Source organism: Uloborus diversus, chromosome 1 (assembly GCF_026930045.1).
Source record: "Uloborus diversus isolate 005 chromosome 1, Udiv.v.3.1, whole genome shotgun sequence".
NCBI lineage: Eukaryota > Metazoa > Arthropoda > Arachnida > Araneae > Uloboridae > Uloborus > Uloborus diversus.
This window is the reverse complement of record NC_072731.1, coordinates 7018038-7090126: the sequence shown is the minus strand read 5'-3', so window position 1 is coordinate 7090126 and position 72089 is coordinate 7018038. Positions and strand designations below refer to the sequence as shown.

The 72089-nt window shown below is 34.0% G+C and overlaps 2 protein-coding genes across 4 annotated transcripts; one reads left to right on the top strand and one right to left on the bottom strand.

The window, feature by feature from the left end:
* The first annotated feature begins 22259 nt into the window (after positions 1 to 22259).
* On the top strand, positions 22260 to 49816 carry LOC129234414 (chromobox protein homolog 3-like). 2 transcript variants are annotated; one of them, XM_054868412.1, is made up of 5 exons: positions 22260 to 22342; positions 24406 to 24531; positions 36598 to 36751; positions 44679 to 44773; positions 47894 to 49816. In XM_054868412.1, exons 2-5 carry the CDS (start codon positions 24407 to 24409, stop codon positions 48051 to 48053), a joined length of 534 nt encoding a protein of 177 aa, XP_054724387.1. In that variant the 5' UTR covers positions 22260 to 22342; position 24406; the 3' UTR covers positions 48054 to 49816. The 2 variants fall into 2 exon arrangements, with proteins under 2 accessions (XP_054724387.1, XP_054724386.1); XM_054868411.1 differs by having other exon boundaries at positions 36598 to 36757.
* Positions 49817 to 58538: 8722 nt separating this feature from the next.
* Positions 58539 to 67455, bottom strand: LOC129234413 (uncharacterized). Of its 2 annotated transcripts, none has more exons than XM_054868409.1 (4): positions 67380 to 67455; positions 65456 to 66201; positions 64239 to 64610; positions 58539 to 59458 (listed from the first exon to the last, which is right to left on the bottom strand). In XM_054868409.1, the coding sequence occupies exons 1-3, from the start codon at positions 67403 to 67405 to the stop codon at positions 64249 to 64251; spliced, it is 1134 nt and encodes a 377-aa protein (XP_054724384.1). In that variant the 5' UTR covers positions 67406 to 67455; the 3' UTR covers positions 58539 to 59458; positions 64239 to 64248. The 2 variants fall into 2 exon arrangements, with proteins under 2 accessions (XP_054724384.1, XP_054724383.1); XM_054868408.1 differs by lacking the exon at positions 67380 to 67455 and adding an exon at positions 67219 to 67370.
* Between the last annotated feature and the right edge of the window lie 4634 nt (positions 67456 to 72089).

The window sequence follows — 72089 nt, the reverse complement described above, 5'->3', positions numbered from 1 at the left end:
GAGTATTCTGTGCAGCTGTGGTTCATGAAAGTTTCGAAAACGTTTCCGAGTATTTCGGAATTCTCCAAACAATTTTCAAAAACGTTTCCGAGAATTTCGGAATCCTTTTTCCGTGATTTTTTCTAAAATCTAATTCTTTATTATAGTATTGCATACCATATCAGTTTCAATTCTTTCATATCTAAGAGCAATAATACAAGCAATTTTAGAATCATTCGTGGATTTTTTTTTTTTTTTTTTTGGAATTTCTAATGACAAATAGCATGGTTAACAGCATAACATATGCACAGTTATAAATTTTTGAAAAATTATGAAATAATCTACTAGTTTCATTCCTAATCACAAAATCGTCGGGGAATTGGAGTGGGGGGTACCTTCTGAAAAGTGGGGATTGTTTGTTAAACAATCTTAAACTTCAGTTTTTCTCTCAATATTTTCAAGACAAAACTATCAACATATTGTATTTTTAATGCAGAATTTAAAAACATATCTTGTATCAAACTTGATAGTTTTTATCTTTGGATAAAATTTGACAGGACTTACCTACCCTTCGCGTTCCGGAATTCGTTCACCTCAAGTCAATTTCTCTGACGAACAAAGTGTACCGAAAAGTACCAACAGAGAAATTGATGAATTTAAATATGACACCAAGTCCCTCTGCTGGAACCATTCGGGTTGATTCTTCTGTTCTTGCCCTTTTCCAGCTCATCACAAATATAAATACTTACTCAAAATAGGTTACTGATTTTATTTTTATAGTGTGCGCAAAATGCATTATATATTTTATTTATTAAAACATTGAACTCTATTACATGATTTTTCCATTTCATATATACGAGAATACCCCCCCCCCCCCACACACCATAAGAGTGATGGTGCACCCATAAAATGCTATGAAGCGCCCCCCCCCCCCCTTGAAAAAGCAACATCATATACATTATAAATCAAAGTATCATATACATTATAAATCAAAGTATCATATAAATTATAAGTCAAATACTTTAATATGGTGTAAAAATACAAAATTATTTTATTAAGTCTTTTTTTTTTTTTTTTTGCTTTTGGTAAAATTGAGGTTCGTAAAACGAAAAAAATGAAGACACTTTTAAATACATATATGTATTTATTTGTTAAATAAATTAATACACATTTAACTAATTTAAAGCCTTTCGCTAATGCAAATATTTAAAGAGATATCGTCATTTAGATAATACTGAAGCACTATGTTCCTAATTACAAGAGATAGTTTTTTTTTTTACTTCATACAATCTAGCTACACTGTTTACAAGAGAATGAAAACATGCAACCTTAAAGACGAACTATCAAACCTGACAATTTGCATATTATAACATTTAATTCATAATGCTTGATACATAAATGTTCAGCCAAATATTAACTGAGATTTCCACATAAGAACAAAGTACACAATAACACTTATTTAAATTTTTTTATAATCTTCAATTCATAAATTTTATAGAATATAACTAGACACACTTGCACTTTAAATATGTGTTCTATGTAATGTAAAATATTTTCAAATTGCAATAGTTCACAACGAAAAAATTATACTGAAGAAAATAGTTTTTTTTAACGAGATTTATATGAACTAAATCTCTTTAAAGTAATAGAGTTGCAAAGCGACTTACCTATTCGTCGGTGGTGGTCTTTTGCAGGCTTTGGTCACCAAAAAGGTGATTTTTATGACAGAATAAAATTCTGCCAACAAAAATTACCCATTTGGTAGAAAGAAGAAAAGTATCCAAGAAAAATTACCTACACAAGTTATGCGACGCAATGAAGTTACATGGCGTCCTCTCGGCAATTATTTGGTTTTTAATTTCAGTTTGTATTCCTTCCGCGAGCATGCGTCGAGAATTTGCACTTCGTACTTAAAAATAAGTGACATAGCTTCAAATTCAATCTCATGACGATACATAAGCAAGAAAATATAAGACTTTAACATTATCTTCAGTGAATTCATGCGAGGAACAAAACTTCTACTAATCCCCTTGATGAGTGTTACTTCGCATACATGAGTCAGCAGTTGTTTTCATTGCGTGCTTTCGAAAGTTTCAGTTTAGATTTGCTGCTGAACTATAAAATTGCCGTGTCACCTGCGCATGCGTCGACTCTTACTTTCTTGCTAAACGGGAAACGTTTTTGATTATCGCAGAAAACTGCGGAGGGCGTACGAATCTGTGTATTACGGAAAACTTTTTTGTATATTCAGAGAGTTTTCCGAGATTTTTTACAGTGCACCATGGGCTCTCACGGGTACATCCAATTTCTTCCCAAGTTCCTCTCCCTCGAGACGTCACCTGTCAGATTATCCATTGTAGACACTTCCTTTGTCAAAGGAAACAAACTTTAAAAGCAGGTACAATGTGTCCGCCATTACTGGTCATGCAAAATTTGTAAATCTCTGGATAGACGCTCGCCAAAAGAAGAAGGATAACAGGCCAAATTGTTGCAATCCTTCCAAAAGAGTTCTCTCTTCACAGTTCTTCGAAAATTCTTGGAAACCGTGAAACTGCTCTTTGCAGTGCAGGGTGGTAGAAAAGAAATAAGAGATGCGTCACAGCATTCAGTATATAGTCGTTCTCACTCATTTTATTTTTTAATTTAAGACTATTTCTTAACGTACCTTCTCTGTCATAATCAGGGCCGGATTAGCCATAGAGCAGAAGTAGCAAATGCTACGGGTCCCTCGCTTCTGGGGGCCCCGTGCCATGAGAAAAAATTCTAGAAAAAAAAAGCTACTTTCCGTACTTTAACCCGTTTAAATTTCTCTCTATCTTTCTCTTCTCTCTCGATTTAGCTTTTCTAAATGCTCAGATAAAATAAAAATCTTATTTTTTCGATAGATTGCTTTCCAGAAATTTCTCCCAATTGAAGTCTTAAAAACTCAATTTTAGTTGATCTTTCTTAGTGGAAGCTCTGTTGGGTCAGAAAAGTTTCAAAAATGACCTAAAAATTACAATTTTTGGCAAAATTTGGAGAACGGAGAATTGGGTTTTCTCTGGATTTTTTTTTTTTTCTTTTTTTTTAAAGGAAGTCAATTTTAAGCTACCTTAGAAAATTTAAGGGAGTTAGGATCCTAAAACTTTCAGCTAATTCAAGCCTAAAAAAAGGAAGCTTTGGTTGTTTCATAATAATAGAGGAAAGGGGAAGGGGTTCTTTCCTGAAATTGTGCTCAAAACTGTAGTCAATTTCAGGATATCTTTGGGAGGAAGGGGTTTGAGGGATCGACCCATGGTTTAGCTGAAAACAAAATTTCAAGCTATGTGAGAAGATTAGAGAAAGGGATGAGGGTCTGAACTCCCCCAGAAACAATTCTGACTTCAAGTTTCAGACCGTGGTTTTAGATTATCACTGGAGACGTTATCGGGGGGGGGGGGGGGGGGGGGGGGTTGCTTCGCAGGAATGTTAGAAACTAAAATCTTCAAGACGCAGGCTATCTTTAGTTCTAATTTTAGGTAAAGATTGATGCTTTGGAGCCTTTTCCCCCGAATGTTGAGAAGCTAGGGAAGTAGGTGGGTATTCTCCTTTGGAATTTTTTTGAAATCAAGATGGTTTAAGGGCTTTCTCCGGAATTTTTCGGATTTTAAGTTCTAAAAACTCAAATTTAAGCAGGAGAAGGAGGATGCTGAAATTCTTAAAGCACAAGTCCTCAAACCACATTTTAAGGCTTTCTTTGGTGATGTTAGATAAGAGAGGGGAAAAGGTTACCATCCAGAAATTGTTTAAAAGTGGCTTTCTTCTTAAAGCGTTCGAAATTGGAGTCCTAAAAAGGTAATTATTAGTCATTTTAAACTCTCTTTGCTTACTCAACTTCATTTCAATTTATCATCCTCAAAATTTTCCGCCCGTTACACGACCCCGTAGATCCGGCACTAAACAACAATGAGCAAAATTAAGAGATTATGATAGAAGAAAAAAAAATTCTGAGACTTCACACTTATGTAGAGCGAAATAAATGAATTGTAAAGAGAACATTATTTTTTGATGAACTAAAATAATTATGTGTAGAAGAAAGACTTTAAATATCGTTTCTAATTTTTTCCACTGAGTGGGAGGGAACTAAAAAGCTGCCACCCATGCCCGAACCTTTTCTTTTGTATTACCAAAGGTAGCCGAAAACTTTTTTATTCGAACTTGAAATTCAGATAATTTCAGGAAGAAAATTGTTTAGCATAATCGAAAACCCGCTAAAACTGCTTTCCGGAACTTCAGTTTCGAAAAATTTCCATGGGTGTAATACCGAGCCCGATCCCGTCCTATAACGTCGTCTAATAAGGTGGCCTGCAAATGCGCGTTTTGGACTATAATTTCGAAAAATTAAAATGGGTGTGTACCTCTCCCCCTCCAACATTGTTAACAGTATTCTAAAATGCACTTTTAAGACTTTAACTTCGAAAATTTTCCGGGTTGCATCGGAGAGTGCCTTAACCCCATCCCATACCGAAACGTAACCGTCGATGGCATACTATCTATCACGTTTTCACAACTTCACTTTCGAGAAATTTCCAGAAAATGGCTTTCACGAATTCCGCCCTAAAATCACCAAAGAACGTAAAAAAATACCATTTCAGAGTATATAATTTCGAGAATTTTTGCTTAAAATTGTGTTTTTAGATTAATAACAAATAATGAATTCAAAAATTTTTCCAATGGGACCTCCTTGAACACCACTTTTTCTTCTCTCTGCAACATCATTAAGGATAATCTAGTTTTATTTAAGACTTCAATTTTAAAAAACTGCCTGGAGAGTCGCTGTGAACCCAAATTTTTTACTTTGATCGCGTTCTTTGGCTTCAGTTTCTCCAAATAATGGCCTCCGAATCTTCTCTTCCGAATATGATCAGGGGTTGTTAGAATTGAATTTTTAGAATTGATATATCGAAAATTTTCTGGGGGTAAGCCCCCGGACCCCCTCCCTGTATATTGTCCAAAAATTGCGTTTTTGGAATTAAAAGTTAAAAACGTGTAGTAACGGGAAGACGAGAGACAATAGAAGGGGATACCATCGTAAAGCTCTAAAACTGTATCCACATGTATGTATTCATATACGTTATAAGTACACCTCCCGTCTCCATGAAGATGTGCTATATTGTTCACTATATCATTCGAAAACGAAGGGCCCCTTGGAAGCATTTGCTACGGGTCCCACGCTGGCTTAATCCGTCCCTGGTCATAATGCACGCTTTTTTGAAAAACATTACAAAATAATAGTAATTTTAAAATTAGAGTTTAGCTAATAAATTTAACGAATTAACATGGAGGATTAAACTTTTCAAGTGATGCAGGTTTTTGAGCTTTCTGTGATTCGAAAATCAGTTCAAAAGCGCTTTTAACAATCTTTTTTTTTTTTTTTTTTCAGTGTAATTGTTCAAAATGGTTTTTGAATTCGAGCTTAAAAAGTTGCAATGTTTAGAGCAGATAATGGGAAACATAAGCTATTCTCTCTTTAAGCTTAATATATATTTTTTTTAATGAAAGTCTATACTTAAAAAAAATAACAGGTAAATTTACCTTTAATTTAAAGAAGTTTCACCACAAATGAATTTCAAAACGATAAAAACTTCAAGATAAAATGCACAAAATGGTTTTTAATTCTGAAGACTATTTATATGAGTTTGGTTCGTTCTAAAAAAGTATCAAATGTAATAAATGAGTATATGATTTCTAGATGACAAAGCTCAAAAATTTGCATTTTATCTTTTCCCCTTTATAACTAATTTAATTCTGGAGCAGCCAATACATTTGAAACTGCTTAGCTGCTATTAAGTTTAGCTAACCTTTAACGAATTTTATAATGAACATCCCAGCGGCGGATGAGTCGTAAAGGGAGTTGACTGCCTCCTCACTCCTAAAAGTAAAGGGTTCCTTGCTCCCTCCCTTTTCGGAGGTAAAAATTAGTAATCGATCAAAAAATAATTTTCTGCTCAGTGGATTGATTTATTTCGCGAAAAAAAAAAAAAAGCTGGAAACTCCAAAAAAAATAGACCTTTTTGATGTTATTTCATTCGAATGGAACTTTGATTTGGAAAGAAAGGGGGGGGGGGGGGTTCTACAGACATCCAGACATAGAGACTTTCAACTTTATTATTAGTAAAAGAAAAATATTGCATAATAGGCAGGGTTATACCACGGTTTAAACCACGTTGGTTTAAACCGTGGTTTAAACTAAGTGTTTTTTTTTAAAAACCATTTTACTGTTTTCCCCCAGATGTTTTCATCAATTTAATATGTTATTGCAAAGAATAAAATATAATTAATGCAAGGTAACTAGCAAAGCTTTATAGATAAATTACCGATTCAATAAATTAAGAAATTATATTTTTTAAGGTAATGAAAGTTTGCTGAATAGTTTTCATTTTTTTTCTTTTTAAAAACCTATGCAGCATTTCTATTAGGTACATAAATATACAGGGCAGACCATGTAAGTTTTTCTAAAATTACATAGAAAAAAAATCCAAATAGCTCTGTTATAATTTTTATTTATCATTATTTTTCAGCCTTTTGCATTTCAAAATAGTCCAAAAAGCATATTTCAACCAAATCTTCATATATTACCTAATTTGCTTGATTACTTAAGATTTATTGAGTATAAAACTTAAGTAATCAAGCAAATCTAAAGTAATCACTATGTACCATTGAAGTGATGCATAGTGTAAAAATATCTTCACACTAGAATACTTTTCGCTTATTGTTTTTTCTTCCTTTTTTTCCACAATTTCAGAGTAAGTTTTCAGCCGCATTTTGAGTCTTACAGTTTCTAGCTCGCTTTTCGTTTCAATGGTGTATTTTCGTAATCTAGCCACCAGATATCTCCAAATATGTTCCATTAAGTTTAAATCTAGCGATTTACGAGATATTTCTAAGCTTAAGGTCAATTTTTGAGGCACCAAACGCAAACTTGTGCTGCTTATCGTTATCTTGATTAAAAAAAAAAAAAAAAAAAAAAGTTGTTTCCGATTACCAAATTTTGAGCTAATAGTTTAAAAATGTTTTTTAAAATATTTAAACTAATAGCATGATTCATTATTTCATCAAAAAACTAAAAAGTTCCAAGTCTTGATGCTGATATACACCCTCACACAAGAACACCTTTACCGTACTGATTAACTGGTCTAACTAAGTTCTTAAGATTATAAGTTAATAAATTCATCCTTCTTCTGTTTTTTTTTTCTTTTTTCTTTTTTAAATTAGAACTTGATACAGGAATTTGAAGAAAGATTTATATTGGCGTTAAGTATTAGTCAAAACATGAAGAAGTGGCACATGAGGTCAGGAGCGGCACATGAGGTCTTTGCACACGGGCGGCCGATGCCCTAGGATCAGCCCTGATGACAAAATGAGCTTACTGAATTATGTAACTATTCAAAAACAACAAACATCTACAATCTTTACCCAGTAATCTTGCAATCTATAAGCCTGTCTCGGATTTAAACATTTAGAAATGTCATCCCTTAATATTGAACAAACATGTAATTGTAGAGTACCCGTGCAACTGGAAAGTCAGTGAAAATCGTCATGGATTTCAGTAATTATAAAAAATGGACATGGAAACTGACAATTTGGATTTGTGGATTTTATGTTCTAGAACAAATATATGTACCGAATTTCACAGATTGTGTCCAAGCTGAATGACTAACCAAGTTTAATTTACAGTTTGATTTACACATCGTTTTATTTTGAGTTAGTCCTTCCAACACGCAAACTCAAAATAAAACAATGTGTTCATCAAGCAGTTATGGCAAAAAAAAAAAAGTGTCATGTTGAAGCCTTACATTCGGAAAAAATACGATGAAATGGCCCCTTTATTAATTTAAAAAAAAATATATTTATTAAAAAAATTTCAGAAGTTGGAAAAAATAAAATCAGCTTAACTATTCGCTATTCACCAGTACTTTTACTTCATTATTACTAAAAGTTTTGAGGATTCTTTTATTTTGGAAAACCATTTTAAAATTAGAAGACAGAAAATTTTCACGACAATTTCATGTCAATTTTCTAATGCGGGACCAGTACGTCTTGTTTCCTCTTTTGGAATGAAAATATGCAGTACAAATAATCGTTATATGTTGCGGAGATTTTCTTTTTCTAGTAGATTGAATAAATGTTACGTCCGCCATTTTGAAATCGTGGACACACGTGCTACCTATTCTTAATTTTCACTCACCTGTTTATGGGTGGGCAACCCCTTAAGACGCCAAGTAATCGCCAACTTCATTTTCAAAGGAAAAACAGTTTTGTATTCTCAAACACCTTTCTCTGCGGGAGGTATGGTTGGAGAGCATCGGCTAACAATAAGCGCTTTGTTAGCTCCCCCTATTCCCCCGGGTCTGAGGAAGAAATTGGAGTACACCGGCTCTCACAACCCTTTGCACTGAGTCTTATTCAGCTCCCTATTCTGCACAAAGGATGAAGTTGAGAAGACGATTGAATGTGCCATATCTTGCGCTCACTTAGGCTTTAGATCTGGCCCTTCCCCTAATTTTCCTTCCACTTCCACAGTGCCATTAATTCAAAATTAATTATAATGCAGGAATAATTAACTGCAAGCTCCTTCTGCAAACTTATATGGATTACTTTGAACCTAAAAAAGAAAACATGGGTGGCTCACATGTTGTAGGGTGCTTACTTTGGCTTAAGAGCCTCCCCCTCCCCCTCTTTCCCCCAACTACCAATCACTTCCGAAGTGCTCCAAATTCAGAGTTAATTACAATACAATATGAATAGCAACCCCTTCTGCAAGTTTTCCGGATTGCTTCATAAGCCATGAATGTAAGGGAAAAACGGAAATGAACGAATTCAAAGGGTGCAAGAAGCACTAGCCGAGGGCACTCACTTTGGCTCCCCTCCCCCCTCTAACTTAACTATCACAGGTGCTATGAATTCAAAGTCAATTATACAATATTTGCTGTAAACTCCTTTGAGTAGGGCAGCTCTATACACTTTGAACGTATAATTTTTTTTAAATGAAGGTGCACAGGCCCATGGGCCAATAGGTCCATTAGGCCCCAGTAGGGAACATCTTAATACAATTAAGATTTTGGTGCAATCTGCAAATAGTTATCAATTATCAGTTCATTCAGGCAAGATTAACAAGGCAAAAAAAAAAAAAATTTTAGAGCTCTGAATATATTATTATCATTAGCATACAAATGAACTCACTCCTATTAGACTATAATGATTTAGTACAGTTAAGGAGTGACACAAGCTCGAAGCATAAAACAATCGAAATGGAACAGCTTACAGTTCCCGAGGCCAATGACTACTGATATTGAGTAGTTGGTGGTAGCCAAACGTGTCATTTCAACTTTTCAATTTTTTCTAGGAAATGGGAGGGGGGGAGTGTGCAAAGGTTGTGTAATTACCCCGCATTATCTGGCATGCAGGAAAAAAGCAAGGTTGACCAGCATGCCAGGAAATTCGAATTTTCCGGATAATTCGAAGTTTATTTTGCAACAAAACAAAAGTAAATTTCCCCATTCAATTCCAATCAGAAAGCAAATCACTGCTAGGAAAAAAAAAAAAAAAAAAAATACCGAAAGTAAAATTCTTTCAAAAAAAAAAGAGTTATGCATATAATATGTGCTTGTTATTTATGGTAGGTTATTATTAATCCATTTAATTATTTGTCAACAAAGTAATCAATTCAGAAGCAATCATTGTTACTGCGATTTGTTCATAACTTTTTTAAATACATTTTTTTAGGTTCCTTTTAGAAAAATAAGTTTAATTTTTATTTATTGAATAGCTATGGTAAATTCTTTTGCACTGGTTTCGGCGTCTAAAGTTCCCGGTGCCAAAAATGCTCGGCGCCGAAAGTTCTCGGCGCCCAAAATGCCCGGCGCCCAAAGTTTCCTGCGCCCAAAATGCTCGGCGCCTAAAGTTCCCGGCGCCCAATATGCGGCGCCCACCGTCCAAAGATACCGGCGCCCAAAATGCAAGGCGCCCAATATTCTCGGCGCCCAAAGTGCTCGGCACCCAAAGTTCGCGGCGCCCAAAGTGCTCGGCGCCCAAAGTTCCCGGTGCTCAAAATGCTCGGCTCCCAAAATTGCTCGGCGCCCAATCTGCAACGCCCAATCTTTCTATACCGCCTAGAGTCCCTATATGAAAACGTAGTTTTCAACGTTTTCATACAGGGACTCTAATACCGCCGACTACGGCTTAGTGAATAGTAAACTTTTTTTTTTTTTTTGCGTTAAAAATTTTTTTGAAGCGTGCATTTCTGTGGCCCTTACCCAAGTAGCATTTTATCTTGGCTCAATATTGGCGTGAGATTGTTCACGTTGGCAATGTCTTGGCCAATATTGGCACGATTTTTGCAATATTAAGCCAATATTGGCTACCCATTGTATTAACAATATTGTTCTTAGATTGGCAGATAATCTTGTGCCAATATTGGCGTCTCATTGCATTAACAATATTGTACTTAGATTGTCACACAATCTTGTCCCAATATTGGCTCAACAATGCGCAACCATTATTGTATTTAGGCTGTGAGACAATATTGGCGAAAAATTGGTCGAATTATGGAAAGCCAATATTGGGCGGAAGATGGCTCTTTGATGTTCAACCGATTTTGAAACAAATCTGAAAAAATGATTCATTTTCCTAAGTGAGCAATTAAACACTGAGTCTGATTACCTGAAACTCCACGAACTGTTTTAAAATGCTAAGACAAATTTTGAACGTAGAGAGAGTCCTCAAAAGTTGGAGCTATTTGAGTTCACTTTAAAAGCTTTTGTAATTTTTTAAAACCCGGCGAAAAAGAAACTTCAACTTTGTCTGCTCTGCACATTTTGTGTTTTGTTGCTCTTCCTCGCCGCTGGATTTATTTTTTTCCTGCCGTGGATGGTGGATGGTGTGGCTGCAACCTTAACTGTTCTCTTCCTCGTGGGTCGGTGGCAGCGGCAGTTTAGTAGTAGCTCTCGCGTGTTGTGGTTGCTGCGTTGCAGCCGGGAGATGCACGGGCCGGGTGTTTGGCCCTTTTTCTTTTTGTAGTTTTTTTCCTTTTTTAGGCTGCTTATGGCGTCTCCCTCTTGTTCCTGGGACTCCCTCCTCGTCTAGTTTTACTTTTTTGTGCGTGCGTTTCTTTTTTTTCGGTTGTTGCTCCCGCAAGCGGCGGAGCCCTGGTTGTTGCCGTCTTTGGGTTTGGCGGGCGCTTCCATGCTCAGGTAAGGCAAATTTTTCTTTTTTCCTTTTGCGTCAGCACCATTTTCCTGCTTTCATTCTCATGGCAGGTATTGACGACCCCAACGTCTTTCAAAGTATTTCGGATTACCCGACCACCATTGATGCCATTGCGGGCAACGGTGGCTCTAATTTTTGTATTCTTTTCAAAGTTAAAGACCAGCCCTCAGCCGGTCTCCCCCGTAATAAACCTTTGCTTATTAAAAAAGATTTTGAGGAGTCGCTCATTAACCATAATCTAATTGAATCTATCGATTTTACTCGTACCAATCACATGATAGTGAAAACATACAACGCAGCATGTGCCAAAGAAATTTTGGCAAAAAAATCAATATTAAATATTCCTACAGAAAGTTCACTGTTGAACGACGGAACCACGACTCGGTTCCTTCTTCGTAACATCCCTATCGAAGTTAGCCTCAATGAATTAGCCACTGAATTATACGAACAAGGAGTATACAGCAAGGAACTTCGCAGATTTTCTTATATCAAAGAAGGAGTCAAACACCAAAGCGAGTCGGTTTTAGTAACCATTTACGGCACCAACCTTCCCTCCTCAATCAAATTGTGGTACACGAACTATAATGTGGAACTGTTCATAGATAGACCAAGGGCTTGCACTAAATGTCTTCAGTATAATCACAGCTCCAAAAATTGTAATTCAGAAGCAGTATGCGGCCGCTGTGCTGAACAGCACACTACAGCCTCTTGCGGGAGCAACACCATTAGGTGCGCACTCTGTCAGGGGGATCACTTGGCCTCAGATAAACTTTGCCCTAAGTACATCGAAGAAGCAAATTTTTTAAAATTTAAATGTATCAATTGTTTATCTTTTCCGGAGGCCAGGCGCAGATACCGCAAAGAAAAAAATCAGTCATTCGCCCAAGTTGTCAGGATAGAAGGTGTCCCTAACTCCCAGGAACAACTAAACCTTAAAGTCGAAAGTATCCTCACCGAGGCTCTAAAGAGGATGGAGGATAAGTTCAACCAAATTGTCGAAATTCAGTCAAAAATCTTTGAACAAGCAATGAACAGTACCCTCTCTAGCATTCAAAATATGGTCACCAATATTTTTTCCAAATTGCCTCTTAGCCCTGAGCGTCCCAGGAAAGTTCCTAACGCTTCTAACCCCACGTCCTCTAATGCTATGGATACCTCTGGTAACTCTCCTCAAGTCAGTCCTCCCAGCTCCTCCCTGCCCAACCAGACCCCCGCCCTTCCTCCCTCCTCTCTTGGTCCTCGGTGACAGTGGGCCTCCCTTTTTGGTCCCTCCCTCTTTTTGGCGCTTTTTCTTCCCTCGGTCCGGTGGGCCTTTTTTTTCTGTTTGTTCTTCGTTGTCGCTGAGGGTGTGTCTTTAGTCCAATGGAACTGCCGTAGTATCTCGAATAAGCGCCCGTACTTTAATCAGTCCCCTTTTTTTGATCACAACATTTACGCTTTTCAAGAGACTTTTCTCAAAAATGACCATTTTTCTTTTTCCAATTCCACCATATATCGCAAAGATCGAGGAGTGGGCGCGGGTGGCGGCCTTATGACCATCATTCCCAGAACCTTTCCTTCTGCTGAAATTAACCTCAACCGGTTTCATTCCCCTCATACCGAAATTCTTGGCGTCAGCATCTGGAACAATAACAAGCAAATTGACATCATCAATATTTATTCTCCCAAAGGCAAAATTCAAACAGATTGGCTTGAGAACTTAAAAAATTCCCTCTCCACGTCCTTCTTTATTCTCGGAGACTTCAACCTTCATCATAATTACTGGGGCAGCTCGTTCAACTCCCCCAACGCTGACTCTCTCGCCAACTTCATTATCAATAACAATATATGTATTATCAACAACTGCTCCCCTACTCATAGGGCCCCCTCCGGCGCTCACTCCCTTATTGATATTTCACTTTGTTCAATAGACCTCTTCCCCCTCTTAAATTTTTACGTCCACCCGGACCTCTTTGACTCTGACCATTACCCCATCATCATTGACCTCTCCCAAATTTTTACCTCCAATATCTCTACAATTCATCAGAAGAATAGCCATATTTGGAATCGCGTAGTAAACCACATCAATAGCAACTTCCAGGACAATTCTGACTTTCAAGAGCTCCATAATCTTTTTATTACTGCACTCAACACCAACAAGAAGACTCACACAGATCAGAAATCTAAATTCCCTCCATGGTGGACCCAAAAATGTAGCTTCCTTCTTGGACAAAAACGAAAGTTCCTCCGAAAAGCAAAAAAAAAACGTCTCACGTGACGACTGGCTCAAATATAAAAATTTCTCCGCTAATCTTCGTAAAGAAATCAAAAAAGCTTCTCGCAACTACTGGGACAATATATGCAATAGTCTTGGTTCCAGCAAAAATGCCTATCGCATGATTAAAGCCATCGTCTCTAATAAATCCAAGGGGATCACCGAGTCAAACAACATCATCAATATTGGAACCACCTCTGTCTCCTCCGCCCTGGCTCAAGCCAATGCTTTCTGCTTCCATTATTGTTCCCGCTCGTCTCTTCCTGGCATCCCACTCGACTTTAACTTTAATCATAGCCACCATTTAGATAAAAACTTCACCATTCAAGAACTGAACATTGCTATCAACCATATGAAGAACACCTCCCCTGGCGAAGACGGGATCCCCGCAAAAATCTTCAAACTTATGCCTGATAAAATCAAAAACAACCTCCTAAAGAACTTCAACTCCATGTGGGGCAACGTCACCATCCCCGAAAATTGGAAAACTTCTATCATTATTCCTATAAAGAAGCCTAATAAACCCGCTGCTGACATCTCCTCTTACAGACCTATCGCCTTAGGTTCTGTGTCCGCCAAGTTATTTGAACGTCTCATTCTCCGCCGCATCGTTTCGTGGTCCACCTCCAAAAATCTTTTTCACAGTAATCACCTTGGTTTTCTCCCTTTTCGTGACTGTAACACTGCTTTAACTAAATTCTCAGAAGACATCCAAACAGCCCGCAGAAACAAAAAGTTTATCTTTTGCATCAAACTCGACATTAAGTCTGCTTACGATAGCGTCTGGATTGACGGCCTATCATGGAAACTTTTGAAATGCGGCATCAGCGGTAAAACAGCGTGTTGGATCAATAAATTCCTTTCAGCCAGGGTAATCAAAGTTCGGTGGAGAGGAGCCACCTCTTCCTCCCACACCCTCTCTTCTGGGGTTGCCCAAGGATCCGTTCTGGCACCCCTGCTTTTCATGATCTACATGCATGATATTTTCGAAGATATCCCTTTTGGAGCAAAAATACTCATTTACGCTGACGACATCATCATTTTTTCCCAAGCTGACACTTCAGAGAATGCTAAACTTAAAATTGAAAAAACCCTCTCCCATATTACCCAGTGGACCCAAAATTGGAGACTTACAATTGCTCCGGAGAAAAGCGTAGCCATGAATTTTTCTAGAAAAAGATATTCTCCCAACTTCCAATTTCATTATAATGGGAAAGCCATTCCCTGGGACACCAGCATGAAATTCCTTGGAGTTATTTTCACTAACAATTTTTTATTCAACAGCCACATAATTAATCTTCAGAAAAAAGCTTTCCAACGCCTTAACTACCTCAAAATCATAGCTAATAATAACAGCGGCACCAATGCTAAGAACCTTGTTATCATCGCAAATAGCCTCATTAGGGGATTAATTGACTACAGTTCTATCGTCTACGACGCGGCTAGCCTTTCCAGCCTCAATAAGATTGAAGTGATCTACAATAGCGCTCTTCGATGGGCTCTCGGCCTCCCTCGTTGGACTCCTCTCCCTATCCTCTACCAGGAAGCTAATGAAAACCGTATCAGCGACAGACGTTCTTCAATGATTATTAAGTATACCCTCCATCATTTCTCCCTTGATTGGATGTCTCCTATTTCAAATAAAACTAAAGAACATAGTATCGATAACCGCTTCAAAAGAGACAATCACCACATCTTTCCCCGCCTCTTCGACTATCTCAGAGACAACAATATTCACTATAACAAAATTATAAAGAAAAGATTTAAAGAAGACCTGATCAACATTAATAATTTTTACATTATCTCAGATGGCCTCCCTTTCCAAGACAAGAATATCAACTCGACTATTGCACGCTCATACTTTTCTGAATATCAAACCAATTTTCTTCAAGGTAAAATCATCCTCAGCACAGATGGATCAAAGAATAATAATTTCACCAGTATCGCTGCTATCAACGTTTCCCATAATATCAATGCTGCGGCCATCATTAATAATAATGCCTCCATATTTACAGCTGAAGCCCTAGCTATATCCCTTGCTATCATTGAATTCGCCAATAGCTATGAAGATTATGTTCTCTTTTCTGACAGCAAATCCAACCTAAGTGCCCTCTCTTCGTTCAATCTGAAATCCCATTCAGCTATTTTTTATGCCATCGAAGCAATTGTTGAAGCCCTGCACAAAGTCAAATCTATTACCATTATTTGGGTTCCAAGCCACCTTGGAATTCCGGTTAACGAAAAAGCTGATCTCCTTGCCAGAAATGGGCCCTTTTTAAGCCGCCCCACGTACGATATCGCCTCTGAAGACATCATTACCATGAACAAAAAAGAACTCAAGTCAAAAATCAACAGCGACTGGATTAATTGCAAGTATTTCAACCATAAACCCTACCTTGGATCCATCAAAGACTACATCAACTGGACCCCTAACAGAAAACTTGGAGTTCTCCTAACTAGACTTCGAACTGGGACTCTCCCTGTCAACAAGACTCTCCATCGTTTCAAGTGCAGCGTCTCCCCACTTTGTCCCCTGTGCAATCAAATCGAGACAATTGACCATTTCCTGCTTCAATGTCCCTGTCTCTCTAGCCTGCGGCTTTCCCTTTTTACTCGCCTCAATATCTCGGATCCCAATGTTCCTCTCGCCCACGTGATCTCTCGTATTTGTGCCAATTGTTCTTCCATCCGTGCTTTTTGCACTTTCCTCGCTTGTTCCAATCGCTTTTGAGTTTTTTTTTTTTTTTTTTTTTTTTTTTTTTTTTTTCTCCCCCCCCCCCCCCCGCCCGTGCATCTCCCGAGCTCTTCCTCCCTTTTTTTCCTGCCGTGGTACAAGCCTCCTCTCGTAGGACAGGCAAAAACCACTCAACTCTTTCAATCAATCAATCAATCAATCCTCGCCGCTGCACATGGTAAATGCTTTTGTCCGAATATCGGAGATATTTTCCTCAAAATTTTATTGTTGCCTTCATTTCTTAAATGATATTTTATCATTTTCATCAGTGAATTTTTTTAACTATGTCTAATCCACTCTAAAATTTTAAAAAGCGAAAGAGAAAAGCGTTATTGGAGCAACTCAATGAGAAAGCTTTCTTTTGCAGTGATGAACTTTGTCTTCCAAAATAAAAGTAATGAAATAAGGCAAAAAATTTTTTGAAGAAATATTAAATACTGAATAAAATTCTGGATAGCTATCCAACATTGAAGAAATTGCTGAAACGATGTGAAGCAGTGAAAATTTTGGATCGACATTGTGTTTTCAAAACTCGAAATCATAATCGAACAGTGACATTCTAAATTGCGTCAAACATTGAGAATTCTGAACTAACATTTGAAACTGGAGTAAATTCTGGATCATATTTGACTTTGAAAACACTGGATCAATATATAAAGATTCCAGGAGTTTTATTTTCATGATTCTCAAGTGAGAATGTATCATGAGACAAACTTTCCGTGAAAATTCAAATTTCTACTGGAAAACTGCATTCCTTTTCGCAGTGCTCTATAACACCTAAACTTATTGACAATAATCTAGTAAACTTTTAGAAGTCTGAATGCAAAATCTGAAAGAAGATTTTACAGACTAGTTTTATGCTACCAAGTTCATTTCTCTACACGGATTTGCGTTTTGATGATCATAAGACTTTTGGCTCATTACGGAATGAGAATTAAGTTCCATGGTCTATTTTCAGCTGAGCATGTACGATTAAATGGCAGTAAAGGTAGTGTAAACTATTTAGCGTCAACCATTGTTACGGAAATAATTGAAGTTCTATTTGATAAAGTAGTTCAAGAAATGTATCCGAAATCGAATAAAACCAAGATGCTTTGATTAACTATGATTTTACACCAGTGTTGAATTTTTTGTGCCAAACCCTTATTTTCTAATGACATGTCAAGAATCTCTTGAATATACGCTCAAGACCATGACGTTTTTCATATTTCAAGTTAGAACTTTTTCTAGAAATTTCGTAGGTTTTTTAATTGTTTCTACATGCATAAGTATTGAGCAAAAAAAAATGGCTCAGTCATCTAGAAAATCTGAACTTTTATTGATAAATGTTGTGCAAATTCTACGTCCAATACCGTGGAATTGTCCATTTGCTTTGCAAATAATTCTATTTATACCGTTGCCTGTAACAAACTGTTCTAGTGAATGTTCCTTTTCAACCTTATAAATTGTTTCACTTCACCTCTTTTGCACAAAAAAATTAAGTGTTCATACTCTTTCGCCTATTAAAAATAGATTAAAATTTAATAATGTTGAAGATTTTGGAAATTTAAAGGTGAGGGGAAAAACATGTAAAGTAAGCCGTAAGTTCTTTTGCATTATGTATGGAATATTTTTTATTTGTTTAGAAATAAAAATAAATGTTTTTATTTTTTATAAAAACTAAGACAATACAGAGCTAAAAAGTGATGTCAGAAGTTAAGCCAAAAATGCAAAGGGTTTAATAATCATTTTCAACTTTTTAAATTTTCCTTTCATTATGGTAAGTGGAAGTTTTTTTTTTATGTGTTTTAGTTTTCAAACATATGTACTAGACTGACTGCTTGTCCATAATTTCACTGCAATAAGTGCAACCTATATTTGCATCAATAATAAATGATTTTCAGATTATTCAGTGTTCATTGTCACCTACATTGCATTCATTTTAAAAAAGAAAAACTTAACAACTTTGTTTGTAGTACACTGAAACCTGTTTGTGTGGGATCCTTTTTCTTTGTGGTACATGAAAATTTCAATCAAATTGTGACTCAATTGACTAACTTGTCTATAAAACAAGTGCTCGGTAGTATTTTTAAGTGATGAATCGTTCTCTGATGTATATTTTAAAAGCGGATTTAAATGGTTGGCAAGATTCAAAGTAGTTGCAAAAGCAGAGCTGTCTTCAGGGTCCCATCTAACTGGTTAAGCCACAAAAAGTGGTAGGTACAGGGAACTCTGGAGTGAAAAGTGTCTTGAATTTGTTTAAAGAAGAAATTCCTACAGTTGTTTCGTAAGTTTTGGGTTATTTTTAAGTGAGACTGTTACGAAAGCATTTTTTTGTAGCTAATAGTAAAGTTTTGAGTGAATTTTTTTATGCGGTCCCTATCCATCACACAAAACTAGGTTTGAGTGTAGTTTGTTTCCACATTTATTATAATGAATGCCAATTTTGTGAAATAGATCTTATTATTTTTCTTTGACAATAATTGTTAGTTCATTATTGAATACTTTTTGTTTATGTGAAAATATTAGACTTATGCTGGAGTATTTGATAAAGAAATTTTAAAGATCTACTTACTTTATTTACATAAACATGGTCAAACATTTTACTGAAGGAGTTAATTCTTGCAAAATTAAGTTGCTATTTCTGAACTATCCGGGTCAAAGAAAAAGGTACTTAAAAATGATGTTCATATTTAATTTTTTTAAATAGGAATAAAAATTCCTACCATTAATTGTTCAATATTGCAAAATAACTTTACTAATCAGTTATTTCAAATTTAAAAGTTTATTATTAATTTGAATGACAATGAAAACGATCAAGCAAAGATTTTGAGCAACTTTTGCACTGTACTTCAATTACATTTAGTACTTTCTGTGCAACCTTAGAATTACAATGAAGCCAAATGTGTGCAAATTTTCTATTTGTTCGTCGAGGGAGAATTAACTCTAATCTGAATTCTGCTCAGGAACTTTTGTAACTAATATTTAGCAATGTTAGTAAGTTTTGAGCAGAATTCGGAAATATCCGATATTTTCAATTAGCACAAATTAAAGTCTTTAAAATAGTAAATGTTTCCTCAAATCACTCTTTATTTTCTTATGTTATTATTACAATATGTAGAATTAAAATTAAGTTTTCTTTTTATTATATTTCATTTTACATTTTCATCAATTTTTATGGAGTTAGCATTGACTGTTTCATTTTTCTTCTGTTAGCTACTTTTACAGTTATATGATTCAAAAATAAAATATACATTAATTGGTGCACAGTCATAAGAAATTCTCTTTTTTTCTGACCAACATTTAATAACTAGGCACTTTTAATATGAATTAAATTGATGATGTTGTGAGATTCTGGGCTGTTCTGCTGTGGTCTGAGTGTTGCTACCACAAACGTTTCAACTGCATCTGCGGCAGTCATCTTCAGTGTTTACGTGGTCGAAGCTTCCAGGAAAGCGACTTTTAATTCCTTCTTCCTTTTTGTTGAAATTGTTGGAATCCTAACAATTTCAGTCCTGGTTAAACTGTAACAGCTACCCACACTGCTGGCCACGCGAAATGCAACACCAAGAAGGATAGTAGTCAGAGTTAAATGAAATTTTATACACGTGATGGCAACCTTACTATCAGAAAGTGATTACAAAATGAGGACAAATTGATCATTTATTACTGGAAAAATCCCAAATGAATGGAGGTTTAAGTCTCCTGTCGAGCTACCTATTGCGTGAATGTATGAGGTAATACAGTCAAACATTGAAGCATATCAGTCTTGTAGGATATCCTACTACACAGGTACTAGAAATGTGCACCTAATTCCATCAAGCTCATAGCCTACGCAATTTACCATCTCAAGTGATCCCAGATATGCTCAATTTGTGACAAAGCAGGGTGACGCACTGGACATAGAAAGTGGAAAAGGAAGTCCCCTCACACCCTTGCTGTGTGTGATCAAGCAGTGTCTTCCTGGGAGCCCCGCCATGAGTGCCAACACATGTGACTGAATAATGATATTAACGCAGTTTGGTGTCATGGGGACCGCAGGGTGACCTGTCGTGGTGCTGTGGATCAATATTAGAAGTGACTATGTTTTGTATATGATTGCAACCCATAAAGGCATCCCAGCTGTGGGTGGGGTATGCCGCTGAAAAGCAAAAGCATTATTTGGTATGTTATTTTTGCCAAATTCGATCTGGATTCATCGCTATGAGAGCAATCAGGAACCATTCGGTTGCTAACAAATCGATTTGAACTCGAACCTACTCCAAGTGTGTGCGACCCTAATAAAGCCTGCTTTTTAGGAGCACACCACATCGACAGCTGTAGTGATGCTATGGGGTGCTATATTGTGTGTGGGACAGGATCACCTCTAACATTGATTCGCCGCACTATCACAACCTAATGGTATATTTTTGTCATGTGTTGAGACTCGTGTTCAATAAGGCAATGCATCGTCACACACAGCAGGGGGGGGGGGGGGGTTCCTCTTCCACATTATCACCTTTTCTGACCTGCGTAATGTCATGATTTATCACAAATTGAGCATATCTGGAATGACTTGACGGTAAATTGAACAATCTATGAGTTTGATTGAATTAGTAGTGCTTTACATTAACTGATAGGAATTGACCTATTACATCATATGAGACTAGTATAGCTCAATGTTCGACTGTATTGTGTTGTACATTCAAGCTAGAGTTGATTCAACAGGTACTTAAACCTCCATTCATTTGGGATTTTTCCAGTAATAAATGTTCATTTTATTTTCATTTTGTAATCAATGTTGGCATCAAGTGTAAAATTTTGTATCATTCTGACTGCACCTTCTTGATGTCGCATTTTATGTAGACAGCAGTGTATATAACAATAACAATAATGGAAGCCACTATTTAACCAATATTGACTTAAAATCGAAATGCAATAATGGCTCAAGAGTGTGATTGCAATATTGGCCAATATTGTCAAAATGTATCCCCTCCGTGCTTCAGCCAATATTGTGAGCCACTATTTAGCCAACGTAACGCCAATATTGGCCTTAGATCGGCATGCAATAATGGCTCAAGATTGCAATAGCAATATTGGCCGATATTGTCAAAATGTATCCCCTCCGTGCTTCAGCCAATATTGTGAGCCACTATTTAGCCAACGTAACGCCAATATTGCCATTAGATCGGCATGCAATAATGGCTCAAGATTGCAATAGCAATATTAGCCGATATTGTTAAAATGTATCCCCTACGAGCTTCAGCCAATATTGGGTGTAAATCGTACGCCAACATTCAGCCAACCAAGTACAATATTGCGCCAAGATTCAATGCTACTTGGGTACTTATAGATAATCTAATGAAAGATATAATTACGGATGTTCCTAAGTTGTATTTTAAAAACACATTTTCTATTGAAATTTTACAGAAAAAACACTTTCTGTCACTATTTTCTAAAACAACGAAGAGTTCCCCCTTTTTTTTTTTCGTTTCTTGCATCGCTAAAATGAAATTGGCGGCCCCCACTTCTGAAAAACGGGAGGGGTGTAGCCCTTTTTTTTGCCGTTTTTCGCCTATACTGAAGAGCTAAAAGTTACGGGCGCACATCTGTGCTCGACGAATCCGCTTGTCCTCCCATTTCATAGGGCATGTTTTTTGGAACTAAAAGCTCGGAAGTTATTTATGAACAAACAACAACCGAATAATCATTTTTTAAATAAGAAAATCTTGACTTTGGGAGCGTCCCCCCCCCCATTTGCCTTTGCCTATTGGCGTGTCGTTTTCTGCTCCACTGAACCACTGCCCCCACGTCAACCCCCCTCGACCTTACAGCATTAATTTTATTTATTTTTATCAAAAACTTTTTCCTCCATCTACAAGTGGAAGACTAAAAACAGTAACTTCGACTTCAGCTAAAGCAACTCGCAAACTTAAATTGGTGTCGCAAATATTTTAACCAAATTATCAGCTTGTTCTTGATTGATTATTTCTCGAACGCAAAATGTAATTCCAAAACTTACAGTATTTGGTAGATTAAAAAGTAATTTTAAAAAATTTATGTTTGTTGACGCAGCACTACTTCAGCGGTGTTTTTGTATTGGCTGTCGCGCGCGGAAACGAGTGATTTTAGCTTCAGCGCGGGAGCGGATTCGTATAAGAAGTTTCCCTTTCGGTGTTGCATATATTGAAGTAATTTTTTAATGCATGTATTTATTTCTAGTAAAAAAAGTTTCGTGAATTAATCTTGTTTAATTTTACCAAAAAGATCATTCATTATAATAACAAAATTAACTGGGGAAAATTTTTTTGTCATTAAGAAAGTCATTTTTAAACATGTGAACTAATATTTCTTTTTTGTTTGTTTTTTAATAATTTTTTTTCAAACGTTAATTTCTTTGCTGTGTTAGTCATGTCAGTTTTTTATTGTTATTGTTACTTATTCTCTTTTATTTTTCTGAAATATTTTTGAAGCTTCTTTTGATTGCATATTTTTTAAAAATCATGCTCGTTTTGCTCGAATTAAAAACTAAGTTGGAAATGAATCCTCTCTGATTCATTTGGGATTAATTCCAATGCATGATGTGTTGCAATGCTCAAAAGGTATGGCCTCCTCTCATTTCTCATCCTCCCTCAATGCCTTCGTAATTTCAGTAAACATTTTGTTTGCTAGCCTCCTCACTTTTTTTTGAAAAAAAACGGCACTTTATTTGATGGATTTCAGAATACGTTGGAAAAAAATCCTGTGATTTACCTCAATCTTCATTTGAGTCATGATTTTTAAAACGTTTCAGGATAATTATCCAGATCAGTCAGAGACACCCTTTATTATGCCTGATACAGTGAAATTACGTTGCAAGTTTCAAGCGCTAGTAAAAAGAAACTATGAATTAAAACTGCAGACAAAAAAAAAATCTGTAATACAGTGAAACCTGTGTAAGTGGACCATTTGCGGTGCACTACTTCAGTTTTCAACTTACAGAGGTTGATTTATATGATAAGGGCTGATTCCGTGCCTGAAAAAAAGCGGTAAACTTAGGCAGGTGGTCAACTTCACAGATTTTACTGTATTAGAAAAAATGTTATTTGGTACACTAATTAGTGAAGAAATATAATTCTACATTGTTTTTAAACTGTTTTCAACAGATAAGACTATAACTTTTGCAGCATCTTCAATGACCTCGTTTCCTTCATCTACAAAAGTTTCTTCGTTGTCTAAATCACGATTATGAAAAAATGTGCTCCTTCAATGCACAGCAAGTTAAAACACTCATATTGAGCTCAAAATTCATTTAATGCACTAAAAGTGGAGCACTTTGAGCACCCAAAATTTTTCTTAGCTTTTTTTCGCATCAAATTTTATTTTAGTGAATTTTTGAGAAACTACTCTTTCATTAAAGGGGAAAAAATTTTACCTTATCCTAATGGCAAATAAAACAGGATTAAATTCTTATTTCATTTTAACACATTTTGTTGTATTTTTGGTATTTATGTTAATGAGCTTTTCCTGTATTACAATGAGAGATTTTACTTATGACCTCTTTTGAATTTTGTGTGCTTATTTTAACCCTGGAGAAGTCGTGTTTCCTTCTGTTATGCTAGTGCTTGCGCTTTGGTCTTTTCCCCGCCGTAGCGATCCGTGAGACAAAAGCAGAAGAAAGGAAGTGCCAGGGAGAAAATGACACCTGACTAGGATGGCGCACTGTTGTTCTAAATGACCAACATACATTTCCAAAATCTGTGCAGCCTTGAAATACCGAATAAAATTCTCAGAACTAAGTGTGTGGGCTGGGGAGAGTCTGACCTTCAGCTACACAGATGGGCCCCATTATTAGAATAAGGGGTGATGGGATATAGCGGAATATCTGACAAAGGGCGGGGAATCGACCAAAGCACAACTTCTCTAGGTTAATAACACTAGAACCCCTTCTAAAACTAAAAGCTGGATTTGCCATTAATAAATATAAGCTATTAAATTTACAACATCCTAAAAAATTTCTTGCTCACTTAATATCAAGATGGTTAATAGCAACGTGAGTTCTGATGCTCTTGAACCATCTCTGGCCACTTGAGTTTTGAGCCAAGCAATACAGCTTTTTCTAGTTGCCATGTTTATTTTTAAAATAGCAGCAGTCCAAAATTTAGTCAGATAAGGTAATATTAACCCAGAATGCTTTTCCATATTGAATGATTAACAAAATTGTAAGTAAGCACAGTTATATATGAAATATATTGAAGTGGAATAATTTTCCCAGGATGAGCTCAAAAAAGGTTAAAAAGGAAGTTCAAGAAGAAGAGGAATTTGTTGTTGAGAAGATTTTAGATAAAAGAATCACCAACAACAAAAATGAATACTTTTTGAAGTGGAAAGGATATCCAGAGTAAGTATTTTTCATCGTGTAATTTGAATCAATACCAGAGGCATATCCAGAAATATTTGAAAGAGCGGCTAAGTTTCAATGATCAGCATTACACCTCCAATATAAAACTAGTATGTTGTGGCCATCACGAAACTTTCTTCTATATCTTTCTTGTGAATTCTGATCAATCCCTATGCTTGAAAAGAATGCAATATTCCCAGCAAAAAAAAAAAAAAATGACGACCGTCCGAATTCCTGAATTCCCGCAAAAGCAAAGCAAAGAACGACTTGAAAGTTATTTTAAAAGCCTTGCTTGAATTAATTAGATGTTTTATTTGTTAACAAACATAAAATGGCAACAGTTATTAATTTTAAATCATTGCGATAACATTTCCGATTATCTCCCAAAAATTAAAATCACGTGAAATAAGCAGACGAGAATATTGTAATTTATCTTTCTTATTGTTGCATTTATAAAGCTATTTTTATTAACACAAAAAAAAAAAAAAAATCAGACCCCCATGGAGCGATTGGCGCCAAAATTGAAACAACGCCTATTTACAAATAGATTCACATTTATTCCAAATTTCATCCAGAACGTAGCATTACTTCTTGAGAAATGGCACTCACAATGAAAAAAAAAGAACATTCGATTGCGCCACCCCCTTTTCAGTTTTTGACACCAAAATAAAATCAGCTCTTATACCCACTAAAGTCTACTTGCCGATAAATTTTTCTTTCATTCCGTTCATTATTTCTTGAGATACAGCAGTCACAATTGACGACAAAAAACGTTCTATAGCTCAACCCCCGTTTGAGTTATTGCCACCAAAATTGAATCAGCACCTGTTCCTGTTAATGGCAACATATGGTCCAAATTTTGTTTGATTCCGCCAGTTACTTCCTGAGGAATAGCAAGCACGCGTAACTCAAAAAACGTCCCATTGCTCCACCCCCCTTGGAGGAATTCGCGCCAAAAACCAATGGGCACAAGTTCACATAGGGGCACATATGTGTACCAAATTTCGTTCGATTTCGTGCGGTAGTTTTTGCTGTAGAGCGGCCACAAAAAACTGGTCACACACAGACGTGACACACACACATACATACACACACACATACACACAGACAGACAGACATTTTCCAAAAATAGTCGAAATGGACTCAGCGCACCTCAAAACGTTCGAATCCGTCAAAATTCGAAATTCGAAAATTTGCACGAATCCAATACTTTCTTCTATATATTAGATATAGAAGAAAGTAAAAAAGTATCAGTTAAGCAGGGGTGCCCCCATCTCCTCAAGAGGGATTGTGCACCCCCTCATATGCTTCGGAGCCCCCCCCCCCCCTCCTACCCTAAATTTTCAATGGCATAACCTGTGCCATGGATCATATTCCTCAAATTTTTGTCAAGATTCATATTTCTTTAGGCCAATGGTGTATGGGTCATTCCACGTCAAATCAACCCAAAAAATGAGATTTTGACACCCATAGTCTCGGATTTTGAGGAAACTTGGCATACTTGTTTCTATTATGGATGTAAGAAAGAATGTAATTTTTTTTTTTTGCTGTATCTCGAACGGTTTAGATTTTATGGAATGTTAAAGTTTTCTGAATTTTACGATTTTTCCCGATGGCGTGCGTGAAAACTAATTCGCATTTATGCAGAAAATAAATTATAACTTCCCTGTTTACCAACCAATATTGTTGAAATTTTTTTTAAATAAACCTGATTATCCAAGGATTACAGAAAAAATACAATTTCATCAATAATTATCAATAAAAAAATAAGAAAAATTCCTAAAGTACAATTTATTAAGTTTTTTTGAGAAAGTTGGGAGCTATACTTAAAATGAGATATCTCCAAATGGGTAGTAAATAATCCCTCCATTTTTTTTTTATTTATTTCTAATCTAAAAGATGTATTTTATCACGTAAAAAAATAATTTAGGTGGTTTTTACACTCCTTCATTTCAACAAGGGGCACAAAACATTTTTTAAGATAGCTGCATGAAGAAAAAAAAACATTAACACCAGCCTTGCTCTCAAAGGGTAAAAATCTGACTACTATTATGCAATTTTGTCTGGAGCATACCTTTATATTGAATATACAACTTATAAATGGTAAAAATTACATTTAAAAATTTTGATTGCAAAATTAAATGTTGTAATGAACATTCGATGAGCACGTTCATTGTAATGAAAATCGCAATCTTTAAAAACTTACCTCAAGGAACATGCATAATATTAAATACTCTTTTAATTGCAGATAGGGGAACTTGTATTTTCAAAAATTGAGTTGATTGTTTTCATAAAGTTTTGAGAAAATTGGTAAGTTCTTCCAGTTGTTGTTTTGGGGGACTCCACAACTGCAAGGACATGAGCAATAGGGACTGCACAAATATCCTCCCTATTTGGCCAGAAAAATGATGGCGAAGGTGCATGAGGATGCATAAAATTTACAGTAACATCTTTTTCTTCTTCATTTACCTCATTCACCATCAGGGTTGGCAAGTTTTTGCCGGGGGCGGAAAAAACCATGGAAAAAACCACGGTTTTTACCGCCTGGTAAAAATAGATTTTTGCCAAAAATAGATTTTGTGTTAACAACTTACGGAGTTTTTTTTCCTTTTATATAGAAGTAACTGCATGAAATGATTTTGATAAAATTTTAATTTAATTATTTCCATAGTTTAAAAAAAATTAAGGTTTAACTTACTTTTAAAGTTATGGAGCATTTTTACTTCTAAATTTTTAAACATTAACATAAAACTTTAGTTTGTAACATCTAAGACAAATAATTAACTTACAATGAAAATATAATTAGCTTGTTTATTATAGCATTTTTTACAGAATACTAAATATCTATATAAAGTATACTTAATCAAGATACAACTGTAAAATAAAAGAAAAAAAAGTAATTAAAAAGCAAAATACACATTTCTTTAAATATAAATATCACTTAAATCATCATAGTCTATACCATCTTCATCAAAACCTATTTGTTGTTTAAGCATGGCATAGCAATAAAGTAGTTTCGTGAGAGAAGCAACTGACAAACGGTTTCGTATTTTTGATTGTATAAAAGGAAAATTTGAGAAACATCTCTCTATTGCAGCAGAACTTGCAGGACACATTTGAAGAGTTGCGACTAGTGTGCAGAAATCTTTAGGTATTGTACTGCATGTAAATGCATTATTTCCTTACTGAGGAAAAGTTAATATTTTTCTGTATTCAAGTAAATATTCTGTTATTAATTAAATAGGTTAAAAATCTTAGTGGGATGAAAAAAAGTGATTAATTAAATATATGTATATATAATTAGAATTCAATCTTTTTATTAATTTACTAAGCTTAAGTAAATTCTTTGTTTTAGCATTGAAGGAATTGGCTCATTCTGAAGAAAATTGTTTTAGCAAACATTTAAAATCTTAAGTTTTGCAATGCCAACATTTCTTTTTTATTTATTTTTCACCTTATAAATTAGAAGTAACATGGTGAGACATAGTTAAAATATTAAAGTGCATTATTTATATTATATTGTCACTATTTCTTGATTAACAATATAATGCTACTTTATTTGCAATTAGGTTTTTGCCGTTTTTTTTTTCATTTTTGCCATGGTTTTTTCCACTGTCCCGGCAAAAATACCTTTTTGCCGGCAAAAAACCCAACCCTGTTCACCATGCCAAAATAACACAAATTGTCATATATACTTGCGAAAAAGCACCTAGAATACAACTGTTCTATTTTCACAATTGAAGTTTGCTGTTTGTTGTAGAGATTGAAAGTGAGAGCTGGTTTTTTATCACTACTAATTCTTCTTGCTTCAATGTTTCCCAAATTATCCAATGGTCGAAAATTGTGGAACATTCTTGTTCCGGGAAGAGTTTCTACTGATTTAAATAGACTTTCTAAAGTCTGGCGAGTTAAATCGACTTCCTGTTTAGAAATTAATTGGAAGTGAATATTTTTGAAGCTAGTTTTGCAAAACTCAAAAAGATCATTTGTGGTTAATACTTCTTTGCCTAGCTCTTGTTGATAACTGTTTTCTGGCTCCACATTTGACAGTACCCCCTATTCCGTCACATTCCGTTTTTCCATGACTAGTTGCGTGGAATGACCACTGAGCTTTTAGTTGAAAGTCATTCTCGTGCATGCACAAATTTATAAAATTGAACTTGTTTTTGTACTGCCCAGCACATCCATCACTGAAGTAGTGAACAATCCTGATTTGAGGGTGTTTCTCTTTGATGAATGCTATTACTATTTCCTGAATCTTTATGCACCATAGCTACATCATGTTTTAGGTTTATGCAAATGTTCATGGTTTAGGATATTATGCAAAGTGATGAAATATTTTTTTCATTACTTGGACCTTTGCAATGGATCATAACAGGATGAATAGTACATGACTGTGAGGTCCAATGGTACAGGCCGAGGAGTCAGTCACCTTTCTCACCTTTAGTCACCTTTTGGAAATTTGGTTACTTTTAGTCACCTTTTGCAACTTTTGTCACCTTTCTCACCTTTTTTAAAATGCGTCTTAGGAATTTTTTTTTAAATAATTAAATCTTTGAAAAGTATCTGAATGGTAGCTTTAACCGTGAAATTAGTTTAAAAAATAGCCTTAAATATGCCCCCCCCCCACCTTGTTGTTGTTTAAGAAAAATAGCTATGCTATCGGGAAATTTTTTTATCGCTTGCAATTGCACCCTATGAGCAGAACCAGTCTTTCTATCCCTTCTACAGATGGACTTGCTCCTTATTTTCGGGAATGTATGTTAAAAGAAGCATGTTTATCCCATTATACTTTGAGCTTTGATGAAACTACCAATGTCAAAGACAAAAAAGAACTGCAACGAACAACAAAATATCGGTCTGAAAGCCAATGTTGCATCACAACAAGGCACCTCAAAACTTTCTTCTTGGGCAAGGCAGTTGGTGAAATTTCGATTGAGAAGCAATCTGAAGCACTTACCGAGAATAATTATCCATGAATAAATGTCTCATGCTTTCCTTTGGATGGTCCTTATGTTAATAAAAAGGTTTTTAGGTTGTTTGACACCATTATCCTTGAGACACGAGAAAAAGCCTAATAAATATTGGTACTTGCGGTATTCATACAATGCATAATGCGTATGTCAAAGCATTGCAGTGGCATGCATTAGGTGAAGAAGCATCTGAACTTCTTCTTAGTTTTTATAGCTATTTTGATGGTTGGCCTTCCCGTTATGAAGACTTCGACGAAGTTCAAGCTCAACTAAATACACCTCATCACAAGTTCCTGAAACACACAACTACCCATTGGCTTACTCTTGGACCTGCAGCAAACAGACTACTGGAACAGTGGGGTGCTCTTCAGTATTATTTTTTTAAACATGTGCCTTTGAAAAAGAATTCAGCTATGCAATGCAGGTCATATAAAGCTGTTGCAAATGTTTTAAAAAGGCCTTCTATAAAAGCTGAGCTGCATTTTATCTTTTCATCTGCTGATTTGTTTATGCAGTTCACGAAACGCTTTCAATGCCAAGCGCCTATGATACACAAATTGTACCAAGAAATAGAGACCATTGTTCAAACTTTTATGGCTCGAGTTATAAAAGCCTCTGTCATAAAGAAAGTTGATTTTTCAAACGTAGACACGGATAAACTGTTTGCAGTTGGTAACATACTACCTCTTGAAGATCTCGTTGTTAGTGGATAGGTGACAGATGAACTGTCAAAACTGAAAGAAAATGAAAAGGTTATGTTTTTAAGAGGTGTTAAAAAGCATTGTGTGACTGCATGCAAGTATGTAACAGAAAAAAGTTGCATATCAAACGGGTTACTGAAAAGTTTCAAATTTTTGGATCCAAAAGAGAGAAGTAAATCTAGAAGCTGTAAGGATTTGATAAAGATTACCAAAATCATGCCTTTTAATGTTCCACTTGATAGGTTGCAAGATGAATGGAAACTTTTTCAGCTGGAAAAAGATGATGAAGCATCCGAAAACAAAACCATTGATATCCACTGGCAGCAGCACATTTCAAAAAAAGACTCAACTTCCAATGTTCTGAAGTTTCCCAATGTTTCTAAGGTGATAAAAGCTTCACTTGCATTATCACATGGTTAATGCTGACATTGAAAGACTGTTTTCCATTTCAAAGCATCTTTTTGGTGAAAATAAGACAGCAAGGACTGAAAAATTTTTAAACAGCATACTTACAGTTAAAGACGCTGTAAAAGAATATCCTCATTTGCTTTCTTTACCAATAGGTCCAGAAATGATTAAATGTGCACAACAAGCACACGCAAATTACACAACATACATGGAGGAATGTAAAAGGAAAAAGGATTTGGAATTGAAACACAAGCAAGAAGAAGAGCAAAAAAGAAAGGATTGTGAAGAAGAAACTAAGAAAATGGAAAAAAAATTAAAACGTATTGAAAGTGAAACTGTAGAAATCTTTACAAAACGCATTTAGGCTATTTTGGTGAAAGTCAGTAAAAAGAGATAATCCTTTTCTGTTTTTTGAGTTCTTAACAAATTGCTTTTGGTCACCTTTTAGTCAATTTTTTTGTCACCTTTTAGTCACCTTTGTTTTCAAATTTGTCACCTTTCTCACTTTTTTCAAAGGCCATCAGCAGTCCTCGGCCTGAATGGTAACCTTGAGCTTCATCTTGTATTGTAAAACCATAATTTTCGCTAAAATCCATTGATATTACAGCAATGTATGATGAAACAGTTTCTTTTAAATTTTTGAAAAATGAAGTTTGCGATTTGGCTATGAATGCATGTGGAATCAATTTGTTCAATTTTTCAACCAATATATCAATGAATTCTGTCACTGAGCTTGAACATCTTATCATTTCAGTACGATCTGTAGTAACCCACTGGCTGTGGGTTAACAAGTTCTTCATTTTCATAATTTTCGAATTTAGACTCTAAAAACTGGATTAGGTTGGTTTTTGATGGGCAGTCATCACAATGTCGCAGCATGCATTCTCTTTTTGTGTCCTGGCAAACAATGAAAGACATAAGTTTTTTATAATCTTCTACCACTCCCGCCCCCTTAATTAGCAAAATTACATTTTGGTGAATTGTGCATACACACACTGTGTGCCACTAGCACCAGCCAAAACACACCACTTTGGTCTTAATGAACAGAACTTGGACAAACCTATCTTCATATTTGGGTATTCTATTTTAAATTTTAAATACAGTTACCTGAGGTTACACAAAATTAAGCGTTTTCTTTCGTAAACATTTTTTCGAACACTCACAACATCCTTCATTCCAGGCAGAATTCTAGAATGTTCGCTACTTTGATAAAACTGTTCTACTAATTGAATAGTTTCAGAACTTAACATTTTCCCCCGTCTTGGCTCCGGTTCTGCTAAAAAACCTTTATCTTTAAACAGTTTTTGTGCTTTGCGAACTGTGTAATTAGAAGCATTGAAAGTCTGTATTATTTTCCTTTTTGGCCACATCAATGCAGCTGGAATTGTCAACATTTTTTTTTTTTTTTTTTTGAGCATTGCTTAAGTCTTTCTTAATAATGGAAATAAGTTGATCTAGATCTTTGGATTTTTGAATAATATCTTTTTCTGTGACATCTTTTTCTTCTGGCAAATTAACTTCAAGAATATTTTGAATTTTTTCTTTTACAGTTTCATGCACTCTCTGTAGCTTTTCTTTGCCATAAGATGGTTTGCTGTGTTCTCCAAGTGCATGTAATTTCACTGGGGAGCATCCAATATCATGCAAAGAAGAATTCAGTTCCTCGATTTGTCTTTTTTTTTTTGTAATTTTTTTAACTCATTAAGATTTAATCCATCATCTTCTTCTTCTGAGGAATTTCTGCTTTCACTGGTTTTTTCAATATCGTCAGAAAATTCATTCAATTGAGAAAACTTGTTCCTGCAATTCGCACAAAGCTTCTGTCCTGGTTTCACTTGAAATCCTTTTGCTGAAATAGTCCTACTTAGTTCTAAAGTTACAATGTGAAGTCCTTTCTGAATTGAAGATTTGTGTCTTTCAAAAGGCTCACAACAACACTTTTGTAAAAATTCATACTTTTGCAAATACACACATTGATGATGAAGACAAATAGTTTTTAACTGATTGCTTGCACCTGTTCTTATTTTCAATAAAGTTAACTCAGATTCAGAGAGGTTTTTAGTACTCTTTGTGTCCTTTTTCTTGACAAAACTCAACAAATGACAATCACTATGCTTAACTTCTCCAACGCTACATGTCTCCATTTTTAGTTTACAGCCATGCAAAATCAAAATTTTACTAGCAATTTTTTTTTAAACGACAATATTAGAACAAAAACTTTTCACTTCTAATTACAACTAAAAAGACTGTAATTGGAAATAAGAATCAGTTAAAGTATTAAACTCAATCATATGTGTTACTCAAGCAACAGCTTTTGAATGACTGACTGGTTAAAGTTTGTAGTTCTGTTTCTATGATGATTTCATGTGTGGGAAACCCTAAGTGCAACTGCACAATCTCCAATCATATAATATGTGGTATGAACTTGTATATTTTACACAAGTTAAGGCCATATGTTCTGTTTCAAAAAGACCTAACTTTTTCAGACAAGTTTCATGTATGAGCTCTCAAGGGAGGGGAGGGGCTCAATGAGCCTCTCAAGAGGTTTGTGCAGCTACTTTGTTTATTTTCATTCATCACTTGGAAGTGTAGGAGGAAGGGAGGGGGAGCTCTTATTTATTACTTGATGAATAAAGATGAATGACAGTGGATTATCCTGGTTGATCACTTTTTTTTCATTCTTTCTTTTTTTTTGGCTTAACATTTTGGTTATGAAGTTCCCAGAGAAGTTAGTTGAAACAATTTCTATCTTTAAAGATTAAAAAAATGATGAAGGAAGGGGAAAATTACAAAGGTGATTTTTAAATGTGATAAAATGAATTTTTAAGATCATAAATAGAAGAAAAAAAGGGGGGGGGGGATATTGTCAGCTCAATTTTTGAAAGTATTAGCTCACTTATCTGCAGTTAAAAGATTTTTAACATTATGTATGTTCCTTGAGGTAAGTTGATGATTTTCATTGCAATAAACATGTTCATCGGATGTTCATCATTGCACCTAATTTTTGTAATCACAAGTTTTAAATGTAAATTTTAACCATTTATGTGTTGTATATTCAATCTAATTTTTCATCCAGACAAAATTGCATAATAGTAGTCAGATTTTTACCCTTTGAGAGCAAGGCTGGTGTTAATGTTTTTTTTCTTCATGCAGCTATCTTAAAAAATGTTTTGTGCCCCTTGTTGAAATGAAGGAGTGTAAAAACCACCTAATTTTTTTTATGTGATAAAATACATCTTTTAGATCAGAAATTAAAAAAAAATGGAGGAATTATTTACTACCCATTTGGAGATACAGTACAGAACCTTTTATCCGGGAACCAAAAAACTGGGAAACCAGAAAACCGGCAACCTTTTGCCGATTTTCGCACCATTTTTTAAAAAAACGCATTTTCGGCAATTTTTGAAAAACTAAGCATTTTTTTCGAAATATCTAAAAGAAAATGAGCAGTTTTTTAATAAATACCATATGACACATCTATAACTCAGGAAAATGTTTACAAAAATGAACTTCAAAGGGTTGTCTTTAACGCAGGGGAAAATTTCCGGAATATTTTCTTGAACTAAAAAGTACACACGTAAGTCTGAAATTTTTGTGTTTTATTCCAACTAAAAACTAAAGAAATAAATATTGTCACATTATAATGCAATATTTTATTGAGTGGCCTTTAATTAAAACAGTTTAGAGCGGAAGTGACGTCGCAAAAGCGCGTGAAACGCCGCGATTCTGGAGTTTTCCGGATAGTTGATGGTGGAATCTAGAAATCGTTAAACGCAAAACTGTAAAAAGACTGCAGGAACTCACAAATTAAATTTCAATTGGTATTAACTTAATGCAAAAGCAATAGTTATCAATAATCGCTGATGCCAAACCTTTTACAATAAAGTGAAGAAAAAAAAACGCATTCATGAAAACAAAAATTCTCTCATACACTATCGTAGAAGAATCGCACATTTAAGTTCAAAAACTTGTTTCTTGCCCTTCCCTTCATTCTCTTTCATTTTAAAACATCGAAAATTGGTGTTTTTCTTTCCTTTTCAAAATGAGTATGAGGGTCTCAGGTCTTATTAAACTTAAGGTTTTTGGTGTTTAAATTATTCTCTCACTAGTAGACTGGTCCCAGAGCCTGTTGCTGGTCGTCACTTTTGTATTTGTATAAGCATTTCTGAACTGTTTTCTTCTTATTTTGATAGGTATTACTATTTATTATAGTAATTTAAGTTTTATAAACAATCGGCCAAAAACTCTTTTTAGCAATCCAGAAAACCGGGAAATTCAGATATCCGGGATAGCTATGGTCCTGAACTTCCCGGATAATTGGTTCTCTACTGTATCTCATTTTAAGTATAGCTCCCAACTTTCTCAAAAAAACTTAATAAATTGTACTTTAGGAATTTTTCTTATTTTTTTTACTGATAATTATTGATGAAATTGTATTTTTTCTGTAATCCTTGGATAATCAGGTTTATTAAAAAAAATTTCAACAATATTGGTTGGTAAACAGGGAAGTTATAATTTATTTTCTGCATAAATGCGAATTAGTTTTCACGCGCGTCATCGGCAAAAATCGTAAAATTCAGAAAACTTTGACATTCCATAAAATCTAAACCGTTCGAGATACAGCAAAAAATTTTTGCATTCTCTCATAACTTTATAAAAGGAACAATTGTGCCGAATTTCACCAAAATCTGAGACTATGGGTGTCATGACTGGGTTGAAGTGACATGGATTGACCCGTATCTAAAAATTGAAGTTTAATAATAATCAGAATTAATTCATGAGATAGGGGGACCCCTTTGATCCTCCCCTGAATCTACCCTTGATTGATACTCATTTTATGTGGCACTCAAAAATCCCTAAAATTATTGGTGTTACTAAATTTTCAAAACTTAAAGGTATAAAAGCCCTGCAGCTGCTCAAAATTTAAATTATATCTAAGAAACCCCTGATAGTCTAAGTGTTTTAATTAGCAGCCCTGATTTATTCATTCCAACAAATGTTAATAGAAAGAAAAAAGAAGGTAATACTCCCCCCACTCCCTGATACAATTAGCTGGTGATATGAATATATTCAAGGATGTAACTAGAGGGGGACAGACAGCGTATGCTATGGGCACCAGATTGCTGAGGTGCTTAACCTTCTCAGTGTGTTTTTAGATATTTTTGCTTGACAGAAGGAAAAAAATTAGCATGTTGTCAGTATGAATTAAAAATGAATCATAGGTTTGAGAAAAAGAGAGTAATAAGTAGTATGAATATATCTTTCACAGATGCCGCAATAATAGCTATTTTATCTGTATCTAAGAACACTCCACTCTGCTGGAGCTGCATTTTTCTACGAACCAGCTAAAGCAGGGGTTCTACTACAATCACATTTTCTCAAAATGCAAAAATACATGCTAAATTACAAAAATGCAAGACTTGTGCTTTTTCGCTCTATTAAAAAAAGAAAAAAATCTGCACAATCCAAAAGAGCTTGCGATATTCAGCTTAATCTTTTTAGAAATCTTTGGAAAGATACTTGCCTTACTATTAAGTTTAGCAACAATACTTAGGGCAATATCTCCCTCCAATAAACGCATTATTGTGAGGATGGGATTTGTACAATCTTAAAAATTAAACTTGTACTTTCTCAGTGGTAAATAAAATTCTAATCCTTTTAATTTGAAATTTGATTTTGAATTTTGTTTTCAACTGGAGATGAAACACACTGGGGCATTTAGAAACTCATGTGAACGTATTCATAAAGTTAAGATATTTAAACATTTTGTAAAAGCTATATTTTCTATTTTTTGCTGAAAAACTTTTGAATTCAGCTTAAACTCTGAACTAAATTCACCACCTTGAAAAGTGGTCTTTAGTTAGAGGAAAGTTTGAGAAGGGGGAGTTCTCCTATTTTTTGTAGCTTATTTCATCCTTATATAATGTTATGATTTTTCGTATAAAGTGTACTGAGGCATTTTATTTCAAATATTCTTTTTATAGTTCTGAAAACACCTGGGAGCCTGAGGAAAATTTAGACTGTCCCGAGATGATTGAAGAATTTGAAAACCAGCTGAAGAAAAAGAAAGATTCATCCTCTTCTGACAAAAAGAGGAGAATAAATGGAGAATCATCTGAAGCTCCACCCAAGAAAAAGGTAGAGGTGTGTATGATGCATTTAAAAAAGCACACCACCTGCGTTCATTAGGTTTAGATAAATTGCATTTTCTATAGACATGTACACTTTTTCGGCACTTCTTCATTTGAAACCAGTATGGTCAAATGCAACCTGATATGCTTAGGTAAAAGATAACAATAGTGAGCAAACTAGTTTAGGATATTAATACGTTAAAAAAATATTAGGCAGTTATTTTTATTGCTGAAAAGTATTTTTAACTCGCCAAGCACATAGTTAATTAGGCGACGAACTTTTCATATCATGGACCATGACCAGGCTACACTCAATAGGTCGTTTCGACTTACCGAGCATTTTCAAGCAGTCCCAAACTTACAGTGATGGCAAAAAACCTTCACATTGAGACTGGACACAGTTCTAATTTTAACTTATTTCAAGACATTCTTCTAGCTTAATATTCATAAGATATTAATCCACTAAACTTAGTGGATAATCACATTTATAGATAAACCTTTAGGGTGTTTTCTGTTTTTACTTCCTTTTACATAGTAAAGGAAGTATTGTACAGCAGACCCTCCTTTTGCGAGGGTTTATTTTACGTGGTTTCGATTATACTCGGTTTAAGATTTGACACCTTTATTTTGTTTTACGCTGATGAGTTTCGGTTTTATGCGGATGCAGCAATGAAAACATATAATTTTCCCCTCTTTCAAAATCCAAACTTCTACAGATTGCAGATTTCACGTAAAAAACTGCATTTTGGCATGCTAATAATCGAACTTGGGCCACTGGAGACATTTTATACGATTGGTTCCAAATCTCTTTCCAGAAGTTAAGTTATTAAATTCACACAGTTCAGAACTCACTGGAAGAAGAGCTTTTAAGGAGCGACAAAAGAGGACAAAACCAACGAGGATACTGACATCGATGACACACAACCAAAAGCTTTCACATTGAAAATTTTGAGCCATTCTTAGACAATAGAAATGATCTTTCTGATTTGTTGTGAAGGAAGATTCTATGATTCAAATGATCATGAATGCGTTAATGCTGTGGAAAGAACTATAGGGAAAAATTCTTAATGACTGCTGTAAGACTTTCATAGCCAGCTCCTCTTTATAAACAGAACACGAAATTAATTTAAGTTTTCTTTATGCATGTTGTGCGTAAAAGTCTATACAAGTACACATTAAACTTATTATACAATTAGTCGAACATCCACCGTCTTCATTAATGGCAACTGGGGGGACGTTAAATATGCTTGCTGTTACAAAGTCCGCCAAGTGAAACGATACCTCTGGGGGGGTGCTGGACCAGGGATTGCTCGGTTTCTGGTCTGGTTCAAAAAATCAGAGCTGTCTTCAGGGTCCCATCCAACTGGCTAAGCCACAAATAGTGCTAGGTATGGGGGATTCTGGAGTGAAAAGTAGGTAGTAGTATTGCAGTCAAACCTCGTTAACACGAACTTGACGGGAACATGAAAATTTTTTGTTCTAACCGATTTCCACGTTTATCTGATTTTTAGTAAACAGACAGAAAGTTATGCTTTTGATACTCAGAAAATGTAGAAACTGAAGTACATTAATACAAAAATGCATACATTAGCATATATATTTATTGTTTAAGTAAGAAACTTATAGTAAATCAAATAAACCAGCAATAAACAAAATTTGTCAAAATGGAGTAATAATATTTTTTCTAAAAACATTAATTAAAAAGAAAATTGTATAGATTTTTGCTTCAATGCTTAGAAGTAACAGCTTTTTACACATACACACACACAAAAGTATCTATTTCTTTCAAACAATTTAACACCCAAAACCAGGCTTGGAGTTGATTATGAGAAAATGTAATCGATTATGATTACCAGCTCGAAAAATAGGTGATTACAATTATGATTACGATTATAATCCTCTGCCAAAACGTAATTACGATTACAGCAACGATTAGATTATGTCAAAAATGTAATAGATTACAATTACGATGTGCTGATTACGATTTTGATTACGATTACAGACTCGTGAGAGGAAAATACATGCGCACATATACTATATTATTCTCATTATTATTTTGCGGCAACAATGTCATAGTTAAAAAATTATGATTTTTGATTGTGCTTTTAAACGCTACATAACTATTTTGACCATATATCCTGCCAGGGGCAGCAAATAGGGGGGTCAAGAGGGGGCGGTTGCACCCCCAAATTTTTCACTGAGAAAAATAAAAAATGGGTAAATTCAATTTAGATATAGAAAATCATTTGCCTGCATTTTCAGAACAGAAAAAACTGATGGAGAAGAATGGTTTGCCTTAACTAAAGAAGAAATTTCTTCATATGGATTAAATATTTCAAAATTGTGTAATCTATGTTATGATGGCGCATCTTGTATGAGATGCCCGTATAGTGTGGAGACTGCGCAATTTTTACACGTAAAATCCACGTCATTTTACATAAATTTAATGCTCATGATTAATGTTTAGCTAGTAAGTGTTCAGTAATTACCGGTACTGGAAACACATTTTAGCAACTCGATACATATGTATTATATGCTTTCATAGAAACGTTTTGTAAAGATATGCTATTTTTGAGAAACTTCCCACATCAAAAGTTACTTTCACATCAACAACAAATATATTTTGGGGCTCTTAACTTGACAATCTCAGTGTGACACAAATGGTATTCAAGAGTTAAACCTATAAAAACTCCCTGGAAGAATTACTGGAAAGCGACCTTCTCAAAGATAGAAAATATAATGTTATTTTAATATATGTGACTTTGTTTGAATTTTTGTTTATTTTATTTCCTGCGGAGCGTTTTCTGAACAATGCTACACTGAATCATAAAAATTTCAATCTCAATTATTGGATTGACAATTGAAACTCTTAGTAATTTTTGCACTAATGCATACTTGAACCAAGTGTGGAACTTTGTGTGACAAAACTTTCTATAACAATTTTTACTGTATGACAATGTAGAAGAGGTGACAAAACCCACATGAAGTTGTAGTCAAAATATTGAATTAATATTTTGAATAAAATAATCAACTCAGTTTTTCAAGAAATTGAGGCAGGATTTGATGAGATACATTTCTTTTCGGTCTTATGTAGGTTAGTCTGTTGGTTATAGAAACCGAAGAAGAAAATATTACACTAGTACACTAGCGCAACCAGAAATTCCTTCTGAGGGGGTTTTTTGATCAAAAATACCTTCTGGAGAGTTTTTTTTTTTTTTTTGATGAAAAATATCTTTTGAAGGGTATTTTTTGATGAAAATCACCTTCTGAAGCGGAGCTTTTGATCAAAACAGTCCCTTCATATGCATAAACTACTACATTAGAATTTGCGTTTACGTTAAAACCAATGGCTCTAGGGGTGTTTCCCCCCCCCCCTTCGCTGTGCCACTGCACTTATAAGAAAAATTCAGAGTATGAGGGAAGAGGAATTGTTTTGTGAATTACGACTATACTTTTCGATGACGCAAAATAAATACTAGCCCAATTTAGAAAGCTTTCTTGATTATTTGAAAAAGAGATATCTGAAGGAAGTGTGTTTTTTAACATAACTTTCTTGCTTCCATTGTTTTTTGTCTCTTTCAATCTGGTCAGTCATTTTAAAAATGATTTGTGTCTCAGGAGGTTACAGAAATACTTTCGAACCGCAATGTGGCAAGCGAGACTTTCATCTTTAGCTATACTGGAAAAAAAGCAAAACACTGGATATTGATTAAATATAGTTACAAAATTTTCTGTACTTCCTGACCCCAAGAATAGCAGACTAAAAACTACTATCGAGATATTTTGTGAGTACAAAATAAATTTAAAGCTCTGGTCGGAAAAAAATTTATAGTTCTTAACAAACCTAATTATTCTCAACGTTAAAACCATTTTATTATTCTTCCCTGTTAACCAATATTTAATTTATACCGTACTGAGAAAATTCATGTTCAAGTAGCTCGACCCCCCAAACGAAATGCTGAAATGCCGCCCCTGTATCCTGCACAGGTAATTAGGTGTCCCATATCCAAATGACTTGCCTCATTATAATGCATTTTGTACATGATTTAAATTTTCATTATTATTTTTCATACAACCAATACAGTTTCTTAAATTTATATACTATATTTCTACATTCTATTCTCTACAATTTGCTATAATATTACTTAATTCAACCTATTTTTTGAAAAAAAACTCTTTGTATTTAATTTTGCAAAACATGCATAGTATTAAAATATATTCAAATAGTATAAATAAATGATAAGAAAAAAAATTTTCAAAACAAATACTGCAATCAAGACAATTTTTTATTGCATTTTAATAATACCAATGCTTTAAATGTATCATGTTTCATCCTAATTCTCTGTGAGGTATAAAACTTTCAGGCAATACTGAATAACTGCTCAACTGGTGCAGATGATGCACAAATTGACAAGTACTTGGGAGCAATTTTGCTCAGTAATGGGTATACATGAATATTGGATCCCCAGTATTCTAGGGGATCAATATTATGCCTATTTGGTGCGCTAGTTTCATACGCATTTATTTCCCTTTCAATTTTCTCCTGTATTAAGGAATTATTATTTTTGTAAGCGCTGACTGGTTTTTCTAAAAATGCAAACAATTTCCCTTTTTTTGCAGGCTGTTTTGGTGACACATCTTTTGTGTCCTTATCTTCTGATTCAATGCAAATGTTATGACAGTCTTTGTTAGACATTATTTCTTCCTTGATAATTTCTTTTATTTTATTTTTTGTGCTTGAATCGTACCAGTTGCATTTGAGCCTTGGGTCTAAAAATGAAGCCACTTGAAACACTTCCGATTCTTCATAGTGACTCATTCTAGAAGTTAGTGCTGACAACAGCTTTTTTACTGTCGTATTAGAGTATTGCAAATTTTTGGTCAGGAGGTCCTCAAGATGGTGCTTGAACACTCTTAAAGCAATATAATTGGAAAGCACTTTACAAAGTAAAAATGAGTATAATAAGTTTTCCTATGATTTCCAGGCAATATTTTTCCCCCACATACATAAGCATTTTATAATGATATTTTTATATCTCAGTTTCAAAAACAAATGTTTTTACAAAGGTTAAAACAAATGTTTTTAAAATCTTTAAATGCAAACTTTTTTCTCCTATATACCTATTAAAAAGTATCAGCATTGAAATATAAAGCATAAATTTAAGATTAAATTAGATGTGAAAATATTTTGAAAAATCACTTACCAGAGTGATGTCATCACAAAAATCAAAGAACCGCTAAGATAGTGCGTGTGAATGAGCACTGAAGTGCAAATCCAAATTCGCTCTTCTTTTGACAAAATTCCTCCTCTTCCGCCAATGAAAGTAAAAAAAAAACACCAAAGGCATAAAACTGTTTTTTTAGAACTTTGTCGAAACGAAAACATGTGTTTGTACAGCACTGTTGATATTGTACTCTTTCCGAGGCGGTAGCTCCGCTTGTTTGTCTGTCATTCACAGATGAAAAGGAATATTGATGACCAATCCAACTTGGGGACGCGTTCCTGTCAATGACACCTACAGGGTACAAAACCCACTAAGATGCGGCATGTTTATGACCCTTCGCCAACGAGCCCTTTTAACAGCAGGGCCTAAAGGTTCTGCTGTCTAGTCCTTTGTACGTTTCTATTGAAGTCTTATCTTTTCCTCAGTCCAGATCCCATCGTCTGCATAGCATTGTAGAAACGCAACTTGAAAGTTTTCACTTTCAGCAAGTCGGGATTATACGATTATGGAGCAAAATTACGATTATCTAAACTTAGATTACAATTACGATTATGCAAAAAACACTTGATTAAAATTACGATTACAAGATTACGAGTGTCCCATTGACAGATTATGATTACAATTACACAAAAATGTAATCATGCAGATTACGATTACATAATCAGCGATTACTCCAAGCCTGCCCAAAACACATTCTCCTTCTATATTAAGATTCATTGCGTAGTTTGTAATACCACCCTCTCATCATTTAGTTATTAAAATTTTTGCTCCAAGATAAGGATCTTCTTCATTGTCTCTTTCAATTTCACTTAAATTTTTCTTTTGAGATTCAATAACTGTATCTTGATCCGTCCTTACATCTGATGTTAAGGCTTCATCATCTATTTTTACATATTCTTCAAAACAAAGGCGGCCTCTTTTAACAGCCTTTTCCAAAACTGAAGAAGTTGTTTCTTCATCTAGCTCTTCTTAGACAGTTTTCTACAATCTTTCAAACCCTCCATGATGAAAGCATTTCGACTTGTAGATTGTTTCACTGTTCCCTGTTCATTTTTCAAGTATTACATGACATTTGATAGATCATCAGGGAATTCACGTTTACTGTTAAAACAGTCTGTCTTTTCAGACCATTTCTTTGCGATAACATTTTTATTTTGTTTTTATTTTTTTAAATTTACAGTCAAACCTCCCAATAGCAAACAACGTCAGGATCAAAGTTTTTGTCCGTTAACGCGGAGTGTCTGCTATTGGAGAGTGAATTTATGATGGCATTTTAATTTTGTATTTTAAACCTATACGTACAAAATATAGTTCTAAATTAAATTAATGAGTATTGCTTATATAAGTGAACTTAACTAATAAGTTAATAATACGCTGAATCTTTCGGGAAAATAAAATAGGAAGATATTTGTGTAAAATGTTTCCTCTAGCTGAACAGAACCAGTCAAACACAATGGAATCAATTTTGTTGATTTTCAGCACCTTTTTTGTTTTAGATTGTAGCAAAATGTAGCACAATCAGCTACTTTTCACTTAATCTGGCAATACAGTGCCTATTCCTCATCAGCATCTGATGGGAAAAGACGTGGAACTGAAGCTTGTCTCCTAAAATCTAGTAGGAGGGGGGGGGGGGGGAGTGCCGTTAAGTTGCACAAGAGAATTTTTTCTATCCCATGCAAACTGATAAAGCAAGGAACTGTGTAAAAGGAGAGATTTTTTTCTTCTGCTTTTTGCCGGAATTTCGTGCATGAAATGAAAGCAAAATTTTCATAAGCTTCGACTAAAAAATTTGACTTGAAAGGCTCCTGTTTTCAGAGAAAAGGGGGTGTTAACCCTTTTATCGGTACTGGTTAGCCCCAGAACATCGTAAAGGAGTAGAAAAAATGCTTGCCACAAATGCAGTGCTGAGCAAAAGCTTACCAGACACAGAAAAATAAAACGAAACTCGGCTGATTTACTGTCCACTATCAGGAGTGTCCACTAACGAGGCGTGAAATACATTATACCCTTATCTTGAGGGTCTGGGGATTCAAAAACTGTCCTCTATCTGGGAGTGTCCATTAAGGGAGGTTTGACTATTTCTTTCACAAGCTTATTTTCTTTCTTTCGTCTTAATTTGAATTTTGTGCAAATCATCTTCATCTTAAACAATTGATTTAACACTAATTTTTAGCTTTATCTGACAGGGAATGACATTTACATTTTACTCGGAGAAAAGGAAAAATTTGCTAAATCGGAAATTTGTTAAACGGGTTTGTTAAATCGAGGTCCGACTGTATGTTATTACTATTGTATAAATACAAATTACTATTGCAAATATGTAGTTATTTCTTAACTGAAATCTGTAACCTTCTTTTTTACTAAAGACAAATCTTAGTTTTTTATTGTGTATTTCTATAAATCTAATTTGGTTATACATTAACATGTTTTCATTATTTTGATTTCAAAAAAATATATATTTTAGCTATATTTATCTTATTTTTCAATGAAAAAACTTTGTAAACAGTAATTTTTCTTTGTATGCTCACCATATATGGGTTTCACAACAATCATAATGACATTCCAACTTTTTGTGCATAGCATGCTCCGTCGAGCTACACAAGTCCTGTTCGCTTAAACAGACCAGCCGGTTGTTGGGACCGAAATGTTCCAATCTCAATGTGACCTTATTAACCGGAATCCACTGTATTAACAAATTTCTCATTACAGGAGGAGCGCCCAAGGGGTTTTGATAGAGGTCTTGATCCTGAGAAGATAATTGGTGCAACAGATTCTAGTGGAGAACTCATGTTCTTGATTAAATGGTATTTATATTAGATTGCATCATGAATAATGTTTGTAATTTTAAAAACTTTGGCGGAAAAAAAAAATATGCAAAGGAATTGTGGTTTATTCTCTTGTATATCAATGGCCTTGGTTGAAATTTTTACAAAGGGTGAGGTCTTTGCGTAACAGACGTCATTGAATGGGGAATCGCATTTTTAGGGGGGGGGGGGAGATGCCCATATTTAAATCATCTGCACATTAAAATTTTCTTCCTTTAAATAATTTTCAAAAACCATGCAAGCTTATTTTCGGTTTTCTAAGAAAATTGATGTTTCCCAGAAAACTGGAAATCCTAATATATGCTACCCTAATTCCGAAACCTATGTTTAATAAGTCATATCAAGTAAAATATCAGGTCTTGAACAAGCAAGATGTAACTCCGCTAGTTCCGATATCATTTCGAAAGAAAACGTAATCGGTATTTCCTTTCAATTGTTGAAATTGAAAGACATGCAAACGGCTTTACTTCTCAAACTCGGTAACTAACCTACAATGTCGGAAGTTCTCAGATTCACAGAGTTATCATCCAATCAAATGAGTGTCTTTTTTGAATTCTATCTGAATATCTGAATGCAACAAGTGAATTCTCTTACGGCAACCCTGTTGGCTTTAAATACAGCGCGGTGCTGCATTCCATGTCTACAAAACGCTCGTAGCACCAAAACTGGTTGGATACAATTTTTTTGGTTCTGCAAAGCACGAAAATACTCAAATTTTGCATGTGATCAAGTCAACGGAAAAAGGCATGAAAATCCGTAAAACTTCTGGGAAAGCTAGAGGAATTGGCAGGCATGATCCGCTCATTAACCACAAAGAATTATGAATGAATATGTATTTTTAAAGTCGTTATTTCAATTAGTTCTTAATTAAGTCTGGGTCTTCGATATATCAAACAGATTGAAATCTAAATATTTCACCACGGTAATAAATATATTGATATATTATGGTATATTACCCAGCCCTAGTTTTAAAACAGTTTAAAAGAGTAATATGGCACTAGAAAAGTAATAAGTATACTGAAATGTTTTAATTCTTTTATAAATATCTCTAATATATGCACAACTTTCACATTCATATAACTGAAATAAGATGGGTACGAAACCACGTCAGGAACACCATTTGTAAAGGGGCAAGTTGGATAGAGCTCTGCTTGTCCAGGTGATCCCTCTTAATTTACCATGCAGCTGAAGTATGTCTACTCTATTCATTAACCCCTTCGGGACGGCAGTCCGCAGAAGATGGTGCTCCCTCAGGACGGCAGCTGTTACACAGGGACTGTGCGCACAGGCCGGAGCAATTTCTCCCACTAAGCCTAATACGCAATTTCGGAAAGTACTCATACATAATAATGGATAAAATGTGTACTTTAAGCAGAAATGAAACCATTTTTTAATATATGATAAAATATATCAAAATTTCAATCATAACAAAAAATTGGATGAAAATAATTGATATTTAACAATAAAAATGCAAAATATATTGTTTTTTACAATAACTAAAAGTACCAAAATTAAACAATATATTTTCTACAAAACAGGGAAAATGTTTGCGCTTAATATTATGAAATACTTGAAGAATATTGTAACAATTAATATTTTAAAGCCGCATGAAAAATTTCAAAGCGCAGATAAATGCGTATTGAGCATTTTACACTCATTCGTAGTGTTAAGTCTTTTATTCTGCTTTTAGCAAATTACATATCTCCTTCTAAGTTCTTTGCCTTTTTTTTCAGCGTATCATTTTCGAAAGTAACTACTGTATGAAGAATTCTAACAAAAATAATTTAGTTGTTTCAATGTGGCCCAAAAGATCCATAGATGGATCAGTCATAAATTAAGATATTTCCTCCTCAGGAAGATAAAACGTGTTTACCATGGCTACCAAATGAACATAAAAGTAAAACCCCTTGCTAGAATATCTCCACTCCATTCCCATTATAAATGGAACCGAAACTAGAAAGAGCCACTTCAAAATGAGTATACGTTTCCCTTCTCACTTGTGAGTACATGTTTATATTTTCTCTCAGGAAATCCAATAAATCACAGACACTTGACAGATCCCATTCTGACATCAGACAGAGAAATACTAATGCAGGAGAGCAATCATTTGTACGGAACATGGATAAGTAACACCATCTAATTGTAAACATTTCGTTCCAAATCCAAAATGCAGAAAAGCGTCGTTGGGCACGCTGCATACTACTTACCGTAATGCACGGATGCATTTTTCGTCTCTGAAGAACCAACCACCTAGCGCTGACGCAAAGACTCGTCGTTCGTCCCGAATGGGTTAAAGTATATGTAGCATGTGATTTAATATTAGTACTATTTAAAAAAATATTGGAAGACTTTTTTAGATACTATTTTTGTTGTTTGTTGACTATTTAAGAACCATAATTCAGTGGCAGCCTTGTGATTAGCATCTGTGTAGCCTTGGCAATGCTACAAGGTTATGCTTGCCCCAACTAAGTTATGAGCCTGGTTTTGAAGTTTTTAAAAATTTAGATTGATGGGAGGCCAAAAGAGGTATGAGGATTAGAGAGTGGCACTCTTAAAATTGATTTTTTGCCCCTTTTTTTCCCCAATATCAAACTATATGTTATTTGATTTTCACAACATTTATTAAGTGACCTCTAAAAAATGTAGAATGAGGGCTAGAAAATCAAGATGGATGACCCACCATAGATTCCCCTCTTCCAATAAAAATTTCCATTCTTAAGAAGTTCATTTATTAGAAGAATTTAGCTTTATTTTTCTTAAACTAAATTAATCTGTCTGCAAAAAGTCATTTCTCGATTCAATGCTAATTGAAAGCTGTTAATTGATGTAAAATTAAAATGGGAGGGGTAAAACATCTTTACTTTTGGAAGTGAGGGGGTAGTTGCACCTTGTACAGCGGCCTAGGATTCCAACACTGTGCTTCAAATACAAATATGTTTCTCAGAAATTTTTAAAAAAAATATATTGTACTTAAATTTCTGTTCTTTTTATGGAGTAATTTCAAAAAGAAACTGCTTTAGTTGACTCCAATTGGGTGCTTGCATTGTACAATTAAATAGTTTAAATAGGTCATGTAAATCGCCACTTTCATCTTCACAGGAAAAACTGTGATGAAGCTGATCTGGTTCCCTCTAAAATAGCAAACATTAAGTGCCCTCAAGTAGTGATCCAATTTTATGAAGAGAGACTCACATGGCATACTGGAAATTCTTGTGAAGATGATGATGATGCCAACAAAGATGCAGCTGCCAAAAAGTAGCCAAGAAAATATGACTATTTTTAACCTAAGGTTTTTACTATTATGTTACACTTGTACATACTTATTATGATATTTTGTTGTATATACTTCCTATTTTATCATCTGCAATACTCTGTATAAACTGCCCTCTCCCTTTCATGCGTATTGAAGTAGCAACTAGCTTGTCTTTCAGTCTTGAATTTCAGTACAATTTATCCTTCTATCAATGATGAAAAACTTCAAGTGATACTTAAAGTGTATTTGCAATGACAACGTTAAATAAATAAAATTTGGAACAGAGCGATATCAGAAATATATTAAAAACAAATTAATATATTAAAGTTTGAATCTATTATAGATTCTATTACACATGTAATTGAATGTGATAATGTTGTGCAAAAATGTTGAAAATGTTAAGCATTTGAAAATAATGCATTTTGATTTATTAAATGCTTTTTTGAATTATGTCATGCTCATAATGTGAAATCTCTTAAAGAAAACTTTCATTGAAAAGGAATAAATAAATGCTTGGTTCAGTCTTGTTCTATAATGAACAGATTATATAAATCTGAACACTTTTGTTTGGTGCCATGGGTGTTCAGAACAGGGAGAGAATCTTCTATACTATGTATTTTCCTTATTTTTATTTCAGAATCTACATTTTGCTGTTACAAAATAATTTGTGGAAAAAAAATATATATATAGTGAATTAATTGCTCAATCTTAATTTTTTTTAAAAATTATTATTAATAATTCCCCATGAAGAATATTTGGCCAAAAACTAATCCTTATTGTACTAAATAAGAGAAACAACATTTTGTCTATTATCTATTATTTAAACTTGAGTTGCATCTAAGACTATCACCTAAAAAGCCTTATTTTCACAACTCTTGGATCAATGTTAATCTACAAAAAAAATACCTGTCAACACTAAGAAATGAGCATTATAATATTGTATTTTAATTTTAAGAGTTATTTATTTAAAAAATTGGTTGACTGGTACTTTTGAGAAGGACACTGGTGATGATTTTAGAGACTTTCAGCATTCTGCTGCACCATTTATGTTGGAATTTCTTAAGTGAAAGAAATAAGCTTGGAAGGTTGTTTATTTAAAGGCTCTTTTTGAAAAACAACATATTTTACTTTTGTAGGAAGTTCATTTCTTCTTTTCCCATTTTCTTGTACAGGTACTAACTTATTTTAATCTAGTGTTTAATAGTTAACTGGCACAGAAGCAGCCATAGGTTGTGTGTACATAATTACCATTGTAATATTCTTAGCTTCAAACAAAATTAAAGAAAAACTAGAGAGTAGAGAAATGTACTGTGGTATTTTGCTTGAAACATATGTTTTTTAATCAAGTAAAATTATTCAAATCCTTGGATAAAAACACAAATCTGGCAAGCTTTTACCATTTACATTTAATTAAAAATTTTACAACAGGAAGTTCATGCAATCTTCTACAGTTGTGGCAAGGCTAACTTGGTATGATGCTAGTGATGTAATCGGATTTTCTGTAGCCTCTACAATGCTGCCATGTTAGCTTTACCTCAACTATAGGTGTCGTCTGAATCGCTAAATCCTGTGGAATATTTTGTATCTAAAGCTCCTATGGAAGCCTCCCTATGCCTATAGAAGCAGCCATAACTTCCTTTGTGAATTGGTATTCATGTTTGTAAATTGTGCAATTAAAAAAAGTTTCTAATGAGAAACATAAGAATGAATGTAAGTGTAATACTTGTATTTAGGAAAGTTCATCCTAATAAAAGTTTCTTTTTCAGTTATTTTTTTTTTATTTCTTAATACTATAACTCTCAGATTATACAGGGGATGTGGGACAAAGTAAAAGAGTCAAGATGATTTATCTTTTTCAAAATGAACGATTTGGAAATTTGTTTTGAAAATTGCATTACATAAAGAAAGAATATACAGGTTGTCCACCCTAAAATTGGACCAATAGCTAATTCCTAAACCGTTAGAGATGAGCATATAGTTTCATTTTGAAAAAAATTTTAAATTGCGCTGACTTGAAATGCATAAAATTTTTGTCAAAAAATTACAAAATTTAACTTTTTATACAGTCCCCCAGTCCTAGTGGAATAGCCCCATTGCTTAGGCGGAGCACCAGAACCGTCTTTCTGTAAAATCTTCTAAGATTGTCTACAATTGAATTCTTGAAACTTAAATTTCGAAAACTTGCAGGGGGGAGTAGGAATTGATTTCAATCTATTAAAAAAAATAGATTGTGGACAGTTCCCGAATTCCATCACTTACCCTAACACCTATTTGTGTTTTTAAGGCTTCCATCTCTAAAAATTTCCGCTGGGATCACTGTACCTTTTCCCCCCTAAAATCAGCGAAGAAAGTCTAAAATTGCATTTTTAAGACAACAAGTTTTGAAAATTTCCCTGGAACCCCCTCCCTCCTGTATCAGATCAAAAAGATTTTCAGATCAGATTTTTTATGGCCCTAAAATGGCTGTTTCTACCCGAAATAATTGTCCAATCAGTTTGAATACCTGGACGACCAAGCCTCGCTCGGCTTTAAAAGAATTATTTTTTGTCAGCTTGTTTTTTTCTAAGGTTCGATACTTTTTCAAATATACTTGAAAAGCATCACATTAACGAAATAGTAAGGTTCTCGCCAGTCGTTGGATGTGCTTCTGAGAAACGAGAGATATACATGTAAACACTTCATCAGCATTATAATCATTTCAGCTATAAGAAGCCTACTACTGAATATAGAGGCCTCCACCCTCCCACAGACATCCACCAAGGGAATTTCTGAGCTAGATGCGTCTAATTATTTAATGCACAGTATTGCCAAAAAAAATAGTTTCTAAGACCAAACATGGCGGCAATAAATATGAAAAATTGGATTGAAAATGTGCCGCGACTTTCTTATAACACTAAAGTTCCAAACAAAGAAGATTCTGAATGCAATTAAATCAACATTTTGCTTAAAACTATCTATTACATTTTTGTTTCCACTATACAATTTTCCTGTCATTTATCAAAAGAGTTGCGATTCAAAATTTTATCCCAATCGAAATTTTCATTTGGAATAAGTACTTTAGTGTAGTTGGTCACTTTACGTCAGAAAATGCTACATACAGCATGCTATCCATAAAAACCGATGATCCACAAACCACTCCAACAAATTATAACTACAAAATATAAACAGTCTCAAGACATATGTTTTTTCGAAATAAAATTTAGACGCATGATTAAAAAAAAACATAAAACTATTTGAAGAGTAAAAAAGAAAATAAGTAAATAAAACAAAATAAGACGGTCAAGCAATAGTTTTGCTGGGGAAAAAAAAAAAAAAGCCTTACATAATGCTGTTGAGTTTGTTTTTAGCCAAGTATGATTGAAATTAGCCAAAGTGTCTAATATCAGCCAAGTCTGGCAACCCTAAGCAAGTTTAAAATTTTAAAGCGAAAAGAGACAGATTTTTATTGTTATGGTTGCAAATCATCTGCCTGATGTGTCAATTCAGTTTCTTTCAAGGCTTAACTTAATTACACTTTATATTAAAAAACTTTTTTGTAAAAAATCACGTTTTTACAGAAAAAACACTGACGTAGATGAACTTAGAATGCACAATTACAAATAAATCCAAAATTTTATCCAAATCGTCAGAGCCGTTTCTGAGATATGAAATATAAATATATATATACATACCCACAAGAATTGCTCATTTAAAGATATAAGATTTAGCACCATTCGAAAACCCGATAAAAATACCCCGGAAATTGATTTAATTTCTTCGAATTCCTCCCCCCCCCCCCCCCAAAAAAACCAAGGCTATAAAATCACCAGGAAAAAATTTAAAAACATTAATTCTGATGGAACTATTTTTATATTGGAAAACTATCGTTTGTGCTATCTCATTTTAAATTAGCATTTAGAAATTTGCCACTTTTTCTCTGCTGTGACTAAATAAAATTTTGTTTTTGTTTTGAGGTAAAAATTTCTCCTTTTGATTATTATTTGCCGATTTATCTTCTATTTTTTTAGGATTTCAATTGTATTTATAGAGGGTGGCGTTTAATTTATTCGGCAATTTTTGATTTGCCGTTTTTTCTTTAAAAATGATTATTTTGATGCGAAATTTTACAGTCCACCCCCCACCCCCTCTAATTGAAGCCTGATTGTTGAACATGCGTCACTAGACATAACTTTTATTTTAGAGGTAGACAGTGCAAAGCCGGGCAATGTAGCTAGTAATTAATAAATAAAAAACTAGATTGGGTCATTCCGTGTCAGATCATCACATGGTTTAGGACGGACCGTCACAGAACTGGATGAAACTTGGTACATGAAGAGATTTAGCCCAGTTATGAATGAAAATGCTAAAAAAAAAATTTCTTTCACCTCATTCAAAAGTTATTAAATATTAATTATTCAAATTTTCATCAAGAAATGCTACACTTTCAGACGGTTAAATCTCATTTTCTCAGAAACTATAACAGATACAAGCTTGAAATTGGTCTTGTTTTGAAGCTCTTTTAGTGTGCTTTAATTTGATGTGCAACTTGATAAAATCAAAAAATAATAACTTTAAATTTTAATCAGATTAAATTTTAAAATTTTAATTTCTTAAAAATGGACAATTTTAAAATGCTGAAAAAATTCACAAAATTACTTTGTGTTATCCTTTAGCATATTACCAGTTTCTTAATGGGATCAGATGATACAGGGAGGACAAGTTTTACATAGAAATGAAGTTTGCACAGCAGAAGACAAGGCTTGAATGCTGACTGAAGATAGTTTCAACAGGAATTGTGTATTATAGAACAAGAAAGTATTATAAACACTAGAAAGAATCCCTCTACCCCCCCCCCCTTTTTTGTGGAAGGATCATTTTGCAATCCCAAATATACCCTCCCCCTCCCCTCTCCTAAAAATTTTCAGATCATCTTCATCCCTTCACCCCCCCCCCAAATAAATAAATAAAAATGAACATTTTATGCTCTATTTGGCAAGCATTTCTAGAGGTTTAGTTTCCCTCTTCATGTGCTGGTTTTCTTTTCTAAAAAAAGACAACAAGAAGAAAAGAAAACACTATGACTTAAACAAAACAAAAAAAAAAAAGGATCTTGCAAAAAAAAAAAAATAGTTTCAGTTTTATTCCTTCCAAAAGTCTAGATGCCTTTTGATGCAAGGGCACTTTTCTTTTTGTTCAGTTCATATGTGTTACAAAAGAAGTTCATGTGAGTGTACTGCTTTTGATTATTTTTGGAAGGGGTTTTGGTAACTTAAGGTGCAAAATCCTTTCTTTCAAAAAAAATATTGTCGCCCCCATGCCATAAAATTATGACAGGCTTTTATTAATTCATTTCTCCCTTTTCTTTAATATTAATAGTAACTTATTTACTTATTTATTTTGTGCACTCTAAAATTAATATTGCTATAAACAATTATTTTGGCAAATTTTACAAAAACAAAATTTGATTATACCCCCCCCCCCCTTTTTTTTGGAATTAGTAAGTTATCTTTTGAAACTAAGGGAGGGGGTGCTTTTGAGATTTTATGGTACTGCTGATTGAACTCCACAAGCAAAAACATGAAACATGTTGAAAAATTGGTCAATCCCAAACCAGTGACAGGTGGAGAAAAAAGCAGTGAGGCAGAACGAACCATTGGATCTCATTCTCAATAGCCACCCCCAATCTGTTTCATTTTGTTAGCAAAGGGGGTGAAAAGGGTAGCTTACTGTTTCAGATCTGAATTTGTAGTGGATTATTTTAAGTTCACATCCCCAGAGAAAATCCTTTTTTTTCCCTTTCTTCCTTTCCTTTTTTTAAATTTTATTTCTTTTTAATTTATTTTTCTGAATAAAATGAGATTTAGATGATTAATATTTTTATTAACGAGTAATTTTTCAGGAACAAATCGTACTAAGAAAAACTTCATTTCTAGTAGACAGTTCTGCATACAAAAGTGAACATGTATGAAGCATATTTATTTATTTATTTATTTATTTTTTGCACATAAAATAATAACTGTTCAGCACAATAACACATATTTTGGCAGATATGTGAAACTTGTCCTCCCTGTATCAACTGATCCCATTAAGATCCCAATATGAAACTTGGTGAGATGTGAGAGGATAACACAAAGTAATTTTGTGATTTTTTTTCAAAATTTTAAAATTGTCCGTTTTTGAGAAATAATTTTAAATTAAAAAATTTTGAATTTCATTAAGTTGCATATCAAATTGAAGCAGAATAAAAGAGCTTTAAAACAAGACCAATATCAGGCTTGTATCTTTTATAGTTTCTGAGAAAACAAGGATTAACAGTCTCAAAGTGTAGCATTTTTTAACAAAAATTTGAATAATCAATAATTAATAACTGCTAAATGAGGAGAAAGAAAATTTTTTTTTAGCGTTTTCATTCATAACTAGGTTAAATCTCTTGATGTACCAAGTTTCATTCAGATCTGTGACGGTGCGTCCTAAAATTGCTCCAAATTGTGTTGATTTGACGTGGAATGACTCTATTGATAAATTTTATATATAAATTAACAAGTCTGACCTTAATTATGTTGCCATTGTAATAAATTTCAATTAATATTGATTTAATTTATATTAAAATTACATTACATATTAAAAAATAAAGTATCTTCAGTTCAAATTTCAATTAGCTGTAACAGTCTCTTTATAAATTTGTTTTGAAAAACAAAAATCTTTCAGGGGTATTGAACCCGGATTGACAGCACGGGAATCCAGCTCATTGACCACACAGCCACACGGAGCTGTTGCTGGCTAAAAATCTCTACTGGTATATAAGCTGTGCGTAAAATTTTAGAGGCTGTTTTCTCTGAGTGTTCTGGTTAGGGCAATTTAGTACTTTACTGTGTGGATATTGTCAAGGGGTACTACTGATCTGCTGAATTTCCTCCTAATCTGAATTCCCGAGACCTTAAGGTCTCTTTGTAAGATTGTACTGGCTCAGGGCATAAAACTGGTCGGTAAAATGTAGTGTTTGAAAAATCCGAATGTAAATCCAATGTAAAATGCATGGCAACATCTCGAACCAAAGTTATATGAAACTGCAACCAATATTTTTTGACACAGGACCTTAAATGCGAGATAGAACAAGCATGGAACGGTTATGAACTTCCCCCTTCCCCATTGGCGTCATCAGCTGAAATTGATTGGGGGGGACCATTCTATCATTTTCAAGTTGCATTAAGAAAAACTCGTGTGTGTATATGTATATATATATAATGGGTTTACATTTAATACAATATCTTAAACGGGTACATCTTGATTCACATAATTGCACAATAAGAAAAAAAAATTAAATACCAACAAATACATTTTTTCTAGACTGCACATGGGATACGAATATCCGTGCTATTTTTTTGTGATCAATTTCGTCCAAGATATTTTTGTGAATGTAGCATAAAGCAACATGATTCAACCGCTTTTGTGTCATAGTCGACCTTAGATACCATTTCAACTTTCTCAGCGCACTGAAGCTTCTTTCAACTTTACACGACGAAGGGCGGCACACCAAGAGTAGCCGCACCAAATTTTCAACATTTTGAAACAGTAGACAATTGAATCAACCGTTCTTAATGAATGAAATCGGCAAAAACGAAATCCAGCTCTATTGAATCAGCCGCTTTATGGAATCAAAGCTGTTCAGAACAAAATGTGACTTATATAAGCCGCGACATCTGTGTAATTAAATTTTTATATTACATAGTGATAAACCCTGCAGCTCTAAGTTCTTGGCACAAGTTGGATTCGAAGGAGTTTAATTTGATGTTTTTTAATTAAAAAATTAAAGTATATAATTCACCGTTATGACATTCACGAACCTACGAAAAACACAACTACAAAAATAAAATAAGACACACATAATTAAGCTCTCATAATATCATATTTTAATAATGCTACCTTTTAAAGTATTTTCTTAATTTTTTCAGGATTTTTGTAACAAATGCACCAGAATTTTGCTTTTTTGTTGAATCCTCCATACACTCAACGCATATGAAACCAAAAAACAATAAAAACCATGCTAATGTTATTTCATTAATTTCTAATTTCTCGATCCTCTTTAAGTGACAGGCCTGCCTTGAGAGGCACACCTCACAGATTGGAAAGTACTGGTCTACACAGAGAGCAAACAGCATTTGGTGTATAATTGAATTCTGATCAGTGGACGATGAGGAAGAGATAGAGAAATGAACTGCTTTTTTCTGACACGTGACAATAAGTTTTAAAATGGTTATTTCAATAAAATTTGTTCAGTAAAGCAGGATTATTAATGGATAATTTTCTGTTAAGCTTTAATAACTAAAAGGAGTATTATTTATTCCATTAAAATTTATAAAAGTTGAAACATTTCAAAAAAAAAACCTCGAAGCACCGAGAAACGAGATAAGAAAGGAGCAGAAGCTCAGATCCCCGTCTGACGACTGTTGACTTATTAGCACGAGAGTCATAAAAAAGGGAGGGGGGGTGCATATACGCTGGAGACTCGACTATGGATGGTTGACATTGCACTCAGGAGAAGGTATCCCCTTTCTAGTATCCTTCACTAAAGCTAGTGTGCGTAAAGCAGAGCAATAATTTGTCAATGAAGTTCACTTTCCGACTTTCCGTTCACTATACACATCACATATTTTGTTTTTTTTAGTTCATTTTTTTTCTATGTTCATTTAGTTTTATTTGATATGAATTAAACATGGTAAATTATATATTACGCAACTGTTTAAAGTCTTCAAAGCAAAAATAATTTCCCCAAAATAATGAATTTCATCTTGACAATTATCGAGGGGGTCCGGTCCTCAAATATTGGGGGTGGGTCCGGTCCCTCCCCCCCCCGGCCACGACGCCCATGCCCTTCCCACATGTAATGCAAAACTTGGATCCAAAACCACATGTTTGAAGTAATTAGGGGTAACAGAATCACAAGTTCATATTAATATTTTTAACTATGTTTCTCAATCTTAAAAATAGTTTATAAATTAAAAAAGTGTTTGTAATTATAGGAATAATTAAATTAACAGGGTTAAATGTTCAATTTATCTGTTTTTTCACTTTGTGTTTCTGTATTTCAGAATTTTTCTTAAGGTTGTTTTTCTGCGTGTTTTCACAGGAAAAAAAAAAATGTGAATGAAATTCCCCTCTTAATTACATAATCATATTTTAAACAGTTGCTAAAGCTTTTAATTTATTTTCCTAGCTACAGAAAAGTTTTATTTATTAAAAATAAATATATGAATTAAACTGAACTTTCAATCAAAATTTGTACCAAATTAGCTTTACATTATGTTACTGCACATTAGAAACAAAGCTAGCACCTATTGCACTAAGTATGATACTCTTTTTTTGTTACGCCAAAGTTTTACTTTTTAGAACTTTTAGTCAGTATTTTTGACCGTCCAATCAGTTTTCCCCCCCTGTCGCTGCTATAGATCTTACCTTTTTAAATATGTAAATTATGAAAACAATGACCACAGCTTGACTTGTATCTTCCTTCAAATGTTACCAAATGCAAAGCTCTGGCAGGTAATGCTAATATGTAACAGAAAGACCGAAATTTCAAAATGTCGACTTTCATCAGAAATATTAATACTTTCAGCCATATCTTCCATGCGGTAATGTTGGTATTCACTGGCTAACATTTACCAAATTTTGGACTTTCATGGTAACAAATACTTATAATTATGCTTTTCATGAATATTTTAATAAGTTTTTAAATACTACCTGAGGTAATAAAAAAAATACCAAGCTTATGAAACCCGGAAAAAAAATGTAAAAAGCATTGGCCATCAACATAGTTAATCATAATTCACTGAAATAAATATTAAGCTTTAAGAACACGAACCATTTGAAGTAACATAAGAACACGGGTGGCGTACTCCATACGCCATCATGTTTCAAAGTTCAACTATCAGTTTTTAAAAGATTTTCCTATTCTTGTAATGTTCTAGAAAAGTCTAGTAATGTTATAGAAACGAGCAAAGATCTAATTGAACGAACAGATGAATACAATCACAATAGCATTTAATTTGTGAATTTCACAAATATAAAATTAAAAAAAAAAAGATTTTTTTTTAGATGCATACATATGATATTTTAGTCAATGAGACAACTCGTTGGCATTTGTTGAACAATTATTGCAGCTCTCACAATTGTATTTTTTTACTTTTATATGCTTTTTTTGCAAGCAAAATTGGAACATTTAGAGTGGTTTCTATGAAAAATAATCAAAGAACAAGACAAATAGGCAACTCTCGACTTTGAACATAAGTACGTAACTGAAAGGACCTTGGAAAAAGGGTAAATAATGGCTAGGTGTTGGTCAACTGACTATTCTGAAATTCACAGCTGCTTTCTTGGTGTATGCCGTCCATGTTCTTAAAGGTTACCATTAGTTCAGAGATTACTAAAAATGACAAAAGGTTACAGATTGATGCAAAACTCAATAATTAGAAGCAATAAAACAATTCACACAAAGAATAATCTAAGCATATTTATTAAACATTTCATCATACAATGATATCCATGTGTCTATTAATAACTATTTCTATATGAAATATGTACAGAAAATAATGAGTATAACTTAGAGTATTTACAAAATGGTAAATGCAATGCTAAATCTGATTTTCAACCAAATCAGCAAATAAAACACTTTCTTATTTTAGTCATTTTGTTGTTTTTGTTTTGTTATTTTTAAAGCTGAACTTCATATGCTTTTGAAAGATAAAAATATTAATGAAACGACAAGGCCTGGTATATTATATAAAACTAATTTACTAGTATGACATAACTTCTTAGCCTAGCTTCTGATAGTGATTTTAAAAAGCATGAAACAGACAAAAATATAAAAAAATCTTCAGGTTAAAATATGTTAAGTTAAAGATATTAATGGTTATAATGCTTTACAGGAATCTTTCCTAAGAAATGGACATTCTAGTTTACATTCAGTATTCATCAACAACATGAATCTGAAAATTACTGACAAGCTTAAAATCACAAGGATATTTTTTTTTCAGTAGAGGGAATCTAAACTTTTTAACTAAACCAAATAAGAAAGGATCAGTAATTACTTCATTCACCTGCTACCTGAATTTATATTTCGAAATGGTGCAAGTAAAAGATTGGTTGAATGTTAAGTTGTGACTAGAGAAGGGTGAAACTTCCTCAAATGTAGAAATTTCTTTTCATAAGGACACACCAATTGGTTTCTAAATCGAAAATTTTAATCCAGCATTTTAACATTCCTGAAAATTTCAACACCCCACTGTTCACTCAGGAAAATTACTACATCACTGTTTATATATTAAACGCAGAAAAATTAATATCAATACACAAAATAAGTTAATTTAAAAAAAAACGTAAAACAAAGTTGGCTGTAAGAGCAATCCAAGGCCTCCGGTTAGCCAATCGCAAAATATCTGAAACAGAATATGCCATTGAAATACAAAATAATGAATAAATCTAATTTTAAAAAGGCATTCATGCTAACATTTGCACATTTCATATGAATATTCACATAAACATCGCATTCACTCTTAGTGTGCCACCTTTATCATTAAAAATGTGGTTCCTTTCTCTGTTATAGGTAAAATATTTGTTTGAGTATTATATGATGTAGAATTCAAGGCCTATATCTATCTATGTCAGCGGTTCCCAACCTTTTTAGTTGTGCGACCCACCACTTTTGTGGAAAACACAATTGAGGCCCACAAACTACTATACATTACTTGCACAACCAAAATTTACTTTTTGGGGCGGGGGGATATCTGCTCATATAGTTGTCTTCTAGTTTTAAAGTTGTCAAAGTTAAGGCTGCATGGGATTTTTGATGCTATTTTTCGTCTACGAGGGAGTTGACATCTGGATTGAAACGAGATAGTTTTAGTCTCAAATCACTCGCAACATTCAATGCAATTCTACATTATTTTTTTTAAACTGCAATGAAAAGTCTCATTCAAACAGTTAGCTTCTCGAAAAGCCCCTCAAGTGTATCAATTCACTGGTTAGTCATGCCAGTTTAACAAAGGAGGAGCATTTTTAACTAGAAGCTTCAAGCTAATAGTAGTTTCATTAGCAATTTTCCGTAAAGGATTTTCCGATTCATCTGATTTCATCTTCAATTATAGGTCAGAGGTAGAAATATGAAAAATCTTAATTTTGAAGTACCTTAATGGCTATGAGCCATGGTAATCAGAGCTTTTGAGTAAGAGTGTCGGTACATCTAAAAAGTGATTTTTTGCAAAAAAAAAAAAAAAAAAAAAAAAAAAAAATGGAATTAAGACCCCAATATTTATCTTGATATTTCAGATTCTCGAACAGTGTCTACGGCCCATGGGTTGGGAACCACTGATATATATAATTGTAAAAGTAATTTATTCCTTTAGAAAAATAATAAAAAAGCATGCATACTTAGAAGGTAAAACATCAGAAGAAGAAAAAATACTGAATACTCACTTATTTTCAATGGATTTGTTCTTACAAATTTAATATCTTCTTTTCTCACATTTTCTTCAATGCTACTTTTCTCCCATTGTTAAAGAAGTTGTGAACTTGATGTATTTTACAGTTACCTTTACTGATTAGCATATGCTTTCCCACCCAATAGGACTATGCACATTTTATTAATTTTTGTCTGTTAGTTATAATTAGCCCAGGAGTGATAATGGACTCAAGTAAAATTTTCTGAAAATGATATTTTCGGAAACTATTGCCACGTTCATAACGCCTTTCTCTACCTCGTAAATCCCCGCTCTGGCTCCACAAAAAACCGATTGAAAAATTCCCCCGTTTCCATGTAAAAAGAGGTTCTCCCATTATACCAGATAAAGTGGTTTTTACCCAGCATCCTTAGTGGCTAGTAGACGAACTTCTTTCGCGTAATGCATTCTGCGTAGAAACACCGCTTACACTCCAGCAGCTAGCAGGAGTAGAAAGATTCCACATAAACCTCACAAATAACTAGAATGCGGTGAAAAGCAGGTTTTTTCCAAGGTCGAAAGTGTCCTTGGAAATGGCTCTTATGACGAAGCTCACCCCCCCCCCCTTCCCCCATAAAAAAAACTTCATATATGCATATAAAAATCATTGGGAAAAAAAACCATTTCAAAAATTTTTTTTAAACGATTATTCAGTTTTAGAATGTGTTGGCCAAAAATTTTCGAAAATGGCAACCCAAAATTATCTGAAATTTCAGATTAAAGACACCCCTGGATTAGTCCTACATTTACTTAGGAAAGGACACAGAAAATCTTTAAATTCCCAAAAGAGTGCTTTGACACAAATTTAGGAACCAGTTTGGTGTTTTTTAAAAATATGACAAAACAATGTTCAATTCGTCCATGCACGTAAGCACAAATTTTTATTGAATAAAATATGACAACGTATATAAAGTACAAATTCAAAATGAAAAAAGGTTAAAAAACCAGCAAACAGCTGTTTCGGCACTCTAAAATATAAGTGCCATCATCAGTGCAATTAAAAACGAAGACAGGTTCAACCCGACTAAAACACAGTCGAGGCGAACATTGGAATGAGAGACGAGTTGTAAAAGATATGAGAGCAGTACCGGAAGTCAGAGCTACAGAGGACAGTTGCACTCAGGAGAAAACGTCACGGACAAAAAATAAATCAAATAACAGACTTCCAAACATTAGGAAAAGGGGGAGTGCTAGACAAATCATTGACGATTAAATTAGCATTTTTTCATATGTAATATGACTCCCAAAAATCTAAATCATGAATGGACGAACACTTGTGAATAACTTTGGCGGAAGAAAAAATAAAATTATGGCCACAAGACCAACAATGTTGAGCAATAGAGGAGCGTTTGAGATCCTGTTTTTTGACATAATTTTCGTGTTCTTTTATCCGGAATTTGAGGGATCGTCGAGTCTGCCCAATGTAGGCCAATTTGCACTGGCAGGAAACACTATAAATGCCCCATTTGTCAAGGTTCTGAACAGGGTGTTTAAGCTGTGAAAATTTAATTTATTAACAGGAGAAAAAGTGACGGAAAAATGAAACTTTAAGAACGGAAATCATCTTTCTTTTCTTGATGTGTCCATCACTCGTCATAACAATATGTTTACAACTACTGTTTTCCGTAAATCCTTTGCTGTTTCTCTTCCCCCCCACAAGTTATCCGTTCACCCTCCTAAACAAAAATTGGCTTCTTTTAGATCTTTTATTTACCGTGCTTTAGCCATTTGTTCAAATTCCAATTTACTTTCATCAGAACTGAATTACCTACGAGGTATTGTGGTTGATCGGGGATTCACATCAGATATTATTGATACCATTTATAAGAAGCTATGTAGCTCAGCTAACAAAAATCAAACACTTGCTCCTGTGAACTATTCGAGTTCCGTTGTCTTACCCTTTTTTCCTAAAATCAGTCTACAAATTGCCAAAATCTTAAAAAAGTTTCATTTTTCCGTCACTTTTTTTCCTGTTAATAAATTAAAATTTTCACAGCTTAAACACCCTGTTCAGAACCTTGACAAATGGGGCATTTATAGTGTTTCCTGCCAGTGCAAATTGGCCTACATTGGGCAGACTCGACGATCCATCAAATTCCGGATAAAAGAACACGAAAACTACGTCAAAAAACAGGATCTCAAACGCTCCTCTATTGCTCAACATTGGTCTTGTGGCCATAATTTTATTTTTTCTTCCGCCAAAGTTATTCACGAGTGTTCGTCCATTCATGATTTAGATTTTTGGGAGTCATATTACATATGGAAAAATGCTAATTTAATCGTCAATGATTTGTCTAGCACTCCCCCTTTTCCTAATGTTTGGAAGTCTGTTATTTGATTTATTTTTTGTCCGTGACGTTTTCTCCCGAGTGCAACTGTCCTCTGTAGCTCTGACATAACCTTGACGTCATTGTTTCCGGTACTGCTCTTATATCTTTTACAACTCGTCTCTCATTCCAATGTTCGCCTCGACTGTGTTTTAGTCGGGTTGAACCTGTCTTCGTTTTTAATTGCACTGATGATGGCACTTGTATTTTAGAGTGCCGAAACAGCTGTTTGCTGGTTTTTTAACCTTTTTTCATTTTGAATTTGTACTTTATATATGTTGTCATATTTTATTCACTATGCAGTACAAAGTTTTCGACTACTTTTTATGTACAAATTTTTATTGTTTCAATTCATGATCTTTTGGTTGTTTTCATGAAATGCCTTATGTTGTTGAAAGTTTAAGTATATGTTTACTTCAGACTGGTTTCGACCATACTTTCTTGTGAATTATTTAAGATTTTAATCGCTAGTTGATATCACAGGCTGAGCCATGGTGAATACTGCACTTCTAGTTAATCATTTTTATAACTTGAGTGTCGAACAGTGGTTTCCAACCTGGAGGCGATTGGACTCCTCAAGGTGGCTATTAGCATTTAAAAGACAAAATAGTAATAATAGAAAACTAGCGAATATCAAAATTGAAGATGCATGCAAAACCGATTGTTCAGGGGTCAGGCAAAGAATTACAAATTAAAAAAGAAACAAAATCAAGTTTAGGGGCTTCCTTTTCACACCTTGGTTGAACTTTTAAGAAGTATTTCATGATCCATTGCTAAGTTTGAATTTTCAAATTCTTCTTACTATTTTTTTTTTAATTTCAAGTGTCTGTTTTTAAGTCCCCAGATTCCAATTTAAACAATAGAAAAAATCATAAAAAAGGTACTTGTTTTTTAAAAATATGTCAACAATCTTAGTTTAGTACTTGCCTTCAAATACCGATCAGTTAGTTTTAGAAAAGAAAAAAAATGTAACAAAGGTACTTTGAATTATTTATTTTTTGTTTGTTAATTTAAGAATGATTGCATGAAATTGCTTTAAATGCATCATGTACATTTTGACTTCAAATTTAAAATAAGCAATGATGTTTTAAAAAAAATAGATGTTCATTCACTAGCGTCAAGTTATGGTTCTTTTCTAAGGAAAAAGGGGGGGGGGATAGGTGCCAGTCAATCTTTAGAAGGGGCAATGGGCTCAAAAAAAATTGGTAATGATTGGACTAAAATAACAAAAATAAGTTAATAATACGAAAAAGATTGCGAGTATCATTTACCAATTTTAAAGTAACTAAACATTTCACTGAAACTTCTATAAAATTTGAGAGCTTATTGTTTTAGAAAATTAAAGCTAACCTAAAATTTATGCTTAGGTACTAAATAATGAATGCAATACTTACTCTTTCTACATTATACTTCTACTTTAACAGTGCTTGGTGATGTCTCTATATCAGTTTCTACTATTTCTTCTGTACTAATATTTGTCATAAAGGGAATATTGTAACTCTGCTCCAACCCATGGCCATGGATTTCCAAGCAGTCTTCAAAGATGGAAACTGTTGCAAAAGACGTCGTGTCTGGAGGTGTTTCAACTATGCCATTGAAGACTACGTAACTAATATGATGTGAATCTATTGCATAACCAGATTTATGACTATGACCACTTAAGTATGCAATAACACATTTGTGCTGATGGAAGGTATTTATCACAGATTCGTAGTTCCATAATATACAGTTCCAGTCTGTACTATCTGGAGATAAGCTAACATGACCTAGAAAGTCAAACATGACAAATATTAAAATAAGTAGCACTTACGAAATTTCTATAACCACCAAAAATCAGTATTCATCACATATTAACTTTGGTATAACTTTGATATACCCCCCCCCCCCCCCCCAAAAAAAAAAAAAAAAATTAAGCGCCAAATCTGGCACTCCCTACGGACTTTTTAGGGTTGCTGTTTCTTAGTTTGGTGTTGCCAATTTAGGTTTTTTTAGGTTTTTGCTCTTGCCAAATTTAGTATTTTCTTGTATTTTGTACAATTTTTTGAGCGATTTTTTTTTTTGAAAGTTTTGTGGCAACAATTTTTGGATTTCATATATGTTTTAGCTCCATTTCATTCATTCGTCATTTCTTTGTGAAGTGATCAAGCAAATTCTGACTTGCTGTATTTTGCCGCAAATCTGGTTGTATTTTCCAATTATATATTTTTTTCTATTAATTATTTTTATCTTTTAGCTTTCAATATGCCTACTGTATATAGTGTTGTTGAAAACCAGGTATCTTGCACCAACGTCAAAAACAGGTATTTTGCTTGGCGAGGAAAAAAGTTGCCAAATTTCCGATTTGGGGGGTATATCAAAGTAGTTCCATAACTTTATACAAACAAAGAGGGAAAACAAATATTTCAACATGCAAACAACTAATTTTAGGCCTTTACTTCACAATCTGTATCCGTAAGTTAGAAACTTAGGGGTTAACATTTCTGAGGTTCTACTGTAATAGTAATTTTGCACACTTTGAAAAAAATTTTTGCAAGCTAAGATAGAATTTACAGATTGACTGGAAAACTAATAGATAAGTACATTTGCCAACATGAACAAACAACACACTTACCAAATACAATTACTTTTTGTCCAAGCTCATCAGACTCTGTCAACTCTGTGCCAAGCCACTTCAACTGTTTCTCACTTAGCGCACCATTCATCTGCTGGAACCGACTCTCCAATCCTTCCAAGCTTCCGTCACAATCCCAGTCATTGAAGATGTCATGCTTGTGTTTTGCAGTCAGTATTTTAGCAGCTTCTTGGTAATTGGAATGGCTGTGCGGATAACCTAACACACTCACATCAAAACAATCGAGGGAAATGCATTTTACTCTAGGTGTAGGGGAGAATTTGTAATATAATATAGGATTAGAAGCATTAGATTCATCTCTTAAAGGTTTAATGGGACAAAATACTTCAGGTGGAATGCTAATTTTTTTTATGGACTCATAAAATAGTTCTGCTAATTCTCTTCTGTTGAAATTATACAATTCATGATTACCAACTGTGTGGAATGTTGGAATGGATTGTTTCTCAAAATGAGTTAACGTCCTTTGTAATGCAGAATGTGAACCCTTTAGCGATACATTCAAACCATCTATGATATCGCCTAATTGCAGCACAAATTTTACTTTTAACTCCGACGACTTCCAGAACTTAAAGGCTTCATTCACATGTGCTAGGGAACCTCTGTAGAAGCGAGTTGCGGAGGGATCATATGAAGCTGGCCTATCTTCACAATCGGCATACTGAACATCAGTCAAGACTCCGAATGAAACAAGTGGTTTTTTTATTTTTTCCATCCTACCAACAGATCTGAAAGAAAAGGAACATTTTTATGATAGATTCGCGTAAATCATTTTTTATCATACTATAACAATGTACAAAAGGTTTTTTAAATTATTTTCTGAGCATTGTACTCTGCAAAATTTGTAATGATTAAACATTTTTTATAAAAGGCGTTAAGATGCAGAGGATAAGTTGTAAAACTCAATTTTTATGGTTATTTTTTTATTGAGTAATTTCATATCCCCCCCCCCCCCATAAACATGACTGCTATATAAAAGTTCCCCTCCCAAATCCATAGCCTGGATCTGCTACTGCATGATTATTAGTTGTCAAATCAGTATCAGGAAAGAAACTAGTAGTTATCAATTAATGCAGAATTTCAGATAAACATAAATCAAATTAGCCATTTACTATATTAATTTTCTTTTGCTTTTAGAATGTTTTATTTATTTCTTACTTATTTTCAATTGATAATTATACTTTTAATGTAGATAAGTTTAGGATGTTGAATGGCAGCGCATTTACATTTCACAAAAGACAAAAATTGAACATTTTCTGTTTCAAATTCACACAGAACAAAAATACGAATATTACACTTCAAAAAGTTTAATCAAATATTGGGTATTTGACCGAATATTCGGTTGGAATTTCAGCCGTGTATTCGGTATATCTCTCTACTTTTAATCTAATTTCAAAGATAAACATATTATTTATAAAGTATTTGAAAGAAAAACACGAACACAGAATGCGTCCCTGAAATAAATTAAAAAGATTAATTTGCGAAAATTATGATGAACATGAAAAAGCAGAGGTACTATCTGAACCAATCTGAACATGGAAACACGTCACAAATCTTAACCTATATTTCTATTTTTTAAAAGTAGAAAAAGTCATTCACCGATAAATGAAGTAAACAAATACTACCTGTAACACAAACACATATCTGAAGGAAAACTTCAACATTGCTATCTGAGAACACGATAAAAAGAAAAAAATCATTATCTCTTACAGAGTAAATAAACATACGGCATTTGGATGACTTACCGGCCAAAAATACCTAAATTGCAAAAAGGTTTCGTGGAAATGAAATAAAATTTACAGGAAACGTTTGAAGCCACGATACGTGGTCTCTGTCTGAAACTTCTGATGAATAATTTAATCGACCAGTACATACATTCTAATAAGGTTACAACACAAATTCTTACCGCTTTAGCAGAGACAGCCGGCGCATGGAATTTATATCGATCCAGCAGAACACAGCCACATATCCAGCAGACTGCAGACTAGTTTGATGCGGTCTGGCTGACGTTTATCACGTGATACCCGAATACGTTCGGATTCTAAGAAGCGGCAGTGAGGATATGCAGGGATCAAGTAAAAATTTCAAAACAATAAATTTCGATCCAGAACTAATGCAAAAGTAATCGCAAGTATCGATTTTCTCATTAATTAATGCTCTCACAGTAGATTAGCGATTTTTTTTTCAAACAAAGTATAGTAAAATTCGGGGCTTGCTTGGGAGCCTGAAGCAGGGGTGTCCACAGGGGGGGATTATGGCACAAGTTGCGCCATCAAAATTTTTGGGGGGGATTTAAAAAAAATTTTAAATTTATTTATCGATTTATTTTTAAGTAAAATTATTTTTTATTTTATTTTATTCTCTTTATATTTTATTTCATTTATTTATTTAGTTGGCGTGTGTGTTATAGTGTAGCACAGAACTTTTCTAATAAAATATTAATAATAATTAAAAATAAATTAATTAATAAATAAATAAAAAATATTTTAAAAAATAAATTAATTAAAAAATAAATAAATAAAAAATATTTTTTAAAATAAATAAAATAAAAAAGAGAGCTAAAAATAAAAAGAGAAAGAGCGGGTTGAGAATGTTTTTTTGGGGGGGGGGATTTGCGCCATTAAACTTGGGGGGGGGGGGATGGACACCCCTGGCCTAAAGCCATTTTTACAGGGTTTCTCAAACCACGGTACAGGTGTTTGGGTTTGGTGTACACCATAAATTTTCTTCTTTTTTAAAAATTCACCCAGTTATTTATTTATTTCGTTTTTATTTTTCGTTTCTTATTTAAAGACAAGCTGCGTTGCCCGGCTCTGCACGGTCTACCTCGAGAATAAAAGTTATGTCAAGTGATGCATGTTAAACAATCAGGCAGTGGCGTAGCTATTAGGGTGGCGCGGAGGGGGCGATTCGCCCCGCGCGGCACTTTTTGCGGGGCAGCAATTTCACTCTTTTGCAGTGTTGCCAGATTGGGGAAAATTTCCCCATTTTGGGGAAATCTGGTGCTCTCTGGGGAAATTTTGGGGAAATGGATTTTGAGGGGAATTCTTTGGGGAAAAAATTTTTTCTTGGGGAAAACTTGGGGAAAAAAGATTTTTTTTCGTATTTAAATTCGTGTCAAGGAGTAGTAGTTACATTGTTTGTATCAAACAGCGTTGGTTTAGCTTTGCTCAACTTTAAGGAATTCGCATTTCGCATTATGTGAAATATTATCCTACGGAATTCGCATTAATGTTCTGGTGAGTAACTAGTTAATACGTGAAACAGGTAAAAATAAGTGATGAAGAACGTTCATGAATAAATATATACAAAAATCATATAAATGTTCATACAGAAGCAGAGTTGTGTAATTGCGAGTAGAAAAAAAATATTTGGTTATTTCTTATCTCTCGGTCAGGCGCTTGTATTTATGACTAGTTGCACCGCACGGCTTTGCCTGTAGTAGAAAATTAAAAGGTCTTTTGGTTCCCCTGTATATTTACAAAATAATGCATGATGAATTTCTCGCCAATTGGCTTGCCCACGTTACGGTTCCACGTTATGATAACTTGGTAATTTACTCGTCCATCTTATGATCATTTTGCTCGGGAAAATGTTCTTAAAATTGTAAAATAAAAAGAACAAAATCGAATTTTCAAAAAATCGCTTAAAGGTGTACACTCCCAATGCTACAAACTAATTCTTTGGCAAATTTCATGAAAATCGGCCGAACAGTCTAGGCACTTTGCAAGTCACAGAGATCCAGACAGAGAGACTTTCAGTTTTATTATTAGTAATGAAAGGTAAAGATAAAGACAAAAAAAAAAAAAAAAAAAAAGCGAAAATGGGAAGAAAAAAAAAAGTTGGGGAATTTTGTAAGAAAATTTGGCTTTTTGGGGAAAAACATTTTTTTTTCAAGAAACAAAAATATTACAGGAAGTCGATTCATTTTATAAAAATATTAGGGGGAAAATAATTTTAGAATTTGGGGAATTTTGATAGAAAACATCGCTTTTTGGGGAAAACTTGGAAGGGAATTGGGGAAATCTGGATTTGACCATCCGGCAACACTGCTCTTTTGATGTGAAAATATTTAATGCATTTTCCCAAGGAAATCATAATTTTGATCTATAACTGGACAAAAAAAAAAAAGTCTGAACTGTAAGGTTTTAGTTCCATTATGATAATAAAAATACTCCAATACTAAACATGTGTTTTTCTTGTGGACATCTCAGCACTATTGTTAGTTTTTTCTCTTCCTTCACCTGAAGTTAGACTGAGGGAGGTGGTATAGTGTACAGTCAAGGGACAATTTTAATTTTTTTTTATTTTATTTATTGTTAAGGTTAACTATTGCGGGGGAAACAATTAATTTCATAACCTTTCGTTTTTGATGAAGTTACCACTTGATTTTAAGAAAGTTCCTTGGAAACCACCTTTTAAAATTAAAAAAATAATAATAAATAAATAAATAAAAAGAACACTTATTTTTTTAAAAGGAAAATGTCCAAGATTGTGAGGAGAGAGATTTCAAATGGTCTCCTATTTCTTGCTCACTTTCAGGATAGCACTATCTGTTTAAACAATTGCTTTGATTGGTCATTGATTACAAAATTTTCATTAAGACAGAATGAATTTCATGTTCATTTTATAAAAGCACTTATTCACAACTCGAATAATAATGGCTTGTATTAAATGTTTTATGTCAACAAATTCCTCTAAACAATGAGTTTCAAATTTAGTCATTCATTTCAATGAAAGGTTTTTAATCAGTAAAATGATGTCCAGGCAAAGCCTTTCAACAAAGTAATTTACATCAAAAGTAATGATTTTTGATGCACAAGTTTTTCTTCTCATGAATGTAATCTCATCACAGTATGGTTAATCGAATGTAAAAAGGACCTCTTTATCTTATCTTCATCTATCAGTGAAAAAGAGAATCACCCAAAATTAATAATATAGCAGTACGGATATAGCAGTACGGATCTAGGGAAGGGGGTAAGTCTTGTTTGTACGCTGGGCGGCAATTTCTGAGTTTGTCAACATTAAGTAATTCACTCAAGCACGGATCCAAAAAGGAGTTATTACTCCCCAAACCAAAGAGACACTAAATTTGCGTTTCGAAAACTTTAAATTAGTAAAATTTCACTGACCTCTACGCTCCTTTTCCTATACTGTCACAACGCTTAAAATGCATTTTCAGGAGTTTAATTACCTCCTCTATCTCCCTTAACTTGACCAAACAATAGTCTAAAACAGGCCAGAGAATTCAGACCCACTGAAGACAGCTTTAAATTGCGTTGTTAAACCCTCAATAAATGTCACATTTTTCGGGAAGAACAACCAAACCTTGCTAACGTCACCGAAAACTGCCCAAAAATGCAGTTTCAGGAGTTCAGTCTCGAAATATTTCCAAGGGATTACGCCCACCCCATTCCTTCACATCTCATCTTTTAGCCTATTATTGAGATTTTAAAACTTCAATACCAACAAATTCCTGAGGACAGTCAAAGCCAGACCTTTCCTGTAACGTGATTAAAGGTAGTTTAAAATGTGTATTTCGGTCAGCATCAAGTTCGAACTTTTAAATCCCCATCTCATCCAATGTCTCCTAAAAAGCTCAAAGCTGGGTTTTTGAAACTTCAATTTCAGAAAAATCAAATGTCCACGAAATCACCTAACGTCATCACAGTTAGCTCCAAATTTCGGTTCTAGAAATTTCTGAGGAAAACCCAGATTTCGGGTGGGAAACCGTTCTCCGAACTGTTTTTCATAACATAGTCCGTCAAACAACTGCCAAAGTCGCGCTTTTAGGACGTCATTTTCAAAAAGTTTCAAAAGCGAGAGACGGGACAGTCATCTGACTTCCCAACATTTTCGGAAACATTTGGCCTCCCACTTACGCTCAAGTTTGAAAAAATTTCGGGAGGAAAATTCAGTCTTTGTTGTTAAAGTTAGGAGAAGCCCTTACATCACTAGATACAGCCTACATATATAGTTTAGTTGAAAAACTTTCCGGACAGTGCCCCCGATTGAACCTTCCCCAATCTCTTCACGTACACAAAGATAGCCAAAAATTGCTTTTTTAGCACTTCAATTTCGAAAAAATTTCCTTAAGAATTCCCGACACCCTAACGTCACCATAGAAAGCATAAAACTGATTTTAATTTTGAAAAAAAAAATCTCTTTTCTATTAGCGTTACAAAAACTGCCTAAAACTCCGAATTTTGACTTAACTTTAGGAATTTTTCGGTGGGGCTTAGAATTCCTTTTTTTTCCCTCTGAAAGAAAAATATGAAGAAAAAAAAAGTTTATTTATTATTAAAAGTTTATTTATTTATTTTTTAAGTAGTATTATTACTTTAAAAGTTTTATTAAGTAATTAAAATCTTATTCTTACTTCACATACCTTTGACACTTTACTGTATTAGCTATTTCCCATCAAAAGGGCGGCAAATTGAGGAACCACCCTGGGTGGCAGGAAGTGTAGCTACGCCACTGCAACCAGGCTTCAATTTGAGGGAGAAAAAATACAGTAAAATCTCCCGTCAAAATAATCATTCTTAAAGAAGGAAAACGGCAAATCAAAAACTCCCGAATAAATTAAAGGCAACCCTCTATAAATATAACTAAAATC

Bases quoted from the DNA above. Each gene is read 5' to 3' on its own strand.
- LOC129234414 (XM_054868411.1), top strand. From the start codon at position 24,407: ATGAGCTCAAAAAAGGTTAAAAAGGAAGTTCAAGAAGAAGAGGAATTT. The intron at 24,532-36,597 runs GTAAGTATTTTT...TTCTTTTTATAG, and splicing joins AAGTGGAAAGGATATCCAGA to TTCTGAAAACACCTGGGAGC. The intron at 36,758-44,678 runs GTGTGTATGATG...TTCTCATTACAG, and splicing joins CACCCAAGAAAAAGGTAGAG to GAGGAGCGCCCAAGGGGTTT.
- LOC129234413 (XM_054868408.1), bottom strand. From the start codon at position 67,346: ATGTACTGGTCGATTAAATTATTCATCAGAAGTTTCAGACAGAGACCA. The intron at 66,202-67,218 runs GTAAGTCATCCA...CTTTTCTTTCAG, and splicing joins AATTTAGGTATTTTTGGCCG to ATCTGTTGGTAGGATGGAAA. The intron at 64,611-65,455 runs GTAAGTGTGTTG...TTGACTTTCTAG, and splicing joins ACAAAAAGTAATTGTATTTG to GTCATGTTAGCTTATCTCCA.